The sequence below is a fragment of the Triticum aestivum genome, chromosome 1B, assembly GCF_018294505.1.
Source record: "Triticum aestivum cultivar Chinese Spring chromosome 1B, IWGSC CS RefSeq v2.1, whole genome shotgun sequence".
Taxonomy (NCBI): domain Eukaryota; kingdom Viridiplantae; phylum Streptophyta; class Magnoliopsida; order Poales; family Poaceae; genus Triticum; species Triticum aestivum.
The window spans coordinates 288,029,578-288,101,666 of NC_057795.1; positions in this window are offsets into that span (position 1 = coordinate 288,029,578).

Consider the following 72,089-nt stretch of genomic DNA (forward strand, 5'->3'; position numbering starts at 1 on the left):
GCACGACAGGGCTGGAGGAGGTGTATATGGGCACCCATGAGCTAGCACGGGACTCACGAGGCCCAACCTCAAGGCGGGTTGCGCCTGGTCTTGATTGGGGGTGCTTGTATTAGTCCTGTGAGATGGTTAGGCAACCTGTGTGAATGAGTCTCCTGAGGTTATTGCATGAGAAGGCCAGACACCAACAACCCCAGGATGTGACGTGAACGGGACCGGCCCGCCAGACAGAGCTCAGCCGTTGGGTTTATCGACGCTGCAGGGACGGACCCGAGCATAGACGTCGTGCCGAGTGTTCTCATGCAAAGGTCCTGAAGAAAAACAACCGGCGCGCAGTTCCCGTGGCCACAGGGGCACCAGGTCGCGCGCCCTTACTAATCCACCCGCGATTAGCTCATGCGAGAACAAGGCACCAAGGGCCGTGGGAGGTGACGTACACGGGGACTGGCCCGTGAGCCAGAGCTCAGCCTCTTGGATTTAGCGACGCTGCAGGGACGGACCCGAGCACATACGCCATGCCAGTCCTTAATCATGAGGCGGTCGCAGGAGGGCTCGCAAGGGTGCGAGACATTCTCAGCGACGAAGCGTCGGTCAGGCAATTGATAACTTAAAGGTAGCTTGTGAAGGAGGGTAAACTAGCTCTGATAGATGCGAAAAGGGATACATGCCGCAGGGACGGGCCCATGCGGCCTGGGGATGATGCTGCCTGAGGGGCGCCCCCAAACTGAACGAACTAGAGAGATGTCACCTGGTACCGTCGCTGAAGTGGTGTTGAAGTAGCCAAAAACGCACGCTGCTGGAGTCGTTCCTCACGAGCCGCTCTGGTGCCGAGCCTCGGGAGGCTCCTCGAGGTGCTCCTCCATCTCTGCCTAGATCGCCCGATGCCTGGCCTCGCGAGCCGCCATGGCGTCCCTCATGCAGCGTTGGAACACTACAGCCACGCCGGGCAGGCCGAAGGGCATGCGGACATAGCTGTGGGGTGGACCCTCGCATCGGCCGACACGAGATGGCTAGATGAGCTACCGAGACGCGGCCTTGTTGAGCCCGAGGATGTCGATGCAGACGCGGAACTCCTTACCCTTGCCGGGGTAGTGAGCTGCGCCTCGTGGCAGGCGACGGTCGCCTTGCAGTACCCTTGCTTCTTGAATCTCCTCCATTACCTTGCTGATGAACTCCTGAATGCCTGGTGCCTCCCGTGTGATGCCTTCTCCTGGGAAGCGTGCTCTGAAGAGCCCCTCCACATGGTGCCCGAGTGCCTCCCTCGTGACCCTGGCTAGGTCTGAGGCCCTCCCAAAGAGACCCCCCGAGCCCAACCTGAGAGGGGCGTCGGGCGTGCCTTCCTATGCGATGGGTGAAGGTGCCGCGTCCGAGGACGCGAGGCTCGGCGCGGCGTCCTCGGGCGATGCTCCTTCACGAGACCCCTGTCCTAGCTACAGCTTCTTCGTCTTAGGGGTGACCTCGGGAGGGATAGGCGCCGTCCTCGTCTTCAGGGTTCTCGACATCTACAGCCTGGAAGGCACGCTCGAGGGAGCACACCGCATCCTTCTCTTAGCACGCGACCGTGATGACACCATCGCTTCCTGGCATCTTGAGGACGTTGTAGCCATGGTGCATAGCTGCCATGAACTTGGCCAGTGCTTGGTACCCTAGGATGGCATTGTAGGGCAGGCAGATGTCGGCGACATCGAAGTCGATGAGCTCGGTGCGGTAGTTGTTGCACTCGCCGAAGGTGACAGGGAGGCGGACCTGCCCTATCAGATGTGTAGAACCATCGGTCACTCCTGAAAATGGCTTGGTTGGGTGAAAGCTGGTAGTACGGCACTTGGAGTCTGTGGAACATGTGAACAGACAGAACATTGAGCCCTGCTCCGCCATCAATGAGAGTCTTGGTGACAACCACGTTGCTGATGACGGGGGAGCAGAGCATGGGGAGCGTCCAAACAGTGGCTGCGCACTTGAGCTGGTCTGAGGTGCTGAAGGTGATGGCGCACTTGGACCACCTGCGAGGGCGAGTTGCTTCGGGCTTGGGGAGTGCTGCATTCACCTCGCACGCGAACTGCTTGAAGATGCGGTGGGAAGCCGGGGCCTGTGAGCCGCCCAAGATGCAGGCGATGGCTCGAGGCTCCTGGAAGCCCCCAGCCCCCTCGTCCTGGTGGTGATCTCCATTCCTTGTTGGCAGTGGAGGCAGTGGAGGCAGAGCCGCATTGCCCTGAGGGTGCTCCTCACGAGGCTGCTCCCTCCAGGCGCCCTCACGTGATTGGCCCTGCCAGCGGTCCTCCCGAGGCTGGTCGTGCCACTCCTGACGGTGGTCGCGTCCGTCCCAGCGTCCTCCGCCTCGGCCACCTCCACGGTCGTAGCCTCGATCATTGCACTCGGGGTGTCGACCGAGGCACCCTTCGTGGCCCTGAGCTCTTGACAGTCTATGCTATTGTGGTTGTGAACATTGTGGAAGACGCAGAACGGCCGGTTGCTCTTGGATGACTCGGGGTGGTTGCAGCCGTGCTTTTTCTCTGGTTCGGACGCAAGCATGGCCAGCCCCTTGCGCTTCACGTCCTTGGCCTTCTTGTCTTCTGGATCAGCATCGAGGAGCTCGAGGAGGGAGAGGCGCCCCTCCTCAGCCCTTGTGCACTTGTTCGCCATGTTGAACATCTCCAGAGCTGTGCAGAGATCCTCATGGATAACGAGCTCCTCCATCTTGACATCGCGGACACCATCAGTGAATGCTGAAATGATGGCCTCGTCCGACACCTTGGGGATCTTGAGGCGAACGTTGTTGAAGTGCTGGATATACTTCTGCAGGGTCTCTACAGGTTGTTGCTTGATGCAACGCAGGTCACCCACGGCCAGCAGACGGTCGCGAGTGCCCTGGAAGTTCGCGATGAAGCGGCTGCACATCTCCTCCCAGGAAGAAACCGACCGCTCGGGTAGGTTCAGGAGCCAAGAACGCACGCCATCCTTGAGGGCCATTGGGAACCAGTTTGCCATGATATTCTCATCACCGCTGGCCGCCTCAATGCTCAGCTCATAGAGCTGCAGGAACTCAGAGGGGTCGGCGGTGCCGTCGTAGCGTGGAGGCAGGTCAGGCTTGAACTTGCTTGGCCAAACGATGTTGCGGAGCTCCGGGGTGAAAGCGCAGCATCCTGCCGCGGCCACTGGAGCCCGTTGAGGGGATGGAACCTGGTCCTGGCGCACGCACACCGCCACCTCCTGTGGTGGTATGCGGGCCTGGTGCCGGGGTGCTGGAAGTACGCGTGCTTCTCCTTGAGGTCGCTGCACCACCTGGTAGCTCACATCCTCCCGAGCTGGCGTAGGGCACGGTGGGTCATGCCGTGGCGCCACACGCCTTGGCCTGACAATGATGCCCTGGTCCGGAGGTGGTGGAGGAGCCCCGTGAGCCACGTCGCCCGCTGCAGGTGGCTGCTGAGGCAGTGAGCGAGCCGAAGTGGCGGAGCCCCTGGCCATGCTGATGAGCTCAGCGATCCGCTTGAGCCACTCCTCGTAGAGGTCACCAACCGGGCAGTAGCGAAGGAGCTCCCACGCCATGAGCAGAGCGGCCTGCGCGTTCGCCTGGCCGCGACGCGTGTGGGAGGACGAAGCTGCTGGGGTCAGTGATGGAGTAGTCGTGCGCCCGTTGCGGCGCCTCGACGGGTGCAGCGATGAAGCTTGCTACTCGTGGTCGGCAGGGCCCATTGTGGGATTTGGCCACTGGAGACGGAGCACGACAGGCACAACCATCGCTCGCCGAAGCCGTCTAAGCAACGTCAGCGGCGACTGCGGCCCGACGCTCGGCACGAGCTCGGCGTGCGTTGGCCATGGAGGTGTCAGAGTGGCGGTGGATCGATCGACGGAAGAGAAGATCCACGCACCCCTACCTGGCGCGCCAAATGTCGAATTACGGGTTCCGGAAACCATTGAGAGGTTCGAACTCTAGGGTGCGTGCAGAGATCTCAACCTACCTAGCCTGCCTACTCGCGATCCTCCTAAGCCTAGCACGACGAACTCGAAGAGACAGAAAGACATGACAGTTTATCCTGGTTCGGGCCACCTTGCGGTGTAATACCCTACTCCAGCGTTTTGGTGGATTGCCTCAGAGGGCTGAGGATGGACTAGTATGGTGGATGAACTGGGCTCAGGTGGTGAGGTGTTCTTGAGCTCGATAGAGCTATGGGGATGTGAACCAGATCAGATCAGTTGCCCTCTATGGTGGTGGCTAAGTCCTATTTATAGTGGCCTTGGTCCTCTTCCCAAATGTTGGCGGGAAGGGATCCCACAATGGCTGGATTTGAAAGGGGACAAGTAGTATAGCTTATCCTACCAAAAGTAGTCTTCGCCTGCAAAAAGCCTCTGGTCGTGACACTGCGGTGGGCTCTGCGATGACCTCCGTCCTGCCATCGTAGCGGTCTTGGTCTCGTTGCACCAGAATGGAAACCTTTGGCTGATTCCTCTGGAATCCGCGCCTGGGCTTGCCTCCTTTGAACCCAAGAGGAAACCTACGCTCTGTGCCCACCTGGCGCCCCCCTGACCTTGGTCGTCATGGCTCACGTCAGCTGATCCTCGTGAGGTAAATCTTGCATGGAACTCTCCACCCCTCGGGAGCCAGCCTGAAGAGGCCGATCCCCTTGGGGTCTTAGCGTTGTCCGCCTCGCGAGGCTTGGCCCCTCGCGAGGGTCTTGAGTTGTTGATGCTAAAGTTGGTCTGTACCAGGCCATCGATGGAGCCACGCGGTGGGCCGCAAGCAGAAAGGGCTGGATACCCCCATATCTAGAACACCGAGACGATGGGAAGAGAAGGAGGTAGGAGCAGCGCCCAAACAGGAGTCCATCCTGGTCCTGTCATGGCCAGCTAGACATATAGCCTGACAAGATCAGGAGTGGCGAGGCTGCGAAGGAGGAGGGTAGACGGAGCAGCTCGGCGGCGCCCTGATCACCACCTCCGGGACTAGCAAGAAGCCCCAGCTCGAGCAAAAGTGGAGTCATCCACCAAAGCTCAGCTAGAAGACTGCTGGAGGAGGCGAACGCACCAAGAGAGCAGCCCCCTCCCCGACGACTAGGAGACCGGTGATGACGGTGCCGGGGAGGAGGGGAAGAACGGAAAGACGAGGCAGCAGGTCGCGAGTACGAGACGAACGCGTCAGTGTGATCATACTCTGACCTGGCGGCCTGCCTCCCGCCTTCTCCGTCTTCCCTGGCTTCATCTTCATCAACACCTCTCTAGGGAAGCACCGGCCTCGCGGTCCGGCACTCCTCCCAAAGAGACGGCAAGTGACCAAGACGGCCAGGGGGCTCGAGGCGCGCCACACCCCAACTTGGTGGGCAGGAAGGCGCCCTCCTCATCAACATCAACCCTAGTTCCAAGGAAATGGGTCGTACTAGGATTTCTAATGATCCCAAGCCCTTCGCCTTGGACTTGGACCAGATCCACTCCCCGAGTGCCAGCACCATTACTTGGCATCATCAGCTCCATGCTCGGGCTCGGGACCCGACCTCGAGCTCTCCCTTCCAGCATACTCAAGACGAAGCAAGGTGGAGGAGAAGAGGAATGTGGATGAATGCCTCCACTCCTCCCCCGCTCCTCCTTTTATAGGCGAGCGAGAGGCTGGAGCTGATCCCCCGACAGGTAACCACCGCCCTCCTCAACCAATTCCTAAAGACTGGGCCTTTGCCATAATGCTCTCCCATACCATGCGCCTCTGTTACCTACCCCACGCGATGCATGCAACATACGTGGCTAAGGATAAGGGCGTGGTGGGAAGAGTGAATTGGCAGTTTCTACCCCGTGCATTAAAGTCATTCACTGGCCATTACAAGAGCGGCCCCACCACCATTGGCATTACAAGACGCGCGGAAAACCAAAAACTAGCCCAGGCTTAAGATTAAGGAAGAAACAAAGAAGACCTCAAGAGACCAGCCTCTTCCACACCCCTGCCTGTGCACTTGTTAGGGCCTACCCTGATGATGCTCGGCAGCGCGATCAGGGTAGGGTCGAGGGATTCTTTCAGTATAACAGACCCTGGGCATGTTGCCTAGACTGTGCACAGGCACAAAAACAAGATTATGGTACCAGGCCATGCCAAGTGCAGGAGACCAAGATCTTCGAGGGACCAACTTGCAGATCAAGAGGACCAAGGCCAAGCTAGGGAAGTAAGATACCACTAGTAGAAAAGGCTCCTTTGCCGGGCACACGAGCTTGGCGAGGGTAGAGCCACTCCCAAAAGAGAACACCCAAGATGCCCCGACAGGGCCTGCGGGGACTCACGGAGGCAAGAACCACCTCACCAACCACTCCTCCACAACCCACGTCGTCAATCAGTGCGGTGTCAAGCCGCAAAGTGATTAAGTGGCAGCCATTCGCCACATGGCAGCCTCTTTCTACAGGAATACCTACAGACAACGCCCGTCCTGCAATGTGTCAAGCAAGAAGGTGCGAAGCTGGCAAATTAGCTTGGCAAAGCTTGTCGGGCAAGCAACGATGTGACATTGAGCGGCGCATTTAATGCACTCTGTCAGCCTGCAAAGTTAGGTATGATAGCACTGTTTGCTATCTTATCAGTGCATCATGACTGATTTGTCATTGTGGTGACCCCTTGATCTATAAAAGGAGGCCCATGGCAACCATAGAAAGGGTTGGAAAGGAGAACACCCACATGCTCGTACACGCGTAGCCACGATCGCCCATAGGCAACCCCTATCGGGCAAGTGTACTGCGCACCACCACCATCAATCCACCAATGCAGGAGTAGGGTTTTACACCTCACGGCAGCCCGAACCTGGGTAAAATTGTTCGTGTGATCCCTGTCGTGCTGCCCCACGCTCCTCTGCTCTTTGTGCAACGTGACAACCCCCCCCCCCCCCGCCGAACCAGCAAGGGACCCCTGGTCCCATAGGTGGTCGTAGTTTCCCACGACAACGCCCCTGAGTTCGAACCTGCCTTGGGTCTGTGGCGCTCTGAATCCGACATCTTATTCCATAGTCCATCAAATCCTTACCCAAAACTTGAATACTTCACAACACAAAACTCAACAGAAAATCTCATAAGCTCCGTTAGTATAAGAAAATAAATCACCACTTTTGGTACTGTTGTGAACTCATTCTTTATTTATATTGGTGTAATATCTACTATATTATAACTTTTCCATGGTTCATACCCCCCGATATTACCCATAGATTCATCAAAATAAGCAAACAACACATAGAAAACAGAATCTGTCAAAAACAGAACAATTCGTAGTAATCTGTAACTCTCGAATACTTCTTTAACTCCAACAATTTTGAAATATTAGGAAATTCTGGGCAATTTGTGTACCTATCTTTTTCAAAAAGAATTAGATCAAAATCACGCTTCTGTAAAAAATGAAAATTATTTTCCTGGGTGCAAAATTTGTGGTTTCCAGCAACATCAAAACAACTATCATCATAAGACATCCGAAAGGTCTTACTTGGCACAAACACTAATTAAAACACAAAAACACATCTAACAAGAGGCTAGATGAATTATTTGTTGCAAAATAGAACCAAAAAGCAAAGAACAAAAATAAAATTGGGTTGCCTCCCAACAAGCGCTATTGTTTAACTCCCTTAGCTAGGCATAAAAACACAAATATAGATCTAGGTATTGTCATCTTTGGTATGCAATCCATAAGTAGCTCTCATAATATATTCATAAGGCAATTTGATTTTCTTTGTAGGAAAGTGTTCCGTTCCCTTCCTTCACGGAAATTCAAATCTAATGTTTCCTTCTTTCATATCAATAATTGCACCAATCATTCTAAGGAAAGGTCTACCAAGAATAATAGGACATGTAGGATTGCAATCTTTATCAAGAATAATGAAATCTACGGGCACATAATTCCTATTTTTGCAACAATAAGAACATCATTAATTCTTCCCATAGGTTTCTTAATAGTGGAATCCGCAAGATGCAAATTTAAAGAACAATCATCAAATTCATGGAAACCTAACACATCACGTAAAGTTTTTGGAATCATGGAAACGCTAGCACCCAAATCACACAAAGCATGGCACTCATAATCTATAATCTTAATCTTAATAGTAGGTTCCCGCTCATCATAAAGGTTTCTAGGGATAGAAACTTCCAATTCAAGTTTTTCTTCAAAAGATTGCATCATAGCATCTAGGGATAGTAAAAGCTTTATTTTAATTATAAGCATGAGGAGAATTCAACATGGATTAAAACAAGTAAATACAATCTATTAAAGAACAATTATCATAATTAAATTCCTTGAAATCTAAAAGAGTGGGTTCATCGCTACTTAAAGTTTTGACCTCTCCAATCCCACTTTTATCAATTTTTGCATCAAGATATAAAAACTCCGAATCATTGGGACGCCTTTTAGCTAAACTTGACTCATCTCCAGTCCCATCTTTATCAAGATTTATCTTGGAAAAAATATTCAATAGGAGTCACATCAATCACTTTAATATCTTCATCATTATTTTCACAAAACCTAGAAGAACACGTTTTTACAAACCAATCTTGTTTAGCACGAATCTAAGCGGTCTTTCTTTGCACTCATCAATGGAGATTCTCATAGCCTTTATAGGTTCATTGATATCATGCTTGGGTGGAATAGATCTAATTTTCAAAGAATTAACATCAAGAGAAATTCTATCCACGTTCCTAGCCAATCATCGATCTTAAGCAATTTTTCTTCAACCAAAGCATTAAAATTCGTTTGCCAACTCACAAATTCTTTAACACTATTCTCAAAATCAGAGGGCATCTTATTATAATTTCCATAAGAATTGTTGTAGGAATTACTAGGAAACGACCTAGGATTTAAATTGCCTCTATATGCGTTATTACCAAAAAGGTTCCTACAAACAAAATTCACATACATAGATTCATTATTATTCTCAATCAAAGTAGAAAAAGGCATATCATTAGGATGAATAGAAGCACTCCTGCTAGAAAATAATTTCATAAGTTCATCCATCTTTCCACTCAAAACATTAATCTCTTCTATCGCATGCACTTTTTTTACTAGTGGAAGTTCTTTTTTTACTAGTGGAAGTTCTTTTTTTACTAGAGAATAATTAACCATAGTATTATAGGAGTTTAGTGGCATATCCTAGATTAATTTCCATAAAAGTACCTCCCGGGGCCGAATCTAAAGATTTCTAGAAGCAAAACTCAATCCGACATAAAATAATTTGTATGATCATCCACAAATTCAAACCATGAGTAAGGAAATTTCGTATCATTAATTTCATCCCCTGCAAAGATTGGGCAACATGTTCATGATCTTAGTGGGAGGAAAATACTTGGAAATAAAAGCATATTTACACTTATTCCATGAATCAATACTGTTTTTAGGCAAAGATGAAAACCAAGTTTTAGCACGATCTCGAAGTGAGAACGGAAATTGCTTCAATTTAACAATATCATTATCCACATCTTTCTTCTTTTGCATATCACACAACTCAATGAAATTATTCAGATGGGATGCGGCATCTTCACTAGGAAGACCAGAAAATTGATCTTTCATAACAAGATTCAGCAAAGCGGCATTAATTTCATAAGATTCCGCACTAGTGGTAGGAGCAATCGGAGTAGTAATAAAATCGTTGGAAAAATCACACAATTTGGTGACAAAGCAAGCAATCTAACACATGAGCAAACAAAAAGCAACGAAGAAGACGAACGGAAGAAGGGCGAATAAAAAAGGCAAATCTTCTTGAGTGTAATGCCCAGGATTCGTTGCGCCAGGTGTCTGCCACTTATTCGCCGTTGTTGCCATGTCATTTGCTTGTGTGTTGCATTTTATCATGTCATCATGTGCATCTCATTTCGCATTCATGTTCGTCGCATGCATCCGAGCATTTTCCCCATTGTCCGTTTTGCAATCCAGCACTCCTATGTTCCCCCGGCGTCCCCCTTTTGTCTCTTGTTGTGAGCGGGTGTTAAACATTCTCAAAATGGACCGAGGTTTGCCAAGCGGCCTTGGTACACCACCGGTAGACCGCCTATCAAGTTTCGTGCCATTTGGAGGTCGTTTGATACTCCAACGGTTAACCGGGTAACCGCAAAAGCCCCTTTCTCTTTGAAGCCCAACACCCCTTCAAAGTGGCCCATAACCCATCCAAACCCCCTCCATGCTCTTGGTCGTTCGATCACGATCGCGTGGCTGAAAACCGCACCCCATTTGGAGTCTCCTAGCTCCCTCTACCTATATAAACACCTTCCCCTCCAAAAATCCCGGTCTAACCCTAGATCAAACCTCCCTCTCGCCCGCCGGACATGTCCACCCCGCCGCCGAACGCGTCCACCGCCGCCAGCCACCTCACCCCGGCCAATAGGGCGTCGCCACGTCAGCCGCCGCCGCGCCCCGCCCACTCAGCTGCCGCCACGTGGCACCGTAGCACCGTCCTTCGCCGCCACCCGCGCGGGCCCGTCGGGGCCCGAGCGAGGCCCGCCCGGCCCGATCCTCCTCCCGCCGCTGCCCGCTCCCCGCCGCGGCTCGGCCCCGCCGCCGGCGCCGTCCTCCCGCCGGTGTGCTCCACCGCGGCGCGGCCGCGGGCTCCGCCCCGCGCCCCCGCCGCCCTCGGCCTCCCCGGCCTACGCCCGAGCGCCGCCGTTCCCGGCCCCGCGGTCCGGCCGCTCGCCGCCGCCGCTACCTCGCCCCCGGCCGGTGCGCCGCCCCCGTGCCTCCTTTCCGGTGCCGTGCCGCCCGTCTCCGGTGCTCGCATCCGGCGCCGCCCCTCGGAGACCGCGCCCGGAACCGGTGAGATCCGGCCGGATCTGCCTCTCCGACGCCGCTCCCGGCCTCCTCCGCCCTCTCCGACCCCTCCGGCCCCCGTCCCCTCCTTCTCCAGCAAGATGCCGGTGAACCTCAGAATCCGTGCAGATCCAGATCCGGACAAACCCTAAGGTTGACCCCGTTTTTGCCAGTCCCGTAATATTTTGCATAATCATGCCATGTTCATCGCATCATAACTCCATGCATACTGTTCCGTTTTGTGCGTGTAATATGTCAAATTGTTCGTCTCGACGAGTACTTCATTTCATTCCATTGAATCATTTTCATTTGAGCTCATCTTGATGCCCGAAATGCTGTTGGAAGAGGACTATGTGATGTTAGTTTCAGATTCTTATCAGAACATGCACTTTTGTCATTTTTGCCATGATTGATGTGTGCATCTTATGAACTTGAGCCCTACATATGTTTTAAACTATGTCATTCCATATTTCCAGAGGTGCAATTGATGTATTTTTGTGATTCTTGTACTGAGTGCATCAAGCTTGTTAAGTGGGGTACTTGCTGTTACTGTTTTGCTAGGCTGAATCTGTTATTTTGGGATGCTATGTAAACCTGCTGCTACAAGTCATTTCGTGCATAATCTGGAGATGTTCACTAAGGATGTTTTGTTATACATGTCTTGTTCTATCAATTCATGCCCCTGGTTGCATTTATAGCCTGCTGTAACATGTTGTTATCTTGCCCTCAAAACTGCTAAATAATGTTGCTGTCAGCCTGTTAACATTATGTTCAATGTTGCCATGATTGTTGCTAGTGATCCATGCATCCTATGAACTTGCTCTTGCCATTATTATCTTCATAAACATGTATTCTTACTGTTGAGTGCCTTTCCATGCCATGTATTTCTCTGTGGTGAGTGGTACAAGCTCACCAAGATGCCTACTTATTGTTGTTCCTGCCATGTATGAATCTGTCATATCTTTTGCCATGTTTACATGGGTGCCATCATATCTTCTGATCCTTTTTGGCTCATGGTCAGTAAGGGTCTTTTGTTCTAGGAAATTATTAGATTCATGCCAATCCTTTGTTTGCCATGATAAGTTCCTGTAACTGGTTGTTTGATAGCTCTAAACATTGCAACCTAATGTTATTTCTGCTAAGCCTGAAACTGTTATTATTTGCAATCTTGTCATGTCCTTTTGAGCATGTTCTAGTTGTTCCTGGAGATAGCTCAGTGTTCATGTTTTGTCATGCTTTACCTGTACTTCATGCCCATGCCTTTTTTTATTACGTTGAGATGTGTAGCTTGTTGTTTTGATGCTTGCTAGATGCCTAGTTGCTGTTTTGGACATATTGTTGTTATGCCTTGTATAGAGTGTATGTGTTGCACCATTGCTCCGTTTTGAGTGTGCTCTATATGAAACTTGCTTGTTTTTGCATGTAGTTTCATATTATCTTGTTGCATCCTTGTTTTGAGGTGTTTGCTTGATGTTTGTATGCATTTTCAATCAATGGCATGTTTAACTTGTTTTGCTCATATCTTCTAGGCCGTAGCTCCGAATTAAATGAACTTTATATGTAACATGACTAGAATTTCGTGTAGTTCATCGTGGTGCATCTTAACTTGCTGTTTAACAACTTGAACATAAGGTTTATTCATTTCTGGACCAATTTCGAAATTTGCATATGAGGACTTACCGGAATTGTTATATGTTGTTTCCGACCTCATTTAAACTTGCCTTGATGTGTTGCTCTTGTATGCATCATCTCTTGCCATGAGTAGCTCCATGTAGCTTTGTCATGCATCTTGTTTGGTTGTGCATCATGCCTTGTTCATGTGTGGTGTGTTTACTATGTTGTGTGCTTCTTCTCGATAGTTCCTGTTTCGTTGCGATCGTGAGGATTCGTTCGTCTATGCTTGGTTCGTCTTCGTGGCTTCATCTTCTTCATGGACTCGTTCTTCTTCCTAGAAGGATTTCAGGAAAGATGACCGCTACCATGGATCTCACTACTATCATTACTATGCTAGTTGCTTCGTTCTATCGCTATGTTGCGCTTCCTATCACTTGTTCTTCAAGCCTCGCCAAATTGCCATGAACCTCTAACCTTTGACACCTTCCTAGCAAACCGTTGTTTGGCTATGTCACCGCTTTGCTCAGCCCCTCTTATAGCGTTGTTAGTTGCAGGTGAAGTTGAAGATTTCTCCATGGTGGGCAGGGTTATGTTGGGATATCACAATATCTCTTATTTAATTAATGCATCTATACACTTGGTAAAGGGTGGAAGGCTCGGCCTTATGCCTGGTGTTTTGTTCCATTCTTGCCGCCTTAGTTTCCGTCATACCGGTGTTATGTTCCCGGATTTTGCGTTCCTAACACGGTCAGGTGGTTTATGGGACCCCCTTGACAGTTCGCTTTGAATAAAACTCCTCCAGCAAGGCCCAACCTTGGTTTTACCATTTGCCTCACCTAGCCCTTTTTTCCCTTGGGAGTCGCGCTCTCGAGGGTCATCTTATTTTACCCCCCCCCCCGGCCACTACTCGTCGTGAGTGTTGGTCCAACCTGTCAGCCGCCGGTGGCCACCAGGGGCAACTGTGGGCTCGCCTAGCGGAAGTTTGAACAATTCAGTGTGCCTTGAGAACGAGATATGTGCAACTCCTATCAGGATTTGTCGGCACATTCGGGCGGCTTTGCTGGTCTTGTTTTACCATTGTCGAAATGTCTTGTAAACCGGGATTCCGAGACTGATTGGGTCTTCCTGGGAGAAGGTATATCCTTTGTTGATCGCGAGAGCTTATCATGGGCTAAGTTGGGACACCCCTGCAGGTTATTATCTTTCGAAAGCCGTGTCCGCGGTTATGTGGCAGACGGGAATTTGTTAATTTCCGGTTGTAGATAACTTGACACCAGATCCGATTTAAAATGCATCAACCGTGTGTGTAGCCGTGATGGTCTCTTATCGGCGGAGTCCGGGAAGTGAACACAGTCTTTGGGTTATGTTTGACGTAAGTAGGAGTTCAGGATCACCTCTTGATCATTACTAGTTGACGACCGTTCCTTTGCTCCTCTTCTCGCTCTTATTTGCATATGTTAGCCACCATATATGCTTAGTCGCTGCTGCAACCTCACCACTTTACCCCTTCCTTTCCCTTTAAGCTTTGCTAGTCTTGATACCCATGGTAATGGGATTGCTGAGTCCTCGTGGCTCACAGATTACTACAACAACAGTTGCAGGTACAGGTTTTGTGATGATCATGACGCGAGAGCGATGTTTGCTTGTCTTGGAGTTCTTCTTCTGCTTCTTCTTCGATCAGGGGATAGGTTCCAGGTCGGCAGCCTGGGCTAGCAGGGTGGATGTCGTTTGAGTTTCTGTTTGTGTTTCATTCGTAGTCGGATGGTGCTCTTATGTAATATGATGTTATATTTGTGTGGCATTGTATGCCTTTTGTATGTATCCCCATCTATTATGTAATGTTGATGTAATGATATCCACCTTGCAAAAGCGTCTTCAAGATGCGCTTCTATCCTTGGTGGGACCTTCGAGTTCCTTTAGGATAGGGTCGCATCTTGGGCGTGACAAGTTGGTATCAGAGCCTCGACCGACCTTAGGAGCCCCCTTGTTTGATCGTGTAGTTTGGGCGTTGTCGAGTCTAGAAAAAAACTGTTTTCTGAGTCTAGTTATATCGGAGAGTAGGAATTCATTTTACTCCTCAGCCCCTTCGTCGCTCTGGTGAGAAATCTTGACGTAGGTGTTTTAAATTATTTCTCTTCCCTTTCGAATTTTTCTTTAGGTTCACGCAGTTGGTTTTACGTTCATTGGTTCTCAGCTCTTTTTATCCAGTGCATCTCTCGTCAAGTCGACTCGAACCTCTTTGTCTTTCACGAGATCAATCCTCAGTCCTTCCTCCGACATCATTGTTTTTCCCTGTCCGAAGTTGTCCTTGTTTTTCCCACCCGCCCTCCCTTCTTCTTCTCGAATCCGGAGTCCGTAATCGAGTATCCATCCTACTCGTGCGAAGTCTTTGCTTTCTTTCCTCAATGATTTCAACCGGTGTTTTCTGTTCAAGATATTCGTCGGTTCCCCCTTCCAAGTTGCCTTTGTTTTCCTGCCCTCCAACCCTTTCTCTTCCTGGAGTCTGACTCTCTCTCGACCATCAATTTCATTCGTATGAAGCCTTTTCAGTCTTCCCTCAATTATTTCAACCGGTGAATTCTCGCCTCGTTCGTCATTCTTCATCTCTTTTTCTTTTCTGGTGGATTCAATTCAAGTTTTTCGGTAGTGATTATATTCTTTTCCATGGATCAAGTATCTTCCCTGCTCGTTTGCCTCTTGCCATTCAATCATTCCGGAGTCCCGAAGACATCTCAGGAGATTCATCTGTGTTCCAATTAATTCGAGGTTGTCACCTCATTCAAATATTTCAATTGTTCCGGTGCAGCATATATCTTTTCAACAATCCTTTTTCAACGGTGTTTTCTTTTAGTGGGCCCTAACCCACAGGTCTTTTCCCAGGATCTTACCTGACTCTTCTAATTCCCCGGAGTTATTCTCAAATTCTTTTCAAAGTGTGATGTAAGAATGGATTTCATCAATCACATGCCTTATCCAAGATCAATTTCATACTCTTTTCATCTTTGGTTCAACCCTTCCTCTTTTTCATTCTTCCGGAGTATCTCAGTAATTTTGGTGGTGTTTCTCGTCGTCATTTGAAGACCGAAGAAGAGTTTTTCCTCTAAATCTTGCCCGTTCTCTCGAAGTTTCGTGGTTCTAGCTTCATGTTATCCTCTCAAATTATTTCAGTTTGTCAGATATTCTTTCTTACCCATCCGGAGTATTTCAGGAGTTGATTTCTTTTCGTTTCAACGGAGGCCATCGTTCCAGAAGAATTCTTTGTCCTCACATTGCAGCTACCGTTATCCAATTATTCCGGTGCTTCGTTCAAGTATTCTTCAATCAGTTCGCGATCCCTTCGTTATCTTGTATCTAAATCCCCTCTAGCATATTTGTTCTTCTAATTCTACCCGGTGTTTCATTTCTCTTTCATCAGTCATTTTCGAATTCTAACGGTGGTTCGTTCAAGATTCTTTTTCCTTGATTATCATTTTAATTCATTCGTTCTTTCCAATCCTACCGGTGGCTCATGAAGACTTTCTCAAGTTTTGTGCTACACCCCCCTTAATCCTTTTCAACAAGAATAAGTAGTATGCAAAATCCACTACTTGTCATCAATTTAATTTGATGAAGGATAAGCATGCAATAAATCTTTATTTTATTTCCTCGTAGTGATTAATCCCTTTTCTTCGGACTTTGTTCTTGATGATTAAATTCTAGTTCCAAGTGTTTTCATCTTTTCTTTTCCGGAGTTCAACTTCCTCGGCAATTTCGTCGGGACCTCCATCCAAGTCATCGCAAGGCTTCAATATTATCCCTTTCACCCTTCAATTCTATCTCATCATCCTTTTGTTACCGGAGTTCTTCACGGTGGCTCGTCATGATTTAATTCATTCATCAAGTGTTCATCAAGATTCTTCTCGAAGGAGCTCAAGTATCTTTCCTTCTTGCTTTTTGAAGTGCAATTAATTCTCCATATTCTTTTGAAGTGGAGTTTTGCATTTCTTTGTTCTTCTCAGCTATCCAATCATTTCCGCTTGTGGTTGGAGATCACCGCATAATTTTGAGATGTTATCCATAAGTCCACAACAAGCAATTCTTTTTGTTGTTGATTTTCTCAACAACCCCGTTCAATCCTTCCTTCTACGGATGCTTTCAATTTCATTCGTGGCACAAGTTATCATTTTCTTCTCCGTTCTTTTCATTCAACACTTTAAATTCTTTCCGGAGGTTTTGTGTCTTGTCTTCATCAACTATCATTCCATCCTCTCAAGCTCGTGTTCTAATCCTTCCATTTTCAGCCGGAGTGCTGACTAAATCCTTTCAGTCTTATTCGTTTCTTATCTCGTTCTAACCGGAGTGGTTTCATAGTCTATCTAATTCCGTGAGCTTTCGATTCTCGTCATTCTCGTCGTTCCTCTCTTCTTCTCGAGGGCTCTCGATTCGTTCCTTCTTCTCTCGAGTTCTTGTTTCACCTCATCCCTTTTCCCCTCCGTCTTGGTCCTAAGATCTCGGGACGAGATCTCTTGTTAGTGGAGGAGTGTTGTAACGCCCCGGATTCATTGCGCCAGGTGTCTGCCAGTTATTCGCCGTTGTTGCCATGTCATTTTCTTGCATATTGCATTTTATCATGTCATCATGTGCATCTCATTCCGCATTCATGTTCGTCTCATGCATCCGAGCATTTTCCCTGTTGTCCATTTTGCAATCCAGCACTCCTATGTTCCCCCGGCCTCCCCCTTTTGTCCCTCATTGTGAGAGGGTGTTAAACATTGTTAAACATTCTCAGAATGGACCGAGGTTTGCCAAGCGGCCTTGGTACACCACCGGTAGACCGCCTGTCAAGTTTCGTGCCATTTGGAGGTCGTTTGATACTCCAACGGTTAACCGGGTAACCGCAGAAGCCCCTTTCTCTTTCCAGACCAACACCCCTTCAAAGTGGCCCATAATCCATCCAAACCCCCTCCATGCTCTCGGTCGTTTGATCACGATCGCGTGGCCGAAAACCGCACCCCATTTGGAGTCTCCTAGCTCCCTCTACCTATATAAACACCTTCCCCTCCAAAAATCCCGGTCTAACCCTAGATCAAACCTCCCTCTCGCCGCCGGACATGTCCACCCTGCCCCCGGACGCGTCCACCGCCGCCAGCCACCTCAGCCCGGCCAATAGGGCGTCGCCACGTTAGCCGCCGCCGCGCCCCGCCCACTCAGCCGCCGCCACGTGGCACCGCAGCGTCGTCCTTCGCCGCCATCTGCGCGGGCCCGTTGGGGCCCGAGCGAGGCCCGCCCGGCCCGATCCGCCTCCTGCCGCCGCCCGCTCCCCGCCGCGGCTCGACCCCGCCGCCGGGGCCGTCCTCCCGCCGGTGTGCTCCGCCGCGGGCGCCGCCACGGGCTCCGCCCAGCGCCCCGCGCGAGCCCGCGCCCCCGCCGCCGTCGGCCTCCCCGGCCCACGCCCGAGCGCCGCCGTTCCTGGCCCCGCGGTCCGGCCGCTCGCCGCCGCCGCTACCTCGCCACCGGCCGGTGCGCCGCCCCCGTGCCTCCTCTCCGGTGTCGCGCCGCCCGTCTCCAACACTCGCGTCCGGCGCCGCCCCTCGGAGACCGCGCCCGGATCCGGCGAGATCCGGCGGATCTGCCTCTCCGGCGCCACTCCCGGCCTCCTCCGCCCTCTCCGACCCCTCTGGCCGCCGTCCCCTCCTTCTCCGGCGAACCTCAGAATCCGTGCAGATCCAGATCCGGACAAACCCTAAGGTTGACCCCGTTTTTGCCCAACTCCCGTAATATTTTGCATAATCATGCCATGTTCATCGCATCATAACTCCATGCATACTGCTCCGTTTCATGCGTGTAATATGTCAAATTGTTCGCCTTGGCGAGTACTTCATTGCATTCCATTGCATCATTTTCATTTGAGCTCATCTTGATGCCCTAAATTCTGTTGGAAGAGGGCTATGTGATGTTAGTTTCAGATTCTTATCAGAACATGCACTTTTGTCATTTTGGCCATGATTGATGTGTGCATCTTATGAACTTGAGCCCTACATATGTTTTAAACTATGTCAATTCATCTTTCCAGAGGTGCAATTGATGTATTTTTGTGATTCTTGTACTAAGTGCATCAAGCTTGTTAAGTGGGGTACTTGCTGTTACTGTTTTGCTAGGCTGAATCTGTTATTTTGTGATGCTATGTAAACCTGCTGCTACAAGTCATTTCATGCATAATCTGGAGATGTTCACTAAGGATGTTTTGTTATACATGTCTTGCTCTATCCATTCATGCCCCCGGTTGCATTTATAGCCTACTGTAACATGTTGTTCTCTTGCCCTCAAAACTGCTAAATAATGTTGCTGTCAGCCTGTTAACATTAAGTTCAATGTTGCCATGATTGTTGCTAGTGATCCATGCACCGTATGAACTTGCTCTTGCCATTATTATCTTCATAAACATGTCTTCTTACTGTTGATTGCCTTGCCATGCCATGTATTTCTCTGTGGTGAGTGGTACAAGCTCACCAACATGCCTACTTATTGTTGTTCCTGCCATGTATGAATCTGTCATATCTTTTGCCATGTTTACATGGGTGCCATCATATCTTCTGATCCTTTTTGGCTCATGGTCAGTAAGGGTCTTTTGTTCTAAGCAATTATTAGAATCATGCCAATCCTTTGTTTGCCATGATAAGTTCCTGTAACTGGTTGTTTGATAGCTCTAAACATTGCAACCTAATGTTATTTCTGCTAAGCCTGAAACTGTTATTATTTGCAATCTTGTCATGTCCTTTTGAGCATGTTCTAGTTGTTTCTGTAGATAGCTCAGTGTTCATGTTTTGTCATGCTTTACCTGTACTTCATGCCCATGCCTTTTTTATTACGTTGAGATGTTGTAGCTTGTTGTTTTGATGCTTGCTAGATGCCTAGTTGCTGTTTTGGACAGATTGTTGTTATGCCTTGTATAGAGTGTATGTGTTGCACCGTTGCTCCGTTTTGAGTGTGGTCTATATGAAACTTGCTTGTTTTTGCATGTAGTTTCCTATTATCTTGTTGCATCCTTGTTTTGAGGTGTTTGCTTGATGTTTGTGTTCATTTTGCATCAATGCCATGTTTAACTTGTTTTGCTCATATCTTCTAGGCCGTAGCTCCGAATTAAATGAACTTTATATGTAACTTGACTAGAATTTCGTGTAGTTCATCATGGTGCATCTTAACTTGTTTAACAACTTGAACATAAGGTTTATTCAGTTCTGGACCAATTTCGAAATTTGCATATGAGGACTTACCGGAATTGTTATATGTTGTTTCCGGCCTCATTTAAACTTGCCTTGATGTGTTGCTCTTGTATGCATCATCTCTTGCCATGAGTAGCTCCATGTAGCTTTGTCATGCATCTTGTTTGGTTGTGCATCATGCCTTGTTCATGTGTGGTGTGTTTACTATGTTGTGTGCTTCTTCTCGATTTTTCCCGTTTCATTGCGATCATGAGGATTCGTTCGTCTACGCTTGGTTCGTCTTCGTGGCTTCATCTTCTTCATGGACCGCTACCCTGGATCTCACTACTATCATTGCTATGCTAGTTGCTTCTTTCTATCGCTATGTTGCGCTTCCTATCACTTGTTCTTCAAGCCTCCCCAAATTGCCATGAACCTCTAAACTTTGACACCTTCCTAGAAAACCGTTGTTTGGCTATGTTACCGCTTTGCTCAGCCCCTCTTATAGAGTTGTTAGTTGCAGGTGAAGTTGAAGATTGCTCCATGGTGGACAGGGTTATGTTGGGATATCACAATATCTCTTATTTAATTAATGCATCTATACACTTGGTAAAGGGTGGATGGCTCGGCCTTATGCCTGGTGTTTTGTTCCACTCTTGCCGCCTTAGTTTCCGTCATACTGGTGTTATGTTCCTGGATTTTGCGTTCCTAACGCGGTCGGGTGATTTATGGGACCCCCTTGACAGTTCGCTTTGAATAACACTCCTCCAGCAAGGCCCAACCTTGGTTTTACCATTTGCCTCACCTAGCCCTTTTTCCCTTGGTAGTCGCGCTCTCGAGTGTCATCTTATTTTACCCCCCCCCCCCCGGGGCCAGTGCTCGTCGTGAGTTTTGGTCCAACCTGTCAGCCGCCGGTGGCCACCAGGGGTAACTCTGGGCTCGCCTACCGGAAGTTTGGACAATCCGGTGTGCCCTGGGAACGAGATATGTGCAGCTCCTATCAGGATTTGTCCACTACCGTCGTCTCGTCGTTATACCTTTGAAGCATGCATTTTTAGGGTGGTTCGAGTCGTAGTGGAAATAGTGATTCTCGCGATGGTAGTGAAAGTAGAGGTACATGTTTCGTAGTCGTACACGTCCGTGGTAGTCATACTCATATCATCATGGAAGTAGTGGCACACATTCTTTTCAGAGAGGTACTTGATGATTCCAAGCCCTTCACGGTCGACGGTAGTGGAACTTGGTGTTCTTGCTAACCAGGTCTTCGGCGACGGTAGTTGTACATGGTTGAAGAGGAACTTGATGAATCCGAAGGTCTCGGATTTTGGGTTCCGGTAGACCCTTGAGGTTCGAAAACTGGGGTGCGCGCGGAGATTTCGCCCTCTACCTACCTGCTCCTCGCCGAATCGCTTGGATCTAAACTACGAAAGAAACAGCACAAGAGACATGGGGTTTATACTGGTTCAGGCCACCATTATGGTGTAAAACCCTACTCCAGTGTGTGGTGTGGTGGATTGCCTCTTGGGCTGATGATGAACAATACAAGGAAGAACAGCCTCGCGAGGGACTGTTCTTGGCTGGTGTGATGAACTGCTAGGAATGGTGCAGTCGCTCTATCTACTAGTTTCTTGGTGAGGATCCAGATGCCTCTACCCTGGGGGTGGCTAGTCCTATTTATAGGCAAAGGCCCTGGGCCTCTTCCCAAATATTGAGCAGGAAGGGCGCCAACAATTGTCCATTTTGAAGGGGAACATCGGGTACACTTATCCTGACTAAAGTTGGTCCTCGCCTGTCAAAGGCTCTGGTGGTGACGCCTGCTTGGGCTCCACAATGACTTCCTCCCTGCCGTTGGGCTGGTCTTGGTCTTGTTGCACCGGAATGGATGCCTTTGCTTGATGCTCTCGCCTGCGCTTGATCCCTTTGCACCAAAGAGGAAAGGAGGACACTGCGCGGGCTGGCGCCCGACTGGCGCCCTTGGTCATCATGGCTTGCGTCATGGGCACCTCGCGAGGTACCCCGCCTTGAACTCTCCGCCTCCTCGTGAGCCAGCCTGATGAGGCCATGCCTGAAGAAGCTCCTTGTCGTCCGCCCCGCGAGGCTTGGCCCCTCGCGAGGGTCTTGAGCTTGTGTTGATGAAGATGGGCCATGTTGGGCCCCCTTTGAGCCACGCCGCAGGCCGTAGGCAGGCAAGTCTGGGGACCCCCGTTCCCAGAACGCCGACAGTAGCCCCCGGGCCCAGGGCGCGCCCGGACTTGGCCGAGCAGAGAGGCGAAAGGGCAAGTGCGAAGTATCGCGGGCCCTAACAGCCTGCGGCCTTGGGCGCCACGTGGCGGTTGATTGGACGTGGGCGCCTCAGCTTCCCCATGACGCCGCGGCAACTGCACGGATTCGAGAAGTCCCTGCATGCAAAGCGGGTCATGATTACCTGCGATCGTGGAGGTCGACGGTTGGCCTTCGCCGGCTATAAGTATGGAACGGTGCATGCCCTTCCAGCCTATCTCTCCTCGCTTCTCCTTCTTCCTGCTCCTTGCTGCGTCTTGCTTCAATGGCTCCGATCCGCCGGTTCTTCGCGGCCGAGAAGGGAAAGGCTCCCCAAGAGGATCTTGACCCGCTTCCACCGAAGAAACGGCTTGCCCACTGCCATTGGGGTGAGGGCGCCCGCCAGGAAGCGCCGAGGCCCTGGTATGAGCGGCCACCACCAGGGTTCCCACTTCCCTTGTATGCCCATATCGGGGGCTCCGAAGGAGTCGACGCCAAACGCCATGGGCGGCGCTGACGTCGGCGCCGGCGGGTCACGAAGGTGTGCATCTTTCCCCCTGGAGTCCACGCTGAAGGCTCCTCCCGAGAGTTCGTGCTTCACGCCGCCACGCCTCCTAAGTCTTGGATTCACCTTGCCCCTTCTTCGCCTCCGTCATCCTGCAGGGGGAACCCCTGGGGATTTGGCTGCAGCACACCGGCTGCACCACCCTCGTGACCGGGGCAGAGGTCGCGGTCGTTTTCCCGGGCGAGGTCTTCATGACTCGAGGCTGGGGCGAGGTCGCCCGGGTCTGCAGGACAAGGGGCGCCCTCGCGATCCATCTGGAGTATGACGGTGCTTCGATGATGCCCTTCAAGGTCTTCGATGCCGAGGGTCGCCGGCTGGAGTGCTGCCCCAGAAGAGGCGGTCGGGACCCTGCGGCGGCGAGACAGAGGCCGGCCAACCACTCCCTTGGCAGCTCCTCAGGCGATGGGGGCGCCGGAGGATCCAGCGACTCTGCTGAGCCCTTCGTGACTCCGGAGACGAGCGACGACACTACGAGCCCTCGAGCCTGCGCCGCTCCCGGAGCAGGGCGGGCTCGTTAGGCCGTCACCGCCCCTGATCTGGATGGGGTTGGCGCCGGTGCTGGACGGCTCACTGTTGATGATGGCGTCTGCCGCGATGGTCCCTGTAGTTAGGACTCCTTAGGATTCGCGTCTTTTGTTCCTACGAGGAGCCAAGAATATACCCCGCGGGGGCTTGTAAGATGTTTGTAGCTCCGTTTGTCAATATGATCCTCATTGTGAAGCAGTGCGAGATGCTTATTCCGTCTTAGCTTAGTTTCTTCCTTTCAGACCTCGTGAGGGCTTGATGCTCTGCGCCGACAGGTCCCAGTCCCAAGGCGGCTTCAGCCGTCGCTGGTATGCTAGGTCACGATGCCGTGGTCAAGGCCAGGAGGTGAGCGGCCCGAGGTCCGGTAAGAGCCCCTGAGTCGCGATGCTCGGGAGGTCCCCCTTAGCGCCCAAGCAGCCATCATTCGGTGAGAAAGGAGAGCAACGTTGCTAACACGGGATTGCATTAGGTGCGGGGATGGTGCTGCGATAGCTAAAGTTCTCGTAGGATGACTTATCTCGAGGGTCAGGAAACGCTTCCTGGTGCGGCGCTAGGTCCATTCCTTGGCAGCGAGGGGTTGCTTGGCGAGGTCCTCGTGTGCTCCTCCCCTCTTGCCTTCGCTCCCCTTTCGGCTCTACGTCCTCGGGTCCCGGCCCTCGAGCGAGTCTCAGTCGTCGCTGGTATGCCAGGTCGTGATGCCGTGGACAAGGCCAGAGGGTGAGGGCTGGAGAGCCAGTAGGAGCCCTGAGTCGCGATGCTCAGGTACCCCCCTTTAACGTGCAAGCGGCTTGCGCGGACAAGAGTGAAGAAGACACCGTGAGGGCCTCGCCTGACGATGCTCCTTGGAGGGACCCTGCAGGCTTATCACAAAAGGAACGAGAGTTCGCCGTGACAATCGACAGTTAGCCATTAGTTGCTTTGGAGAGGCGACGAGGCGCGAAAAGCCTGGCGAGGTGTGTTGGGGCACCCGTGAGCCAGCGCGGGACTCACGGGGCCCTACCCCAAGGCGGGTTGCGCCTGGCACTAGGCCCTATCTTGGAGTGTGTTCCTGCAAATTTGGCTAGATGCCGGTGCTCTACGTCCTCGGGTCCCAGCCCTCAAGCTGGTCTCAGCCGTCGCTGGTATGCCAGGTCGCGATGCCATGGACAAGAACAGAGGGTGAGGGCTGGAGAGCCGGTAGGAGCCCTGAGTCATGATGCTCAGGTACCCCCCCCCCTTAACGTGCAAGCTTGCGACATCCAGGAAGAAAGGGTGCCCCGGACAGGCACCAAATACCAAGCACGATGGGTTGAAAGCATGGCCCTAAGATAAACGCAAGAGGGGTACACGCCGCTGGGTCTGACCCGAGTGACTTGGGGATGATGCAGCCCGAGGGGCGCCCCCAATAAAGTAAGCTAAGAACATGAAATAAAAGGGATACATACCGCAGGGACAGAACCACGCGGACTGGGAATAATGCGGCCCTGAGGGCGCTCCCAGCTGGAAATAAAACTTGAAAGATGTCACCTGATGATGTTGGGGACGAAGGGGTGTTGGTGTAGCAGACTCAGTGGGCTGCGGGAGCCGATCCTCACGAGCCCCCTGGCCCAGGGGCCTCGGGAGGCTCCAGGGCTGCGGAACGCCTGACCTCTTGAGCCTCCAGGATGGACCTCATGAGGCGCTGGTACGTGGCAGCCGCGTTCGGCAAGCCATAAGGCATGCGAACGTAGCTGTGGGGCTGACCCTCGCAGCGTCCCACTTGCGAGGGCCAGAGGCGCTCCTGAGACGCGGCTTGGTTGAGCCCTGGTATGTCGATGCAGACGCGCAGCCCACCATCCTCGCCTGGATGGGGGGCCACAGCGGGTAAGCGGCGGCTGCCTCTCATGACTCTTGACTCCTGTAGCTCCTAAATGGCCTTGCTGACGAACTCCTGAGGGATTGGCCCTCCTTGCCTTGCTCCTTCTGGAGGGAAACGTGCTTCGAAACACGCCTCCACGTGGTGCCCAAGCGCCTCCCTCGTGACCTTGGCGAGGTCGGCGGCCCTCCAGGGGAGAGCCCCCGAGCCCTGCCTGAGGAGGGCGCCGGGCGCGCTTCCCTATGCGATGGAAGGAGGTTCCCCCTGAGCAGGCGCGGGCCTTGAGGGGCCTGCCTCCTAAGGGGCCGGGCCGGATGATGTCTTCTTCTTCTTGGGGCCGGCCTCGGGAAGCCTCCTGCTTCCGCGATCCGGGTCTACCAGTGATGCGGCCTGAAAGGCTCGCTCCAGGGAGCACACTGCGTCTCTCTCTTCGCATGGCACCGTGATGACCCCGCCACTTCCTGGCATCTTGAGGACGTTGTAGCCGTGGTGGGTTACGTCCATGAACTTGGCCAGCGCTGGGTACCCGAGGATGGCGTTGTACGGCAGGCGAATGTGGGCGACATCGAAGTCGATGAGCTCGGTGCGGTAGTTGTCGCGTGCCCCGAAGGTGACAGGGAGGTGGGCCTGCCCGATCGGGACCGTGGAGCCGTCGGTGACTCCGGAGAAAGGCTTGGTTGGCTGAAGCTGATTGTAGGGCACTTGGAGATTGTTGAACGTTTCCACGGACAGGACGTTGAGCCCTGCTCCGCCATTGATGAGGGTCCTGGTGGCTAGCACGTTGCTGATGATTGGGGAACAAAGCATTGGGAGGACTCCGGCTGTGGCCGGGCACTTGAGCCGATCCGCTGAGCTGAACGTGATGGCGAATGCCGACCACCTGAGAGGGCGCGTGGCCTCGAGCTTGGGGAGGACTGCATTCACTTCGCGGGCGAACTGCTTGAAGATGGGCTGAGAGGATGGGTCTTGAGCTCCGCCCAGGATGTAGGCGATCGCACGTGGTTCCTGGAAGCCCCCAGCCCCCTCGTCCTGATGACGGTCCTCATTTCTTCTTGGCTGCGGCGGCAGCGGAGGGAGGCTTGCGTTACCTTGCGGGCGATCCTCGCGAGGCTGATCCCTCCAGCCTCCCTCGCGAGGCGGGTCCTGCCAGCGATCCTCACGAGGTTGGTCGCGCCACCCTTGGCGTGGGCCGCGGTCTTCCCAACGTCCTGCGTTCCTTCCTCCTCGGCCGTAGCCCCAGTCGCTGCGGTCGGGACGTCGACCGACCCTTCCTTCACGTACGGCCCGGAGCTCTTGGCATTCATTGGTGTTGTGGGTGTGGAGGTCGTGGTACATGCAGTACCGACTGCCCTTGGAGGGTTCGGGCTGATCTCTGCCCCGCTTGGTGTCTGGCTCTACCGCGAGCACGGCAGCCCCCTTGCGCTTCACGTCCTTGGCCTTGGGCTTCTTCTCTTCTGGGTCTGCGGCAGGCAGCTCGAGGAGGGAGAGGCGCCCTTCCTCAGCCCTGGCGCACTTGGTCGCCAAGTTGAACAGCTCCAAGGAGGTGCACAGGTCTTCATGCATTGCTAGCTCCTCCTTCATCTTGACGTCGCGCACGCTGTCAGAGAAGGCTGAGATGATGGCCTCCTCGGTCACCTTGGGGATCTTGAGGCGCACGTTGTTGAAGCGTTGGATGTACTTCTGCAGGGTTTCCCCTGGTTGCTGCTTGATACGACGCATGTCGCTCACGGCGGGTGGCCGGTCGCGAGTACCCTGGAAGTTGGCGATGAAGCGGGTGCGCATCTCGTCCCAAGAGGAGATCGTGCCTGGAGCCAGATTCAGGAGCCAGGTGCGGGCCCCGTCCTTGAGCGCCATGGGAAACCAGTTCGCCATGACCTTCTCGTCTCCGTTGGCAGCCTCGATGCCCAGCTCGTAGAGCTGGAGGAACTCTGCAGGGTCAGCCGTGCCGTCGTATCGAGGCGGGTCTGGCTTGAACTTGCCGGGTCACGCGACGCTGCGTAGCTCGGTGGTGAAGGCGCGGCAGCCCTCCACGGCCACGGGAGGCCTTGGGCGACAAAGAGCTTGGTCATGCCGGTCCCCATGCGCTGCAGCTGGGAGCAGCGCGAGGTCTTGACGTGCTGGAGCAGGGAGCGCTCGGGGAGCTTCTCGAGGGCGAGGGACTTCTTGGCAGCTCTACTCTTGCCGCGCTGGCGCCTGACGGAGTGGATTCCGCCGAGGGGCCGCGCGCCTTCTTGAGGGGGAGGCGGCTGAGGCGCCCCAGGAGCTTCATTGCCCACGCAGGGCGGGGCGCGGTGCAGCGAGAAGGACGGCGCGGGGGAGCCCCTAGCGGCGCGGACGAGCTCGGCGACTCGGTCGAGCCACTCTTTGTAGACGTCATCGATTGGGCGGTAGCGCAGGAGCTCGTTTGCCGCGATGTGCGCAACTCGAGCCTCCATGGCCGCACGGGGGCGCGCGGGACGAAGAACCAGCAGGGGTGAGCGAGGGTGTAGCAGTGCGGCCGTCTCGCCTCATGGATGGATGCTGGGGCGATGCTTGTTGCTCGTTTCCTGCCGGGCCGGTGGCGGCGTTGATGGCAGGTGACGGGGAACGACGAGGGCGCCCGCCGACGGGAGGCATCTGGGTGACGCGGGAAGCGAGGGCGGCTCGGCGCTCGGCGCGGGCCCGACGAGCGTCAGACATGGATGCGACGGTCGGAGAAGAACAGGGCGACAGGAGACGAATTCCGGTGCACCCCTACCTGGCGCGCCAAATGTCGGATTTCGGGTTCCGGCAGACCCTTAAGGTTCGAACACTGGGGTGCGCGCGGAGATTTCGCCCTCTACCTACCTGCTCCTCGCCGAATCGCTTGGATCTAAACTACGAAATAAACAACACAAGAGACACAAGGTTTATACTGGTTCAGGCCACCATTGTGGTGTAAAATCCTACTCCAGTGTGTGGTGTGGTGGATTGCCTCTTGGGCTGATGATGAACAATACAAGGAAGAACAGCCTCGCGAGGGTCTATTCTTGGCTGGTGTGATGAACTGCTAGGAAGGGTGCAGTCGCTCTATCTACTGGTTTCTTGGTGAGGATCCAGATGCCTCTACCCTGGGGGTGGCTAGTCCTATTTATAGGCAAAGTCCTTGGGCCTCTTCCCAAATATTGAGCGGGAAGGGCGCCAACAATTGGCCATTTTGAAGGGGAACAGCGGATACACTTATCCTGACTAAAGTTAGTCCTCGCCTGGTGGTGACGCCTGCTTGGGCTCCACAATGACTTCCTCCCTGCCGTTGGGCTGGTCTTGGTCTTGTTGCACCGGAATGGATGCCTTTGCTTGATGCTCTCGCCTGCGCTTGCTCCCTTTGCACCAAAGAGTAAAGGAGGACAATGCGCGGGCTGGCGCCCGACTGGCGCCCTTGGTCGTCATGGCTTGCGTCATGGGCATCTCGCGAGGTACCCCGCCTTGAACTCTCCGCCTCCTCGTGAGCCAGCCTGATGAGGCCGTGCATGAGGAAGCTCCTTGTCGTCCGCCACGCGAGGCTTGACCCCTCGCGAGGGTCTCGAGCTTGTGTTGAGGAAGATGGACCGCGCTGGCCCCCTTTGAGCCACGCCGCAGGTCGTAGGTAGGTAAGTCTGAGGACCCCGTTCCCAGAACGCCGACAGAAGGGGTACTTGATGAAATCCACATCGGCTGTAGTCGTACATTTTTTAAGAGGAACTTGGCGCCTCAAAACGTAGCAGAACAAATGTCCCGGTTGCGGTAGTGTATTTGGACTTGATGGACATCCGAGTCTCTGATCTTGTCGGTGATGGTTACTTGGAGCTGCGATCTTGGCACGCAACAAACAACAACGCGTGCATAACAACAGAGAAGGAAACAGGGTTGGCCAGTGGTGGAGGACGACGCCAGGGTCGTGGTGGTCTAGCAAGGAGCCACCCAACGGCCTCGTGGTGTTGTAGATGGTTGACCATGGCATGCAGGAGGCGGGTCGTTCGGGTGGAAGATGCAGAAGCGCCGGTGATGACGAGCTCCTGGAGCAGAGGGCTCGGGCGATGAGGTGTTCAAGGTCGGCGGGAGACGAGGGCAACGACAAAGCCATGTCGGGCGCGGGATCGCGCGAGGGAGGCTGGAGTTGGGGCGGCAGCTGCGGGGCAAAGTAGAGATGATGGAGCTAGGCCGGTCGGAGCTTGAGGCACGCGAGGGAGGCTAGAGTTGGGGCGGCAGCTGCGGGGCAAAGTAGAGATGATGGAGCCAGGCCGGTCGGAGCTTGAGGCGCGCGAGGGAGGCTGGAGTTGGGGCGGCAGCTGCGGGGCAAAGTAGAGATGATGGAGCTAGGTCGGTCGGAGCTTGAGGCGCGGGCAAGGCAGCGGGCGCGGGACTTGGCGGCAGGACCGCCGCGAGGAGACGGGGCGGCATCGGGCACACAGGGCTCAGGGAAGAGGCACCGAAGACGAGGCGGGAAGGGAAGGCGAGGGCGCGCGTGGTCTTCTGCTTCTGCTGGTCACCGGCGAGGAGGCTAGCTCCTCCGGCGAGCTGTCGTGCTTGAAGTTCCGTGAGGATGATATGGGGAGGGAGGGGCAGATCAATGCGGAGGAGGTTGCGGGAAGCCAATCCAGAGCGGATTCGGGCAAACGAGGGTCGGCCTGGGTGCAGGAGGAGGAGGGAAGATGGCGCTACAGTGGAGGGGAACTCGCAGGGGTGGCGGCGAGGGGATCGGGACGAGGAACTTCTCTCCCGAGCGTGGTGACGGCGCGAGGGAGGAGACGAGGGAGAGTGATGAGCGGGGGCTTGGATCGAACGGGGCTAGGGTTAACAGTGGTTTAGGTGGGCTTAGGGGCAATTGGGCCGGTCTGGGCTGCGGGCTAGAGTTGGTAGAAGGAAAGAACAGAAGGAAGAAAGTAGAAGGAAAGAAAAGGAGAGAAAAGAAGATGTTAGAGAAGCAATTTGGGAATGGAGTAAATTTCCTGGGCTCACCAAAATGGGCTTGATCCAGAAAAATTGCAACGAGACGTGTCGAAGGGTTTGAATACAACCTCATTTGAATTACATTCAAAAGAGTTTAAATAGGAAGTGGGAGTTTGGAAGGTCCAAAAATGTTCAGATTTTTGGTGGAGCTTGGATGTGAGACAAAAGAATTATCGACAAAGTTTGGGGACCAAACTTGAAGTAGGGAAGGCATGAGAATTAAATTGTAAGTGTGTTATCGTGTTTCCAAAGTTAATGGCATATTTTTTAATATAGCTCCCTAATAATAGTAGGAGGCTTGATTATGTTTTAAAGAGAAATCATCATGTGCATTTCCCTCAATTTAAATGGATCAGAGATCCATGCAATTTATTTATGAGAAAACATTTAAGTTGGTAATGATGACATGATGCAATGCAAATGATGCAATGATGAATGCAACAAACAAAACAAATCACCCAACGAAACTCGGAATACTTGGAAGGCATATGAAGCGTCGGTCTTGGGGCATCACAACTCTCCCACACTAACAAAGGATCTCGACCCGAGATCCTAGGGATGGCATCGGAGAGAAATAGAAAAGGAAGAGGTAAAACGAAGTTGCTTCTTTGACAAACGAATGAAATCAACAAACCTTTGAAATGTTGAACAACTTGAAAGAAATAATACAACGGAGATGAATGAGATTGCAAACAATCTGTTAGAAAAGAGGAACAAGGAACATTACGAGAACCTGAAGGTTGCAAAGACATGAATCAAGAGTTTAATGGACAAGATAGAATTTGAAACCACTCCAGTTAAAACAAGATGAGAAAGGAAGAATTCGGGAAGCACTCCTGTTGAAAAGAGAGGCGAGACTTGATAAGATGAAAATAACATGAAAAGAGGACACACCACTCCGGTTAAATGGATAAGCAAGAAAAAGAAAAGAACATGATCTTGACACAATGAGATGATGGGTGAAGAGAGCAACATCACAATGCCTCTGGAAGAAATGAAAGAATGGAATGAAAAGAACAGAGAGAAAACAACATGTTCTACCTCAAATGAATTTGACAGAGCATCCTAGGAGAAGGGTTGAACGGAGTTGTTAAAAAAATCAACAACAAAAGAATAATCTTGTTGTGGGCTTGTGGAAAACATCCCAAAATTATGAGGTCACAACCGGCCACTAATGTAACATTTGATTGGATTGGGATCAACAAGGATACGAAAAACTTCTTTCACCGAGAGGATAAATGAAGAACTTGGGTCATTGATAAGCACCATAATAGCAACATTCCTTAGGGAAGGCTTTAGGTGAAATCTTCACCAAGATAACTCCAATGAAGAGATTGATGGATTTAAAATACCCCATTCTTGAAAATAAGTGAATCATGAAACACGAAGGGAAATTGTCAAGAATGACGTAAGACCACCTCAAAAGATAAGATTGAAAGAATTGCACTTCAGAATGCAAGATGAAGAATGCTTGAACTCCTCAAAATAAAACATGTGTTGAACACCATGTTTATTTTAGAGTATAGCTTGGCGGATCTTAACTCCGAGAGATATCTTGAAGAACAATTGAAGAATGAAAGGAATCCTTCACGAACCACCATGTTGAGCGTTCGTGAGGACGTCAGTAAAAAGAGAATGATAGAAAGAAAAGAGAAGTTGAAAGAACAAGGTGAATCCTTCCAATGATTTAGATGGAGCTTCGTGATGAGACATCCAAGAAAACTTGGAACTCCGAAAGACAAAGGTTAGCAACTTGAATCGAGAGTTGATACCACGAATGAACTCCGGAAAAGAATTGAATCACCTCGAGGAAACAAGAATAAGATTTACTATATGTTTATCCTTCATCAACTTAAATTGATGGCAAGCAACGGATTTGGCATACTACTTATTCTCGTTGAGAAGTATTACGGAGAGATATAGCGCAAACTTGGAGAAGGTCTTCAACAAACCACCGGTAGGATTTGGGGAAAACGAATGAATTGATATGAAAACAAAGGAAGAGGAATCTTGAACGAACCACCATAAGAATTGAAGATGATTAAAGAAAAGTGACCGAATCACTGGGAAGAATTTTAGAAAATGAACGAATATTTCTCACAATCAAATTTGAGAGGATGGCATCAAGCTTGAACTATGAATCTTCAAGAGAATGAACAAGGATTTAAGAGAAACTCTCCTTCGGTCTTCAAAATCCGAGAATGACGACGAGAAACACCCACATGAATTGTTGAGGCACTCCGGAATGAAGAATAGAAAGGTTGAACCAACGGTGAAAAGAATTTGAAAGATCTTGGAGAAAGACATATGACTGATGATAATTCATTCTTACGTCAAACTTTTAAAGAATTTGAGAATCATTCTGGATAAATTAGAAGAGTTAGGTAAGATCTTGGGAAAAGACCTGTGGGTTTGGGCCCACTCAAAGATACATCGTTGAAGTGATTTTTAAAAGAGAGATTGCACCGGTTGAATTAAATGGCTTTAATGAGATATTAACCTCGAAATAGCTTGAATGGATTAAGAATGGAAACGCGATCTTCTAAGATCCGGAGAAAATATATAGCGAGATGAGAATGATCAAGAGGTGCACCGGCATGAGAAAGCATTTGAAACGAGGAAAGGGATATGATCAACACCGAAATATTACATTTAGTTCACCGGAGAAGAAAAAGAGAATGAACAATGATAAACTTGAAGCTCCTAAGCATCTTAACGAGGAAGCACCGGATAAGAACATTGAAGGGAAAAAAATAACTGGATAGACTTCTCATGAATAAAATGGATACTTGATTAAGATATATGAGTCCTTGAAGTAAAGGGTGGGATGGTGGGAAAACAAAGACAACTTGGGGCGGATGAAACAAACGCCATTGCGGAGAACTGAGAATTGATCTAGCAAATATTGAAAGGATAGGATGAATTTGACGAGAAGCACGCCGGTTAGAAAAGAATGATACCAATGGAGGAACACACAATGATACTAGTCATGGAGGATCATCCGTCCTATCTCCTCCAGTACTGGGGATAAGTCACGTCATTATTTGCCACCATGAAAAGTATGGGAGTGTTTCGATGTCGGCATCCTTAGGTATTCCGAAACTGAAACGATAGCACTATGACGAAAACACCTTGGAGCTCAACTCCCCGGGTCCAATCCATACAATCGGGAGGCACCAAGACAGAATTCCCGTCACACCGATATCGCAACTGAAAAGGATCGATATAGTTGACTAGAGGGGGGGGTGAATAGGCAACTAACAATTTTTAGCTTTTCTTTACCAATTTCAACTTTGCAACAAAGTAGGTTGTCTAGATATGCAACTAGGTGGGCAACCTATATGATGCGATAACAACAAGCACACAAGAAAGCGAGAGATGCAACACAATATAAGCTTGCACAAGCAAAGGTGAGAGATAACCAAAAGGGGAACCGATGGAGACGAGGATGTGTTGGTTGCCGAAGTTCCTTCCTTTTTAAGGGAAGTACGTCTCCGTTAGAGCGGTGTGGAGGCACAATGCTCCCCAAGAAGCCACTAGGGCCACCATATTCTCCTCACGCCCTCACACAATGCGAGATGCCGTGATTCCACTATTGGTGCCCTTAGAGGCGGTGACCGAACCTTTACAAACAATGTTGGGGCAATCTCCACAACTTAATTGGAGGTTCCCAACGACACCACGAAGCTTCACCATGATGGACTATGGCTCCGCGGTGACCTCAACCGTCTAGGGTGCTCAAACACCCAAGAGTAACAAGATCCGCTAGGGATTAGAGGGGGGAATCAAATTTCTCTTGGTGGAAGTGTAGATCGGGGCCTTCTCAACCAATCCCGAGCAAATCAACAAGTTTGATTGGCTAGGGGGAGATGGAGCAACAATGGAGCTTTGGGGGAAGAGGTAGGTCAACTTTGGAGAAGAAGACCTCCTTTTATAGAGGGGGGGAATAATCCAACCGTTACCCCCCCCCCCAAAAAACAGCCCCGCAAAGGGCGGTACTACCACAGGGGGCAGCGGTACTACCGCTGGGCCTAGCGGTACTACCGCCCCCCCTCGCGGTACTGCTATGAAGTCTGGGCGGGCTAGCATATGAGCAGGAATCGGACCCTGTGCGGTATTGCCACGGTGGTAGGGCGGTACTACCTGTCACGAGCGGTACTACCGCTTCTACTGCCGCTGCTTAGTGCCGCATAATCCGACACGAGAGGCAACCCCCTCGAGTTGAGGCGGTAGGAGACCGGTACCATAGCGGTACTACGGCTGAGGACCCCCAGGCGGTACTACCACTGCAGAGCGGTACTGCCGCCTGTGGCTCTTGAGCGATACTATCGTTGGGCACCGCGGTACTACCGCTGGGACCAAAACATGCTCATAGGAAAGAAAAGGAAGCTCCATCAAAGCGGGAAGCCTCAGAGGGTGCCAAGAGGATGTGTATGTGTTGATTCCACCCTAGCCTTACCAAAGCGGGCCCCCTCTTGATAGTACGGTGACTCCTACGAAACAAGTCCACCAAAACAGAAACGAAAGAGCTACACCGTCATTGATTAAAACTCCGAGGGGAAGGAATCGTCTCGTGCCAAAGGATGAATCTCTGAAATGCTCAAGGCACATGATTAGTCCGCAAGCGTGTTGTCATCGATCACCAAAACTACATAGAGAGAGATATGCCTTAACAATCTCCCCTTTTTGGTGGATTGATGACAACCAGGGATTTGCACAAGGATAGTACAAGAATGTAAAGATACTTAGAACTACAAAATATAGACGGGCTCCCCCTGAATGTGTGCACCTAATTAGTGGTGCCTTTGGAATGCTAGGCACACACATTAGGATCAACACTCCCCTATATTTTATAGTCCAACAACATAAGCAACAAGCGTACGATGAGCAAGGTATATAACCGGATAAGCATGCAACTCATAAATTACCAAAGTACTAGAAGGACATAGATAATAATGGATAAGGTAGCATATGTCTCACACCATATGAACTGGAACTATGTCTCACAGGCACAAAACCAAACAAAGCAAACGACGAGAGGAAAGACACAACTCGACAACGACACAAAAAACCACAAAGACACACTCGCAACCACAAAGACACACTCGCAACTCGGCAACGACATAAATCCCTAGACTCTCTCCCCCTTTGGCATCGAGGCACCAAAAAGGCAAAGAGCATTGCTATGGCTCCAGGTGATAGCAAACTGTGGATCTCGAGCATCACATCCCAGCGGGATCATCTGCATCGCCGCCATTGGTAGGAAACTGCTCGGTGTCTGAATCGGTCCACGGGCAGTGCTGCTGAACCCACTCCTCCTCATCAGTGATCCTTCCCTCAGATCTGCTGTTAACAGTTGCACCCAACTGACGCATGAGCTCCTTGTGACGGCTTCGGGCCTTCTTCTCAGAGACATGAGACATGTACTGGCCATGAGACTCCATGCAGAAAAGTTTCTTCATCTTGGACTTAATCTTCTTTGCCCAAGAGGGATCCACTCCGGGGGGCTCATAGTCCTCATCATCATCGGCCTCAGTCTCTCCCTCTGTCTCCATGTCAGCAACTTTAGATGGACATCTAGACTTAGGAGCCGGGGTGCCCCAATTGTCCTTCTTCCTCAAACGCTTGATCCCATGAAAAACCAACTCTCCAGTTTCCAGCACAACCCTAGGATAGACATGTGCCCAGGCCTTCTCAATGAGCAACATGATAAACGGACCATAGATTGGGCAGTTGTGCTCAGAAACGGCAGAGAGAAGTTCAAACCACATGACATGGGAAATGTCCAAGGACTCGCCAGTGTTTGCTTCCTTCTCATGCTGGCAGAAGAGAAGCATGTCCACAAGATAGGAGTGGACCATATCCAAATTCCCGATACGAGGGAAGAGAGTCTCTTGGAAAACACGATGAAGGATGTCCAGAAAGGTAGGCAACTCATAGGTCTCCTTCTCATCCACGGGGTGAATCTTCACAGTACAATAGGGCCAGAGGGCTTGCTTGTGAGTGCAGGTTGCATTGCTGTGAGGGCGGAAGCCGACTAGAGTCTCAAGCCCGTGATCTTCCACCCCAAGTAACTCCATGAAGGCCTTCCACTTGACACAAAGCAGCTTGCTATTTGTCATCCAAGTCAGAGTCCTTTCTTCATCAGCTCCAAGATGGGCAATGACAAAGAATTGAGCCACCAAATCTACATTAAAGTCCTTCTTGAACTGCATGATTCTGAGAATGTTCAGCTGAGAGCACATCTGAAGGGCTTCGCCAAAGTACTCAGGGTCCTTTTCCATAGCATACGTGTCGATGGAGCGCACATCAACATAGAGATTCTTCTTAGCCTTGATCACATCAAAGTTGATGGCAAACTGAAAACGGTTCCAGAATAGGCTGTTGACCAAAGTGGGTTCTTGGTCTTCCGCATAGGGGTTGCGGGGACGCCTTTCCCAGAATTCCTTGGCAGTCATTGTTGTCACAGTATTGCCCCTTGGCTTCGGCTTTTTGGCAGTCGACTTCTTGTGTTGAGATGGAGGTTGAGCACTAGAGGAAGCACCCGTTGTCTCAGAGGTGCGGTAGCGCTTTGACGTTGAACTACCGGGGTTCACACAGCGGACTTGCTGCTTAGGATGTTCATCACCTGGAACCAAACACACGAGCAAAAGAAACAACATGAAAGAGATAGCATAAGCCTCCAAGCAAAACAACATGGATCAAAAAGTGGTAGGAAAAAGGTGGAATTGGGCATCCAGCGGTAGTACCGTGCACCAAAAGCGGCAGTACCGCTCGAGCAGTAGTACCGCGCCAGTTGAGAGGTAGTACCAGTCTGGACGGGGAACGTCGGTTCCCTACTGCCGTGGGCAGATTCGGCGGGATGCCAAATTCAAAAATGATCCTACCAAACATCAATCCAAAAGGTCTAGATGCCATCTCCATCCTACTCAAGCCTCGACTTAGCCAAAAATCGAGAAAAGCAATGCCTATTGCCCCTAACAACTAGATGTGAAATCTAGGCAAAGAGAGAACGGGAACGGGGGCAATACCGGCATCCATGGCAAGAGGACGCGGTGGGGATAGATTCCACCGAAGGAACTGGAGAGGGACGGCACGAAGACGGGGGCCTGCCCAAGCCCTCCTGTGGCAAGACGTCGCTGGAGCGACGAAGAAGACGAGCGGGTGGAGCGAATGGGTATGTGGGAGAAAGGCAACTCCCCCTGCCCCAACATAACCCCCCATCGTTCGCCCCGTAGCGGTAGTGCTCTTGGGGTGGGCGGTAGTACCGCTTGATGATCATCAACGGTAGTACCGCGCACCCAGCGGTTGTACCGCTCAGTCGCAAAAGGACTGGCCTAAATGGCTAAGCTCAAGAAAGGAAGACGATTAGAAAACGAGAGCAACACACACACAAAAACAAACACAAGGAAGACGAGAATCACACTCCTCTCCAAGAGAGGGTGGTGGCCGAGGCCACCTATGTTTGAGTCTGGAGGTATGGCGCCGCGAAGATTTTAACCTTGGGCCCATGACCAATACTCATCTTTGAAGCACAAGTACCATCCAAAATGGCTAATGTGAAAGAGTTTGATTAGTTTATGCATAATGGGGGGGAGTTCATTGAGATAACAACACTCCCCCTATGTCCATGCCTACACCTAGACAAGAAAGCATGATGAATATGGTGGGGTGTGCAAGGGTTCAAGGCACATTGCTCGAATCAATGATGTTTAGCTCATGCCTTAACTCGTAGAATCTTGCTTCATCCAAGGGCTTCGTGAAAATATCTGCAAGGTTATCATGAGTGTTGACATACTTGAGCTTGATCTCCCTTCGCCTAATGTGATCCCGGATGAAGTGATACCGAATCTCAATATGCTTCGTCTTGAAGTGTTGTACCGGGTTGAGAGAGATCTTGATGACACTTTCATTGTCACACCAAAGAGGCACTTCGTCACAAGTGACGCCGTAATCCTTCAAAGTTTGCCTCATCCATAGGAGTTGAGCACAACAACTACCGGCAGCCACATATTCTGCTTTGGTGGACGAGAGAGATACACAAGTTTGCTTCTTAGAAGACTAACTCACTAAAGAGAAACCAAGTAATTGGCATCCTCCAGAGGTGGACTTCCTATCCACTTTGTCTCCCGCCCAATCTGAGTCTGTATAGCCCAAAAGATCAAAGTTGGCTTCTCTTGGGTACCATAAGCCAAATTTTGGGGTATGAGCCAAATATCGAAAGATTCGTTTGACCGCCACAAAGTGGCTTTCCTTAGGTGCGGCTTAAAACCGTGCACAAATTCCCACTCACATGATATCCGGTCTAGATGCACAAAGGTAAAGCAGGGATCCAATCATGGAGCGATATACCTTTTGATCCACTGCTTTACCATTGGGATCAATGTCAAGTTGGCATTTGACGGGCATTGGAGTGGAGGCCGGCTTGACATCACTTAGCTTGAATCTCTTGAGCATGTCTTGAGTGTATTGGGCACACAAACAACTCCCCTTCTTTGCTTGATTTCGAACCAAAGAAAGAACTTAAACTCTCCCATCATAGAACTCTTGAACTTTGAGGTCATGAGAGCGGAAAGTTCTTCATTGAAAGCTTTGTTAGGGGAACCAAAAATAATATCATCAATATATAGTTGGCACACAAACAACTCCCCTTTGACCTTCTTAGTAAAAAGAGTGGGGTCGGTTTTCCCGATTTCGAACCCACGATCTTGTAACAACTCTGTAAGATGCTCATACCACGCACGTGGGGCTTGTTTAAGGCCATAGAGCGCCTTGTGGAGTTGGTACACATGATCGGGGAAATAGGGATCTACGAACCCCGAGGGTTGTTTGACATACACCAACTCATTAATGGGACCATTAAGAAAAGCACTCTTGACATCCATTTGTTGCAATGTGAAATTATGATGAGAAGCATAAGCAATCAACAAACAAATATATTCAAGGCGAGCGACGGGAGCAAAGGTTTCACCGTAGTCGATACCCTAGACTTGGGAGTAGCCTTGTGCCACCAAACGAGCCTTGTTGTGAACAATGATCCCATGAGCATCTTGCTTGTTCTTGAATATCCACTTGGTTCCAATGACATTATGATTCTCGGTTGGCCTTGGCACTAATTTCCACACTTGGTTACGCTCGAAGTTGTTGAGTTCTTCATGCATGGCATTGAGCCAATCCGAGTCCTCGAGCGCCTCATAAACCTTTTGGGGTTCGACACAAGAAACAAACGCATGATGTCCACAATAGTTTGCTAATTGTCTACGAGTGCTTACCCCCTTTCTTAGGCTTCCAACCACATTCTCCATGAGATGACCTTTGGTAGTGAGCTTGGAAGCGATCTTCGCGGCACGACGCTCTAATTCCTCATCGGATGTGAAAAAGAGGAGGTGTAACTTGATCATCTTGAGTGTCGTCTTGAGCTTGTTCTTGATCTTGAGCTTGCTCTTGATCTTGAACTTGCTCGAAGGGGAGAACTTGACCTTGGGAATCATTTGGTGGTTCACCACCATCTTGAGGTTGATCTTGCCCTTGATCTTGTTCATGAGGTTGAGGGCCTTCACTTTGTTCTTCGGAAGCGTGTGGGTCTTGGGTTGGTGATGCCTCCACTTGAGTAGAGCATTGTCCTTCTCCTTCGGCCACAAGGGGTTCCTCAATGGGTAGGATATGACCAACACCCATTCTTCTTATGGCTTGGGGAGGAATTTCATCACCTACATCACCAGTACCACTTTGCTCCACTTGGGAGCCGTTATTCTCGTCAAACTCCACGTTACACATCTCCTCAATGAGTCCAGTGGACTTGTTGAGGACACGGTAAGCATGAGAGTTTGTAGCATAACCAACAAATATGCCCTCAAGAGCTCTAGCCTCAAATATAGACAAACGAACATCTTTCTTGAGAATGAAACACTTACACCCGAACACCCGGAAGTACTTGAGGTTGGGCTTGTTACCGCTAAGTATTTCATAAGGAGTCTTGTTCAAGCCTTTGCGGAGATAGAGCCGATTTGATGCATGACATGCTGTGTTGATGGCTTTGGCCCAAAAGTTGTAAGGAGACTTGAAATCCGCCGTCATGGTCCTTGCCGCATCCATCAATGTCCGATTCTTGCTCTTCGCGACACCATTTTGTTGAGGGGTGTATGGTGCAGAATATTGATGCTTGATCCCCTCATCACTAAGAAACTCATCCAAGGTGTAGTTCTTGAACTCGGTGCCGTTGTCACTCCTTATTGTCAAGATCTTTGCATCATGTTGACGTTGAGCTTAATTTGTAAAGTCGATGACGGTTTGTTGATTCTCACTCTTCCTCTTGAAGAAATATACCAAGTGTATCTTGAATAATCATCCATAATCACCAATCAATATTTTCTACCCCCAAGACTATCAAAGGATGGAGGCCCAAAGAGATCCATGTGAAGGAGCTCCAAGGGTCTCTTCGAGTAGATGATAGTTGTGGGAGGGCGAGCCTTCTCATGTAGCTTTCCTTTGATACAAGCACTGCAAGCACGATCTTTGGCAAAACTAACATTTGTTAGTCCACGGACATGGTCCCCCTTGAGAAGACTTTGCAAAGATCTCATATTTACATGGGCTATACGGCGATGCCAAAGCCATCCCACATCAACTTTAGCCATTAGGCATGTCGCGGTCTTAGTGGGTCGCTCCAAAAAGTTAATCACATAAAGACCATTCTTGAAATGCCCAACAAAGGCTACTTTAAGAGTCTTGCTCCACAGAGGGCCACGGTATCAATATCAAAGAAAGTGGCAAAGCCCATGAGTGCAAGTTGACGAACGGAAAGTAGATTGTAAGCAAGGGACTCAGCAAGCATGACTTTCATCGTTAGATCATGAGAAATGACAACCTTGCCAAGACCCAATACCTTAGAAGACGAGGCATCACCCCACTCGATGTTGGTGGGCATAGAAGGGATCTTGTGCACGCCACCACCAAGTCCTTGCTTCCGGTCATATGATTTGTTGCTCCACTATTGAGCAACCATGATCCCCCACCGGAAGCAAACACGTACAAAAGATCAATTCTTGGTTTTAGGTACCCATTTTGTAATGGGTTCTTTGATGTTAGTAACAAGGGTCTTATGAACCCAAATAGACCATGCAATGTACTCATAAGGAGAACCAACAAATTTAGCATAAACATGCCCATCACTAGCAGGGCACAACACATAAGAAGGGTTAAAGTCGTTGGCTTTGTTGGAAGGAGTGGCATTGCCCTTTTTGACATCACCACCATTCACATTGTTCTTCTTCTCCTTAGGAGCACCCTCTCCCTCCTTCAAAAAAGTTTGCTTGAGAGGGGGAGGTCATTTGGTCTTGTCGTTCTTTTTGTTCTTGGACTTGGGTGCGAACCCAACTCCCTCCTTGGTCACAACTTCCTTTTGATTGCTCAAAAGGTCATTGAGGTTCTTCTCACCTTGTATGTGAAGGAAATATTCCCTGGAGGCAATAATAAAGTTATTTATTTATTTCCTTATATAATGATAAATGTTTATTATTCATGCTAGAATTGTATTAACCGGAAACATAATACATGTGTGAATACATAGAGAAACTTAATGTCACTAGTATGCATCTACTTGACTAGCTCATTAATCAAAGATGGTTATGTTTACTAACCATAGACATGAGTTGTCATTTGATTAATGGCATCACATCATTAGTAGAATGATGTGATTGACATGACCCATTTCGTTAGCTTAGCACTTGATCGTTTAGTATGTTGCTATTCCTTTCTTCATGACTTATACATGTTCCTACAACTATGAGATTATGCAACTCCCATTTACCGGAGGAACACTTTGTGTGCTACCAAACATCACAACGTAACTAGGTGATTATAAAGGAGCTCTACAGGTGTCTCCAAAGGTACATGTTGAGTTGACGTATTTCGAGATTAGGTTTTGTCACTCCGATTGTCGGAGAGGTATCTTTGGGCCCTCTCGGTAATGCACATCACTATAAGCCTTGCAAGCAATGTAACTAATGAGTTAGTTACGGAATGATGCATTACATAACGAGTAAAGAGACTTGCCGGTAACGAGATCGAACTAGGTATTGAGATACCAACAATCGAATCTCGGGCAAGTAACATAACGATGACAAAGGGAACAATGTATATTGTTATGTAGTTTGACCGATAAAGATCTTCGTAGAATATGTAGGAGCCAATATGAGCATCCAGGTTCCGGTATTGGTTATTGACCGAAAACGTGTCTCGGTCATGTCTACATAGTTCTCGAACCCGTAGGGTCCGTGTCGGTGTCAAAACCGGCGGATCTCGTGTAGGGGGTCCCGAACTGTGCCTCTAGGCGGATGGTAAGAGGAGACAAGGGACACGATGTTTTTACCCAGGTTCGGGCCCTCTCGATGGAGGTAAAACGCTACTCTTGCTTGATTGATATTGATGATATGGGTAGCACAAGAGTGGATCTACCACGAGATCAAGGAGGCTAAACCCTAGGAGCTAGCCTATGGTATGATTGTTATTGTGTCCTACGGACTAAAACCCTCCGGTTTATATAGACACCAGAGAGGGCTAGGGTTACACAGAGTCGGTTACAATGGTAGGAGATCTACATATCCGTATCGCCAAGCTTGCCTTCCACACCAATGAAAGTCCCATCCGGACACGGGACGAAGTCTTCAATCTTGTATCTTCATAGTCTTGGAGTCCGACCGATGATGATAGTTCGGCTATCCGGACACCCCCTAGTCCAGGACTCCCTCAGTCCGCACACTTAAGGTTTTGATGACAGTTATATTATGAGTTTATGAGTTTTGATGTACCGAAGGTTATTCGGAGTCCCAGATGTGATTACGGACATGATGAGGAGTCTCGAAATGGTCGAGACATGAAGATTGATATATTGGAAGCCTATATTTGGATATCGGAAGTGTTCCGGGTGAAATCTGGATTTTATCGGAGTACCGGGTGAAGGAAATATGCCCTAGAGGCAATAATAAAGTTATTATTTATTTCCCCATATCATGATAAATGTTTATTATTCATGCTAGAATTGTATTAACCGGAAACATGATACATGTATGAATACATAGACAAACATAACGTCACTAGTATGCCTCTACTTGACTAGCTCATTAATCAAAGATGGTTATGTTTCCTAACCATATACATGTGTTGTCATTTGATTAATGGGATCACATCATTAGGAGAATGATTTGATTGACATGACCCATTCCATTAGCCTAGCACTTGATCGTTTAGTATATTGCTATTGCTTTCTTCATGACTTATACATGTTCCTGTAACTATGAGATTATGCAACTCCCGTTTACCGGAGGAACACTTTGGGTGCTACCAAACGTCACAACACAACGTAACTGGGTGATTATAAAGGAGTACTATAGGTGTCTCCAAAGGTACATGTTGGGTTTGCGTATTTCGAGATTACGTTTTGTCACTCCGATTGTTACGGAGGTATCTCTAGGCCCTCTTGGTAATGCACATCACTATAAGCCTTGCAAGCAATGTAGCTAATGAGTTAGTTACAGAATGATGCATTACATAACGAGTAAAGAGACTTGCCGGTAACGAGATTGAACTAGGTATTGGATACCGACGATCGAATCTTGGGCAAGTAACATACCGATGACAAAGGGAACAACGTATGTTGTTGTGCGGTTTGACCGATAAAGATCTTCGTAGAATATGTAGGAGCCAATATGGGCATCCAGGTTCCGCTATTGGTTATTCACCGAGAATAGTTCTAGGTCATGTCTACATAGTTCTTGAACCCGTAGGGTCCGCACGCTTAATGTTACGATGATAGTTTTATTATGAGTTTATAAGTTTTGATGTACCGAAGTTTGTTCGGAGTCCCGGATGTGATCACGGACATGACGAGGAGTCTCGAAATGGTCGAGACATAAAGATTGATATATTGGAAGCCTATGTTTGGACATCGGAAGTGTTCCGGGTGAAATCGGCATTTTACCGGAGTACCGGGGGGTTACCGGAACCCTCCCGGCAAGAGGTGGGCTGCGCCCCCTCCCCTCCCTAGTCCGAATAGGACAAGGAGAGGGGGGCGGCGCCCCCCCTTTCCTTCCCCTCTTCCTCCTCCTTCCCCCTTCTCCTACTCCAACTAGGAAAGAAGGGAGTCCTACTCCCAGTGGAGTAGGACTCCCCCTTGGCGCGCCCTCCTTGGCCGGCCGCCTCCTCCCCCTTGGCTCCTTTATATACGGGGGCAGGGGGCACCCTAGGACACACAAGTTGATCTACGGATCGTTCCTTAGCCGTGTGCGGAGCCCCCCTCCACCATATTCCACCTCGGTCATATCGTCGCGGAGTTTAGGCGAAGCCCTGCGCAGGTAGAACATCATCATCGTCACCACGCCGTCGTGCTGACAGAACTCATCCCCGACACTTTGCTGGATCGGAGTCCGGGGATCGTCAGCGAGCTGAACGTGTGCTGAACTCGGGGGTGCTGTACGTTCGGTACTTGGATCGGTCATAACGCTTCCGCTTACGATCTACGAGGGTACATGGACAACACTGTCCCCTCTCGTTACTATGCCATCACCATGATCTTGCGTGTGCGTAGGAATTTTTTTGAAATTACTACGTTCCCCAACGGTGGTATCAGAGCCTGGTTTTATGCATAGATGTCATATGCACGAGTAGAACACAAGTGAGTTGTGGGCGATACAAGTCATACTGCTTACCAGCATGTCATAGTTTGGTTCGGCGGTATTGTGAGATGAAGCGGCCCGGACCGACATTACGCGTTCGCTTACGCGAGACTGGTTTCACCGTTACAAGCACTCGTGCTTAAAGGTGGCTGGTGGGTGTCTGTCTCTCTCACTTTAGCTGAATTGAGTGTGGCTACACCCGGTCCTTGCGAAGGTTAAAACAACACTAACTTGATGAACTATCATTGTGGTTTTGATGCGTAGGTAAGAACGGTTCTTGCTCAGCCCGTAGCAGCCACGTAAAATTTGCAACAACAAAGTAGAGGACGTCTAACTTGTTTTTGCAGCGCATGTTGTGATGTGATATGGTCAAGACGTGATGCTATATTTTATTGTATGAGATGATCATGTTTTGTAACCGAAGTTATCGGCAACTGGCAGGAGCCATATGGTTGTCGCTTTATTGTATGAAATGCAAACGCCCTGTAATTGCTTTACTTTATCACTAAGCGGTAGCGATAGTCGTAGAAGCAATAGATGGAATAACGACAACGATGCTACGATGGAGATCAAGGTGTCGCGCCGGTGACAATGGTGATCACGACGGTGCTTCGAAGATGGAGATCACAAGCACAAGATGATGATGGCCATATCATATCACTTATATTGATTGCATGTGATGTTTATCCTTTATGCATCTTATCTTGCTTTGATTGACGGTAGCATTTTAAGATGATCTCTCACTAAAATTATCAAGAAGTGTTCTCCCTAAGTATGCACTGTTGAGAAAGTTCTTTGTGCTGAGACACCACGTGATGATCGGGTGTGATAGGCTCTACGTTCAAATACAACGGGTGCAAAACAGTTGCACACGCGGAATACTCAGGTTAAACTTGACGAGCCTAGCATATAACAGATATGGCCTCGGAACACGGAGACCGAAAGGTTGAGCGTGAATCATATAGTAGATATGATCAACATATTGATGTTCACCATTGAAACTACTCCATCTCACGAGACGATCGGACATGTTGTAGTTGATATGGATCACGTAATCACGCAGAGGATTAGAGGGTGTCTATCTAAGTGGGAGTTCTTAAGTAATATGATTAATTGAACTTAAATTTATCATGAACTTAGTACCTGATAGTATTTTGCTTGTCTATGTTTGTTGTAGATAGATGGCTCGTGCTGTTGTTCCGTTGAATTTTAATGCGTTCCTTGAGAAAGCAAAGTTGAAAGATGATGGCAGCAATTACAGGACTGGGTCCGTAACCTGAGGATTATCCTCAGTACTGCACAGAAGAATTACGTCCTGGAAGCACCACTGGGTGCCAGGCCTGCTGCTGATGCAACTGACGATGTTAAGAACGTCTGGCAGAGCAAAGCTGATGACTACTCGATAGTTCATTGTGCCATGCTTTACGGCTTAGAACCGGGTCTTCAACGACGTTTTGAACATCATGGAGCATATGAGATGTTCCAGGAGTTGAAGTTAATATTTCAAGCAAATGCCCGGATTGAGAGATATGAAGTCTCCAATAAGTTCTATAGCTGCAACATGGAGGAGAATAGTTCGGTCAGTGAACACATACTCAAAATGTCTGGGTATAATAATCACTTGATTCCACTGGGAGTTAATCTTCCTGATGATAGTGTCATTGACAGAATTCTTCAATCACTGCCACCAAGCTACAGGAGCTTCGTGATGAACTATAACATGCAAGGGATGGACAAGACTATCCCCGAGCTCTTCGCAATGCTAAAAGCCGCGGAGGTAGAAATCAAGAAGGAGCATCAAGTGTTGATGGTTAACAAGACCACCAGTTTCAAGAAAAAGGGCAAAGGGAAGAAGAAGGGGAACTTCAAGAAGAACAGCAAACAAGTTGCTGCTCAAGAGAAGAAACACAAGTCTGGACCTAAGCCTGAAACTGAGTGCTTCTACTTCAAGCAGACTGGACACTGGAAGCGGAACTGCCCCAAGTATTTGGCAGATAAGAAGGATGGCAAAGTAAACGAAGGTATATGTGATATACATGTTATTGATGTGTACCTTACTAATGCTCATAGTAGCACCTGGGTATTTGATACTGGTTCTGTTGGTAATATTTGCAACTCGAAACAGGGACTACGGATTAAGCGAAGATTGGCTAAGGACGAGGTGACGATGCGCGTGGGAAATGGTTCCAAAGTCGATGTGATCGCGGTCGGCACGCTACCTCTACATCTACCATCGGGATTAGTTTTAGACCTAAATAATTGTTATTTGGTGCCAGCGTTGAGCATGAACATTATATCTGGATCTTGTTTGATGCGAGACGGTTATTCATTTAAGTCAGAGAATAATGGTTGTTCTATTTATATGAGTAATATCTTTTATGGTCATGCACCCTTGAAGAGTGGTCTATTTTTATTGAATCTCGATAGTAGTGATACACATATTCATAGTGTTGAAACCAAAAGATGCAGAGTTGATAATGATAGTGCAACTTATTTGTGGCACTGCCGTTTAGGTCATATCGGTGTAAAGCGCATGAAGAAACTCCATACTGATGGGCTTTTGGAATCACTTGATTATGAATCACTTGGTACTTGCGAACCGTGCCTCATGGGCAAGATGACTAAAACGCCGTTCTCCGGAACTATGGAGCGAGCAACTGATTTGTTGGAAATCATACATACTGATGTTTGTGGTCCAATAAATGTTGAGGCTTGCGGTGGGTATCGTTATTTTCTCACCTTCACAGATGATTTGAGCAGATATGGGTATATCTACTTAATGAAACACAAGTCTGAAACATTTGAAAAGTTCAAAGAATTTCAGAGTGAAGTGGAAAATCATCGTAACAAGAAAATAAAATTTCTACGATCTGATCGTGGAGGAGAATATTTGAGTTACGAGTTTGGTCTACACTTGAAATAATGCGGAATAGTTTCACAACTCACGCCACCCGGAACACCACAACGAAATGGTGTGTCCGAACGTCGTAAACGTACTTTACTAGATATGGTGCGATCTATGATGTCTCTTACTGATTTACCGCTATCGTTTTGGGGTTATGCTTTAGAGACGGCCGCATTCACGTTAAATAGGGCACCATCAAAATCCGTTGAGATGACGCCTCTTGAACTGTGGTTGGGCAAAAAACCAAAGTTGTCGTTTCTTAAAATTTGGGGCTGCGATGCTTATGTGAAGAAACTTCAACCAGATAAGCTCGAACCCAAATCGGAGAAATGTGTCTTCATAGGATACCCAAAAGAAACTGTTGGGTACACCTTCTATCACAGATCTGAGGGCAAGATTTTCGTTGCTAAATTCGGATCCTTTCTAGAGAAGGAGTTTCTCTCGAAAGAAGTGAGTGGGAGGAAAGTAGAACTTGATGAGGTAACTGTACCTGCTCCCTTATTGGAAAGTAGTTCATCACAAGAACCGGTTCCTGTGACAACTACACCAATTGGTGAGGAAGCTAATTATATTGATCATGAAACTTCAGATCAAGTTTCTACTGAACCTCGTAGGTCTACCAGAGTAAGATCCGCACCAGAGTGGTACGGTAATCCTATTCTGGAAGTCATGTTACTTGACCATGATGAACCTACGAACTATGAGGAAGCGATGATGAGCCCAGATTCCGCAAAATGGCTAGAGGCCATGAAATCTGAGATGGGATCCATGTATGAGAACAAAGTATGGACTTTGGTTGACTTGCCCGATGATCGGCAAGGCATTGAGAATAAATGGATCTTTAATAAGAAGACTGACGCTGATGGTAATGTAACTGTCTATAAATGTCAACTTGTTGCGAAAGGTTTTCGACAAGTTCAAGGGGTTGACTACGATGAGACTTTCTCACCCGTAGCGATGCTTAAGTCTGTCCGAATCATGTTAGCAATTGCCGCACTTTATGATTATGAAATTTGGCAAATGGATGTCAAAACTGCATTCTTGAATGGATTTCTAGAAGAAGAGTTGTATATGATGCAACCAGAAGGTTTTGTTGATCCAAAAGGTGCTAACAAAGTGTGCAAGCTCCAGCGATCCATTTATGGACTGGTGCAAGCATCTCGGAGTTGGTATAAACGCTTTGATAGTGTGATCAAAGCATATGGTTTTATACAGACTTTTGGAGAAGCCTGTATTTACAAGAAAGTGAGTGGGAGCTCTGTAGCATTTCTGATATTATATGTAGATGACATATTATTAATTGGAAATGATATAGAATTTCTGGATATCATAAAGGGATACTTGAATAAAAGTTTTTCTATGAAAGACCTCGGTGAAGCTGCTTATATATTGGGCATCAAGATTTATAGAGATAGATCAAGACGCTTAATTGGACTTTCACAAAGCACATACCTTGATAAAGTTTTGAAAACGTTCAAAATGGATCAGGCAAAGAAAGGGTTCTTGCCCGTGCAACAAGGTGTGAAATTGAGTCAGACTCGATGCCCGACCACACCAGAAGATAGAGAGAAAATGAAAGATGTTCCCAATGCTTCAGCCATAGGCTCTATCATGTATGCAATGCTGTGTACCAGACCTGATGTGTGCTTAGCAATAAGCTTGGCAGGAAGGTACCAAAGTAATCCAGGAGTGGATCACTGGACAGCGGTCAAGAACATCCTGAAATACCTGAAAAGGACTAAGGATATGTTTCTCCTATATGGAGGTGACAAACAGCTAGTCATAAATGGTTACGTCGATGCAAGCTTTGACACTGATCCGGACGATTCTAAATTGCAAACAGGATACGTGTTTTTATTAAACGGTGGAGCTGTAAGTTGGTGCAGTTCTAAACAAAGCGTCGTGGTGGGATCTACATGTGAAGCGGAGTACATAGCTGCTTCGGAAGCAACAAATGAAGGAGTCTAGATGAAGGAGTTCATTTCCGATCTAGGTGTCATACCTAGTGCATCGGGACTAATGAAGATCTTCTGTGACAATACTGGTGCAATTGCCTTGGCAAAGGAATCCAGATTTCACAAGAGGACCAACCATATCAAGAGATGCTTCAATTCCATCCGGGACCAAGTCCAGGTGGGAGACATAGAGATTTGCAAGATACATACGGATCTGAATGTTGCAGACCCATTGACTAAGCCTCTCTCACGAGCAAAACATGATCAGCACCAAGACTCCATGGGTGTTAGAATCATTACTGTGTAATCTAGATTATTGACTCAAGTGCAAGTGGGAGACGGAAGGAAATATGCCCTAGAGGCAATAATAAAGTTATTATTTATTTCCTCATATCATGATAAATGTTTATTATTCATGCTAGAATTGTATTAACCGGAAACATGATACATGTGTGAATACATAGACAAACATAACGTCACTAGTATGCCTCTACTTGACTAGCTCATTAATCAAAGATGGTTATGTTTCCTAACCATAGACATATGTTGTCATTTGATTAATGGGATCACATCATTAGGAGAATGATGCGATTGACATGACCCATTCCGTTAGCCTAGCACTTGATCGTTTAGTATATTGCTATTGCTTTCTTCATGACTTATACATCTTCCTGTAACTATGAGATTATGCAACTCCCGTTTACCGGAGGAACACTTTGGGTGCTACCAAACGTCACAACGTAACTCGGTGATTATAAAGGAGTACTACAGGTGTCTCCAAAGGTACATGTTGGGTTGGTGTATTTCGAGATTAGGTTTTGTCACTCCGATTGTCGGAGAGGTATCACTGGGCCCTCTCGGTAATGCACATCATTATAAGCCTTGCAAGCAATGTAGCTAATGAGTTAGTTACGGAATGATGCATTACGTAACGAGTAAAGAGACTTGCCGGTAACGAGATTGAACTAGGTATTGGATACCGACGATCGAATCTTGGGCAAGTAACATACCGATGACAAAGGGAACAACCTATGTTGTTATGCGGTTTGACCGATAAAGATCTTCGTAGAATATGTAGGAGCCAATATTGGCATCCTGGTTCCGCTATTGGTTATTGACCGAGAATAGTTCTAGGTCATGTCTACATAGTTTTCGAACCCGTAGGGACCGCATGCTTAACGTTACGATGATAGTTTTATTATGAGTTTATAAGTTTTGATGTACCGAAGTTTGTTCGGAGTCCCGGATGTGATCATGGACATGACGAGGAGTCTCGAAATGGTTGAGACATAAAGATTGATATATTGGAAGCCTATGTTTGGACATCGGAAGTGTTCCGGGTGAAATCGGCATTTTACCGGAGTACCGGGGGGTTAACGGAACCCTCCCGGGGGTTATTGGGCCTTCATGGGCCCTAAGGGAGAAGAGGAGAGGAGGCAAGAGGTGGGCTGCGCCCCCTCCCCTACCTAGTCCGAATAGGACAAGGAGAGGGGGGCGGCGCCCCCCTTTCCTTCCCCTCTTCCTCCCCCTTCCCCCTTCTCCTACTCTAACTAGGAAAGAAGGGAGTCCTACTCCCGGTGGGAGTAGGACTCCCCCTTGGCGCGCCCTCCTTGGCCGGCCGCCCCCTCCCCCTTGGCTCCTTTATATACGGGGGCAGGGGGCACCCTAGGACACACAAGTTGATCTACGGATCGTTCCTTAGCCGTGTGCGGAGCCCCCCTCCACCATATTCCACCTCGGTCATATCGTCGCGGAGTTTAGGCGAAGCCCTGCGCCGGTAGAACATCATAATCGTCACCACGCCGTCGTGCTGACGGAACTCATCCCCGACACTTTGCTGGATCGGAGTCCGAGGATCGTCATCGAGCTGAACGTGTGCTGAACTCGGAGGTGCCATACATTCGGTACTTGGATCGGTCGGATCGTGAAGACGTACGACTACATCAACCGCGTTGTCATAACGCTTCCGCTTACGGTCTACGAGGGTACGTGGACAACACTGTCCCCTCTCGTTGCTATGCCATCACCATGATCTTGCGTGTGTGTAGGAATTTTTTTGATATTACTACGTTCCCCAACACCGGGAGGTTACCGGAACTCCCCGGGGGCTTAATGGGCCATAGTGGGCCTTAGTGGAGAAGAGGAGAGGAGGCCAGGGTAGGGCCGCGCGCCCCTCCCCCTAGTCCGAATAGGACAAGGAGAAGGGGGCGGCATCCCCCCTTTCCTTCCTCTCTCTCCCTCCTCTTTCCCCCCTTCTCCAAGTCCAACAAGGAAGGAGGGAGTCCTACTCTCGGTGGGAGTAGGACTCCCCTTGGCGCGCCTCCTCCCTGGCCGGCCGCCCCTCCCCCCTTGCTCCTTTACATACGGGGGCAGGGGGCACCTCGAGACACAACAATTGATCTCTTGATCTCTTAGCTGTGTGCGGTGCCCCCCTCCACCATAGTCCTCCTCGATAATATTGTAGCGGTGCTTAGGCGAAGCCCTGTGACGGTACAACATCAAGATCGTCACCACACCATCGTGCTGACGGAACTCTCCCTCGACACTCGGCTGGATCGGAGTTCGAGGGACGTCATCGAGCTGAACGTGTGCTAGAACTTAGAGCTGCTGTAGTTTCGGTGCATGATCGGTCGGGCCGTGAAGACGTACGACTACATCAACTGCGCTGTTCTAACGCTTCCGCTTTCGGTCTACGAGGGTACGTGGACAACACTCTCCCCTCTCGTTGCTATACATCACCATGATCTTGCGTGTGCGTAGGAATTTTTTTGAAATTACTACGTTCCCAAATAGTGGCATCCGAGCCAGGTTTTATGCGTAGATTTTATATGCACGAGTAGAACACAAGTGAGTTGTGGGTGATACAAGTCATACTGCTTACCAGCATCTCATACTTTGGTTCGGCGGTATTGTTGGATGAATCGTCCCGAACTGAGATTACACGTACGCTTACGCGAGACTAGTTCTACCGACGTGCTTTGCACACAGGTGGCTGGCGGGTGTCAGTTTCTCCAACTTTAGTTGAACCGAGTGTGGCTACGCCCGGTCCTTGCGAAGGTTAAAACAACACTAACTTGACGAACTATTGTTGTGGTTTTGATGCATAGGTAAGAACGGTTCTTGCTCAGCCCGTAGCAGCCACGTAAAATTTGCAACAACAAAGTAGAGGACGTCTAACTTGTTTTTGCAGGGCATGTTGTGATGTGATATGGTCAAGACGTGATGCTATATTTTATTGTATGAGATGATCATGTTTTGTAACCGAGTTATCGGCAACTGGCAGGAGCCATATGGTTGTCGCTTTATTGTATGAAATGCAAGCGCCCTGTAATTGCTTTAATTTATCACTAAGCGGTAGCAATGGTCATAGAAGCAATAGATGGCAAAACGACAAAAATGCTACGATGGAGATCAAGGTGTCGCGCTAGTGACAATGGTGATCACGACGGTGCTTCAGAGATGGAGATCACAAGCACAAGATGATGATGGCCATATCATATCACTTATATTGATTGCATGTGATGTTTATCCTTTATGCATCTTATTTTGCTTTGATTGACGGTAGCATTATAAGATGATCTCTCACTAATTATCAAGAAGTGTTCTCTATGAGTATGCACCATTGCGAAAGTTCTTGCTGAGACACCACGTGATGATCGGGTGTGATAGGGTCTATGTTCAAATACAACGGGTGCAAAACAGTTGCACACGCGGAATACTCAAGTTAAACTTGACGAGCCTAGCATATACAGATATGGCCTCGGAACACGGAGACCGAAAGGTCGAACGTGAATCATATAGTAGATATGATGAACATACTGATGTTCACCATTGAAAACTACTCCATCTCACGTGATGATCAGACATGGTTTAGTTGATTTGGATCACGTGATCATAGATGACTAGAGAGATGTCTGTCTAAGTGGGAGTTCTTTAGTAATATGATTAATTGAATTTAAATTTATCATGAACTTAGTACCTGATAGTATTTTGCTTGTCTATGTTTGTTGTAGATAGATGGCTCGTGCTGTTGTTCTGTTCAATTTTAATGCGTTCCTTGAGAAAGCAAAGTTGAAAGATGATGGTAGAAATTACACGGACTGGGTCCGTAACTTGACGATTATCCTCATTGCTGCATAGAAGAATTACGTCCTGGAAGGACCGTTGGGTGCCAGGCCTGCTGCAGATGCAACTGACGACGTTAAGAATGTCTGGCAGAGCAAAGCTGATGACTACTCGATAGTTCAATGTGTCATGCTTTACGGCTTAGAACCGGGACTTCAACGACGTTTTGAATGTCATGGAGCATATGAGATGTTCCAGGAGTTGAAGTTAATATTTCAAGAAAATGCCCGGATTGAGAGATATGAAGTCTCCAATAAGTTCTATAGCTGCAAGATGGAAGAGAACAGTCCTGTCAGTGAACATATACTCAAAATGCATGGGTATAATAATCACTTGATTCCACTGGGAGTTAATCTTCCTGATGATAGTGTCATTGACAGAATTCTTCAATCACTGCCACCAAGCTACAAGAGCTTCGTGATGAACTATAACATGCAAGGGATGGACAAGACTATTCCCAAGCTCCTCGCAATGCTAAAGGCTGCGGAGGTAGAAATCAAGAAGGAGCATCAAGTGTTGATCGTCAATAAGACCACCAGTTTCAAGAAAAAGGGTAAAGGGAAGAAGAAGGGGAACTTCAAGAAGAACAACAAACAAGTTGCTGCTCAAGAGAAGAAACCCAAATCTGGACCTAAGCCTGAGACTGAGTGCTTCTACTGCAAGCAGACTGGTCACTGGAAGCGGAACTGCACCAAGTATTTGGCGGATAAGAAGGATGGCAAGGTGAACAAATGTATATGTGATATACATGTTATTGATATGTACCTTACTAATGCTCGCAGTAGCACCTGGGTATTTGATACTGGTTCTGTTGCTAATATTTGCAACTCGAAACAGGGCCTACAGATTAAGCGAAGATTGGCAAAGGACGAGGTGACGATGTGCGTGGGAAATGGTTCCAAAGTCGATGTGATCGCGGTCGGCACGCTACCTCTACATCTACCATCGGGATTAGTTTTAGACCTGAAAAATTGTTATTTGGTGCCAGCGTTGAGCATGAACATTATATCTGGATCTTGTTTGATGCGAGACGGTTATTCATTTAATTCAGAGAATAATGGTTGTTCTATTTATATGAGTAATATCTTTTATGGTCATGCACCCTTGAAGAGTGGTCTATTTTTATTAAATCTCGATAGTAGTGATACACATATTCATAATGTTGAAACCAAAAGATGCAGAGTTGATAATGATAGTGCAACTTATTTGTGGCACTGCCGTTTGGGTCATATTGGTGTAAAGCGCATGAAGAAACTCCATACTGATGGACTTCTTGAATCACTTGATTATGAATCACTTGGTACTTGCGAACCGTGCCTCATGGGCAAGATGACTAAAACGCCGTTCTCCGAAACTATGGTGCGAGCAACAGACTTGTTGGAAATCATACATACTGATGTATGTGGACCGATGAATGTTGAGGCTCGCGGCGGATATCGTTATTTTCTCACCTTCATAGATAATTTGAGTAGATATGGGTATATCTACTTAATGAAACACAAGACTGAAACATTTGAAAAGTTCAAAGAATTTCAGAGTGAAGTGGAAAATCATCGTAACAAGAAAATAAAGTTTCTACGATCTGATCGTGGAGGAGAATATTTGAGTTACGAGTTTGGTTTACATTTGAAACAATGCGGAATAGTTTTGCAACTCACGCCACCCGAAACACCACAACAAAATGGTGTGTCTGAATGTCGTAATCATACTTTACTAGATATGGTGTGATCTATGATGTCTCTTACTGATTTACCGCTATCATTTTGGGGTTATGCTTTAGAGACGGCCGCATTCATGTTAAATAGGGCACCATCAAAATCCATTAGGACGACGCCTTATGAACTGTGGTTTGGCAAGAAACCAAAGTTGTCGTTTCTTAAAGTTTGGGGCTGCGATGCTTATGTGAAGAAACTTCAACCAGATAAGCTCGAACCCAAATCGGAGAAATGTGTCTTCATAGGGTACCCAAAAGAGACTATTGGGTACACCTTCTATCACAGATCTGAATGCAACACTTTTGTTGCTAAATTCGGATCCTTTCTAGAAAAGGAGTTTCTCTCGAAAGAAGTGAGCGGGAGGAAAGTAGAACTTGACGAGGTAATGGTACCTGCTCCCTTATTGGAAAGTAGTTCATTACAGAAACCGGTTCCTATGACAACTACACCAATTAGTGAGGAAGCTAATGATGTTGATCATGAAAATTCAGATCAAGTTACTACAGAACCTTGTAGGTCATCCAGAGTAAGATCCGCTCCAGAGTGGTACGGTAATCCTATTCTGGAAGTCATGTTACTTGACCATAGCGAACCTACGAACTATGAGGAAGCGATGATGAGCCCAGATTCCGTAAAATGGCTTGAGGCCATGAAATCTGAGATGGGATCCATGTATGAGAACAAAGTATGGACTTTGGTTGACTTGCCCGATGATCGGCAAGCCATCGAGAATAAATGGATCTTCAAGAAGAAGACTGACGCTGATGGTAATGTAACTGTCTACAAAGCTCAACTTGTTGCAAAAGGTTTTCAACAAGTTCAAGGGGTTGACTACGATGAGACTTTCTCACCCGTAGCGATGCTTAAGTCTGTCCGAATCATGTTAGCAATTGCTGCATTTTATGATTATGAAATATGGCAAATGGATGTCAAAACTGCATTCCTGGCGCGCGTCACGGCCTAGTGAATGCGCAAGCTGCTCTGCATGGGAGCTCCTTTGCTACCGCCCAGTCGACGACTTCTATGAGGAGTGGCTTGAACGAATCGCCGAGCTCGTCAGCGCCACCGGAGACTCCGCTGCGCCGGCCCACTCACTGCATCAGCAGCCGCCTGCTGTGGGCAACGTGGCTCACGGGGTGCCTCCACCACCTCTACTCCAGCGTGCCATCATCGAGCCAAGGCGGGCAGCGCCATGGCGCGACCTGCAATGCCAGGCGCCTGCGCGTGAAGAAGCGAGCTATCGAGTGGTGCAGCGGCCCCAATAATATGCGGGTGCGCGTCCACCACCTCCACGTCAAGACGGCGCGCCACCTGTGATGGTGGCGGTGCGCGAGCACCAAGACGAGGCTCCACCACCCAGGCGGGCTCCCGTGACCACGGAAGGGTGCCAAGCGTTCACCCCGGAGCTGCGCAACGTATCTGGCTCGGCAAGTTCAAGCCTAACCTGCCCCCACGCTACGACCGCACTGCCGACCCCAGCGAGTTCCTGCAGCTCCACGAACTGAGCATCGAGGTGGCCAACGGTGACGAGAAGATCATGGTGAACTGGTTCCTCAAGACCCTCATTGATGGCGGAGCGGGGCTCAATGTTCTCTCTGTCCAGACGTTCAACAGGCTCCAAGTGCCATAGCACCAACTTTAGCCTACCAAGCCCTTCTCAGGAGTGACCGACGGCTCCACGCATCCGATAGGGCAAGTCTGCCTCCCTGTCACCTTCGGCAAGCGCGGCAACTACCGCACGGAGCTCATCGACTTCGACGTCGCCGATATTCGTCTCCCATACAACACCATCCTCTGGTACCCAGCATTGGACAAATTCATGGCAGCGACGCACCATGGCTACAATGTCCTCAAGATGCCATGGAGCGGCAGCATCATCACGGTCACCTGCGAGGAAAAGGACGCGGTGTGCTCTCTCCAGCGCGCCTACTAAGCTGCAGCAGTCGAGAACCCTGAAGACGAGGGTGATGTCCTCCCTCCTGAGGTCACCCCCAAGACAAAGAAGCTACAACTGGGCCAGGGATCTCATGACGAGGCATCGCCCGACAGTGTCGCGCTGAGCCTTGTGTCCCTAGATGGGGCGTCTTCACCTATCGCATAGGAAGGCGCGCCAGGCACCACCCTCAGGCTGGGCTCGGGGGCTCTCCTCTAGAGGGCCTCAGACCTGGCCAATGTCACGAGGGAGGCGCTCGGGCACCATGTGGAGCCATGCTTTAGTGCATGCTTCCCAGGAGAAGGCACAGGGCGTGGGGCGCCCGACGCTCAAGAATTCATCAGCAGGGCAGTTAAGGAGATTCAGGAGGCAAGGGCTCTGCAGGGAGATCGCCGCCCACCACCGGGCGCGGCTCCTTGCCCTGGAGAGGGTAAGGAGTTCCGCGTCTGCATCGACATCCCAGGGCTCAACAATGCCGTGTCTTGGCAGCTTTTCTAGGCATCCCGTGTCGGCCGAGGCGAGGGTCCCCCTCATAGCTACGTTTGCATGCCCTTCGGCCTGCTGAGCACGGTTGTTGCATTTCAACACCGCAAGCGGGACGTCCTAGCAGCTCGGGAGGCTAGGCACCAGGTGATCCTAGCGAAGGTGGAGATGGATACTCAGGAGCCCCCCAGGCCCCTGGAGCCTCCCGAGGCTCAAGGCCAAGGCGGCTCATAAGGAACGACTTCAGCAGCCCACATCTTCTGCTACCCCGACATCTCTTCAGCAACGGTGCCATGTGACATCTTTTAGTTCATTCAATTTGGGGGCGCCCCTCGGGCTGCACTATCCCCAGGTCGTGTGGGTCCGTCCCTGTGACATGTATCCTTCTTGCATTCGTCAGAATTGCCTAACCATATCTCATGAGCTGTTTTATTACCATCACCTACTTGCTTCGAGACCTATCCACCTCGCGGTCCCCTTACACAGCCAACTCGTCCTATGCTTGTCCTGCAACGGAAACTACTCACGCTGTCACCGCGCTTGTGCTTGGGTCCGTCCCAGCAACGCTGATAAACCCGAGAACCGAGCTCTGGCTCGCGGCCCGCCTCGCGCACGCCACCTCACCAGGACCTCGGTGCCTTCATCTTCCCGTGAAAGGTTCAAGGATTGGCAGTCAGCACCATAGGGAGTTGCAATCTCTTCTGCTAGCTAACACGCAGGTTCACCAGGGGCCTCGCTACGGGCGGGCCCCGGCAGTCACCACCTTGGCCTGCAAGTCACTTGCACGTTAAAGGGGGGCTTCTGAGCATCGCACCTCAGGAGCCCCTACTAGCTCTCCAGCCCTCACCCCCTGGCCTTGACCATGGCATCGCGACTTGGCATACCAACGGCGGTTGATCCTGCTCGAGGGCCGGGACCCGAGGACATAGAGCACCTAGGCAAGCAAGGAAAGGGGATGGGCATCGCGGGCCCCACCTAGTGATGCTACTACAGAGGCATGAATGGGCGCCATCCAGGGGAATCGCAACGGGTCTGCTAAAAGATAAGTCGCTCACACGACGACATGCGTCTCGCAACCCGCTCACTCAAGTCTCGCAGTCCCACTCCGGCAGTTTCACTCCCCTTTCCATTTCTTGGGCAGCTGCTTGCACGCCAAGGGGGACCTCGTGAGCATCGCGCCTCATGAGCTCTCACTGGACCTTGGGCCGCTCACCTCCTAGCCTTGACCACGGCATCGCGACCTGGCATACTAGTGACAGTCGTAGCCTGCCTGGGGACTGGGTCCCGACAGCGTAGAGCGATACGCTACCTAAGGGGAGGAAAGGGGGAACCGTGCCAGATTGGGATACGCGATTTCATCATGAAAACAAAAAGAATAACACTGGAATTAAAGCATTTCAATCCTAACATGCCCTCGTGGGGCTATTCCTAATTCCGTGCAGGGAAACAAAAGAAGAAAAGCTTCAACCAGGCCAGCGCGCATCACCGACAATGCCGAATGGCAGCTGCTGCCGCGCTCCGGCCACGGTGGGAGCTTGGCAGCATGTAGCTACCGTCGCTAGACTCCGGAGATTCGTTGGGCTCAAGAGAGTCGCTGGTGAGGGAGTCCTGGACTATGGAGTCCTCGGGGAGCCGACCTATGTGACATGGGACGGACTGATGGGCCATGAAGATTCGAGATAGAAGGCCTTCTCCCGCGTCCGGATGGGAGTCTCCTTTGCGTGGATGGCAAGCTTGGCGTCTGGATGTATAGTTTCCTTCCTCTGTTAACCAACTTTTTACAACCCTAGTCCCCTCCGGTGCCTATATAAATCAGAGGGCGTAGTCCATAGAGACAATCACAATCATACAGGCTAGACTTCTAGGGTTTAGCCATTATGATATCGAGGTAAATCAACTCTTGTAACCCATATACTCATCAAAGTCAATCAAGCAGGAAGTAGGGTATTACCTCCATTAAGAGGGCCCAAACCTGGGTAAACATCGTGTCCCCTGCCTCCTGTTACCTTTGATCCTTAGATGCATAGTTCGGGACCCCCTACCCGAGATCTGCCGGTTTTGACACCGACATGGGTGCTTCCATTGAGAGTTCCACTGTGCCGTCGCTAGAAGGCTCGATGGCTCCATCGATCATATCCAACAATACCGCCCTTAGGGAGACTTTCTACCCGACCAAATTTTTGTATTGGGCAGCTTCACACTACGTGCCAACTCGATTGGCCATCTGGAGGAGATCGACAACTACGCCCCTGGTCATCAGATCAGTTTTGGAATTCTGAACTATGTTGCTGACATCCGAGGAGACTTGATCTTCCAAGGGTTCGCGGCCCCAATCACTGCTCTGGCCTTAGATCCGGAGCGCACCACCAGGTCCGAAGACGGGAGTTTAAAACCCACCGGACTCTCTGCAGTTATAGAGCCTGACACCAGAGAACCGGAGGGGATCACATCACTGGCAGGCCTGGAGTCACACCAAGCTCCCTCTATCCTCATGGAGCCGGACTCGACTCTGGACACTAACTCAACTCTCGAGATCCACGTCATATGAGCTTGGCTAGGGAACTTTTGTCCCGCCCTGCTCCAGGGACTCTCGGTTCCCTGTCCAAAACTCACTCTTAAATGAGGCCCTGACTTAATGCGATCTCTCGCCATTATAGAAGAATCACTGCGAAACTACACCCAACCCACACTAGGGGCTGGGAGCGGGGAATTTTACGTCCCACCCACCACCCACTTAATATTCACTATCGAGGACTTAATCGACATGCTCGATTATGCTTCCGAAGACATCGACGGCATGGACGATGATGCCGGAGAAGAGCAAAGCCAGAACCCGCTGTTTACCGGACGCTGGACGGCCACTTCCACATATGACGTGTACATGGTGGACACACCCAAAGAGGATGATGATGATGGTAGGAAGGATCCAGTCGAGGACAAGCCTCCCGTGGCACCACCAAAGCGTCGACGTCAGCGGCGCCGCTCGAAATCGCGTTGCAAAAAAGATAGCAATACCGGCACCGGAGACAACAATACTCCGGATAACGACCAAGAACAAGAATCCCCTATCGAACCAACATCTGAGCATAACGATTGGGAGGATGGGCAAGTCAACCCCGACGATCCTATCGAGAATGAGGGCTCGGAGGATAGTAACTACTTACCAATCTCCGAAGAGGGCGAGAGCCTCGGCGGCAAAGATTTCATCGTGCCAGAGGAACCCCTCGAACAAGAGCGCTTTAAGCACCGGCCAATAGCCACGGCAAGAAGCCTGAAAAAGAAGTAGCAGCAGCTTCAAGCTGATCAGGATCTGCTCAATGACAGATGGACTAATGTCCTAGCAGCCGAGGCCCGAGGAATACGGCCTCGAACACCCAACCAAGAGTTACTCGAAGCGCAAGCTGCTACCCCAATTCGATGATGAGGCCCCAGAGCCTATACCGCTAATGCATAATGCGGCCGACGGACCTGATCGACCACCACGTGGCCGGGACAGAGCAGCAACTCAAGCCGAACACCAACCTGCACAACCCCACCATAAAGGCAGAGAGACAGTGGCTGCAGGATACACTTATGACCTACGACAGGACCTAGATAATAGAGCCGGTCAGACCAGATCAATCTATGGATCAAGGGGGCGTGCCCCAGCGTGAGAAGACGACCATCAGACCTGGCGCGATAAGCACACCTTCACCCAGGCCGAAAACCGCATACGAACTCCATTTGAACCGCATCATGACGTTGCCTGATACAGAGGCGCCGCACACCCCCTATCCTTCACCGATGAGGTAATGGAGCACCAGTTCCCAGAAGGGTTTAAACCCGTGAACATTGAATCATATGATGGCACAACGGATCCCGCAGTATGGATTGAAGACTTTCTTCTCCACATTCACATGGCTCGCGGTGACGATTTACAGGCCATCAAATACCTCCCCCCTAGAACTTAAGGGACCAACTCGACACTGGTATACAGCCTCCCAGAAAACTTTATTGGAAGCTGGGAAGACTTGGAGGATGCCTTTGGAGACAACTTCCAAGGCACTTATATCCGGGCTCCGGACGCCGATGACCTGAGTCACATAGTCCAGCAGCCTAGAGAGTCAGCCAGAAAATTCTGGACCCGGTTACTAATTAAAAAGAACCAAATTGTTGATTGTCCGGACGCCGAGGCTCTAGCAGCCTTTAAACACAGCATTCACGACAAATGGCTCGCCTGACACCTCGGCCAAGAAAAGCCGAAGTCCATGGTAGCCCTCACATCGCTCATGACCCTCTTTTGCGCAGGCGAAGATAGCTAGCTAGCCCCTAGCAGCAACAGTACCAGCGACCCTGGCACCTCTGAAGCCAAAAACAGCAACGACAGGCCCTGACACAACAAAAACAAGCGTCGAAGCAACACTAACAATGCCGAAGACACGACGGTCAACACCGGATTCAGTGCCTCCAAACCTAGTCAGCTGAAGAAGCCGTTCAAAAGAAACAAAGACGGTTCATCTAGCCTGGACTGAATACTCGATCGACCTTGCCAAATTCACGGCACCCCTGACAAGCCTGCCAACCATACCAACAGAAGTTGTTGGGTCTTTAAATAGGACGGTAAGTTAAACACCAAGCACACGGGGAAAGGGTCGCCCAGCAAGGATGACGGCGAGGAGCCTCACCCAGAAGAAATTTCCCCTCGAGGTCAAAACGGTGAACATGATATACGTTGCTCACATCCCCAAGAGGGAGAACAAGCATGCGTTAAGGGACGTCTATGCCATAGAGCCAGACACCCCAAAATTCAACCCATGCTCAGCATGCCCGATCACTTTCAATTGTAGAGACCATCCGACCAGTATCTGTCATGGAGGTTTAGCCATGTTGGTCCCCGACCCAATTATCAATGGATTCCACCTCATGAGAGTCCCCATGGACGGCGGCAGCCGACTTAACCTGCTCTATCCGGACACTGTCCACAAAATGGGTATTGACTCATCAAGAATCAAGCCCACCAAAACTACCTTCAAAGGAGTAATACCTGGTGTTGAGGCCCGCTGCACGGGCTCAATCACATTGGAGGTCGTCTTCGGTTCACCGGACAACTTCCAAAGTGAAGACGTGATCTTCGACATCGTCCCTTTCCGCAGTAGCTATCATGCACTGCTCGGACGAACTGCATCTGCCCACTTCAATGCGGTCCCGCACTATGCCTATCTAAAACTCAAGATGCCAGGACCACGCGGTGTTATAACAGTCCATGGAAACATGGATCGCTCCCTCCGTACTGAGGAACACACCGCGGCCCTCAGAACGGAAGTACAGGTCGGCCTTATCAAGCCAAACTCCACATCGGCAGTCAAGCCCCCGGACCCTGTCAAACGAGTCTGGACTACCCTGCAGAATGATAGTCTAGCTCGTCAGGAGCTCGATTAGAAATTCAGCCTCTGTCTTAGCCCCAACCTAACTGCGTCGTATGTACCGCATGCACATAACTACGCACTAAATGTACCATGGGCGACGATGGAGGCATATCAAGGATAAAATCCACAATATGGCTCAACCATACCTGGACCCTCATATCTACCTTTTTCTTATGTTTGTTTTTTCAGGTTCCCTACAACCCACATCACCTTTTTATGGTGCCAAGGGCCCTTTTCCCGGCCCCTTGTGAAAACCTGCTCAGTGATCCTCTCAAAGGATCACACACCAAGGCGAAAAGCAGTGCAGATGTATGGCAGGGTATCTAAAGGATCTTCAAAGATCACCTCTTCCCCTTTTTAGTACCTGTACACAGCTTTCCCTTGTGCTCGACATGTCGAATAACCTCGATGCTTATAGCATTATCTGTACAAATACGTTTTGACGTATCAGTCAGACTATAATGGAAACAGTTTTTCGCCCAACCTATTTGGTACTAGCTTATTTTGTAATCTGTATTCCCTCTTTTTCTTTAGTCTTATTGTCATGTACACCTCGGAACGACTTAAATTGCCAGGGGCTCCACTCAGCCGCATACACTTCTTCAAAATACAATACGTCTGAACAGTTTTTATAGTACAATTCGTGTCAGGACCCCGACTCAATGCCACATCGATCTAGCATGTAACACATCATATCACTTTGCGGCCTCACGCACGGTACTCCCACGGGTGTCGTCTTACCTTTTTCCCGGGACCGTTTGCGCCTTTTGGCACACGTATATGATAGTGTCGCTAGCATCCATATGATAAGGAGCCCGGGCTGACATGGATAGTCGTAAACCCAAAGTGGCACAAACTTACAGGGACAGGCATCCATGACCCAGCATCGAACGTGTCGGTCATCAGCGAGTGAATCCAGGCTGTAGCACTGGGCTAGCAGGACTCCGGTGAACCGGGCTGTAGCGGGCTAACAGGACTCCGGTATTCATCGCGTGACATTTCCCCGAAGGGACAGACACAGGAACGAAGAAGGACACATGCCGGCCAGCCTAAGTGTTTCGGAGCAGTAGCAAGCTACCATGGCTCAGTGGAAACACTAGGAGACATTTCCCGGTAAGAGAGGCTACCAAGGATAAACAACTAGGTTGTCAGATCCCACACATACCAAGCATTTCAATAACATACACACAATATGCTCGATATGTGCAAATACAACATGGCATCACAACATGACTCTACGACTCAAGTATTTATTCAATAGGCTCCGAGGAGCGAGATATTACAAACATGGGTCTCATGACCCAACAATCAGAGCATACAAGTCAAAGCACATGCGGAAGCTATCATGTCTGAGTACAGACATCTATAAATGAAAAAGGCTGAGAAGCCTGACTATCTACCAGATCCTGCCGAGGGCACAAGATTGTAGCTGAGGTAACAAGCTAAACGTCGAAGTCCACATGGAACTACTAGTGAGACCGAAGTCTCTCTGCAAAACATAAAATAGGCAAACGTGAGTACAAATGTACCCAGCAAGACTTACATCAGAACTAACTACATATGCATCATTATCAACAAAGGGGATGGTGGGGTTTAACTGCAGCAAGCCAGCTTTGACTCGGTGGCTATCCTGAACTACGACTGCAAGTAACTCTTTTGAGGTGGCGCACACGAGTCCACATATTCACCATATCAATACACCACTATGGATCCGCTCCCGTCTCCCTACGAGAACGCCATCCATAGCACTCACGCTTATCTTGCGTATTTTAGAGTATCCACTTTCACTTGTCTATGAACTGATATAAGCAACCCAGAAGTCCTTTTCCGCGGACACGGCTATTCGAATAGATGATGTTAACCCTGCAGGGGTGTACTTCTTCACACACGCTCTCACCACTTACCGCCGTTTACACGACATGTACTCGGCAACCTTCAAGCGGAAGCCCAACGTGGGTGTCGGCCACGGCCTGCCTAAACACTCAAGTCTCTAGTCCAGGTTTATCGCCTATTCGGGTTCCATCCATGAGGAGATCCGGCCGGAGTTTCGCTCACAGCCCCAAACGATGTGAACAGGGTTCCCGAGACACCAAACGGGCGCCCGGTACACCGTGCCACGTGCCTACCGCATCACAGCCCACCCCTACGGTCAGCGCTGCGCACGGCCTCCAGCATACTACAAACACCAGAAACTACTTGCAACTCCTGGACAGAGGACAAGGGTGATTAAGAAGCCGAGAGGGTCCATTGGTTTCGGGCCCAATGCGTGGTAGTAGCTGAATCATGGATCACAAACACAGAACTCAGTTCCTGAGGACGGCTGCAATGAGACAACCCACCATGTACTCCTACATGGCCTCTCACCGCTACCTTTACCAAATCGTGTTCACAACTTAGCTCACACACCGTAGGACATGTTCACACACCTCTGATTCATCCCGGATGAATCAGACCTGACTCAACTCTAAGCAGTAGCAGGCATGACAAACAAGCATGAATGAGTAGGCACATCAGGGCTCAAACAACTCCTACTCATGCTAGTGGGTTTCATCTATTACTGTGGCAATGACAGGTCATGCAAAGGATAAAGGGGTTCAGCTACCGCAGCAAGTAACAGATGAATCGATGTTGTCCTAATGCAGTAAAAGAGAGCAGGAGCGAGAGAGTGGGATTGTATCGGAATGAACAAGGGGGTTTTGCTTGCCTGGCACTTCTGAAGATAACATTGAGTCTTCATCAGTGTCAATGATCACAACGTCGGAACATCGTCTATCGGGAGGGAACAGATACCGGCAACAAAGAAGAAATACAATCAATGCAATGCACAATATGATGCATGCTCATGACATGGAAATATGAATGTGTTTTGAGCTAATGCAACTAGCAACAGATTAAATGAAGTTGGTTTGAATACAAGATTCAAATTCAAACTCCATATGTGATTATTCAAATGCCATTTAATTTATTTGTTCTAAACAGCAGCTATAAGTTGTTCTAACATGCATGAAAATGGTACAGATGGATTCCTTGAATTTTTCTGATAATTTTTCATATATAAATTATTTAATTTGGAGTTACGGTTGAATTTCTATGATTTTTAGAAGTTTATACAATTTTCTGGAATTTCCTGAATTAAAATAAATCCAGAAAACCTATTACTACGTCAGCATGACTTCACGGTGACGTCAGCAAGTCAACGGGCATTGTCCAGGTCAAATCTGACCTGTGGGTCCCATATGTCAGCTGCACAGTGATTTAACAGAGTTTAATTAACTTAACTAAATTGTTAGCCGGGTTAATTAAACGGTAGGGCCCACCTGTCAGTGGCCCTAGGCCTGGGTTAGCGGGGTGGTTAGGTCCTAATGACCGGCCACGCCGGCGGTTGGACGACGGTGATGACCCAGAGCGGCGGTGGCTCGCCGGAGTTGCGCCAGAGATGACGGATCGACGCGCCAAGGGCACCAGGAGGTAGCCCGTGCCCGTGCGCATCTAGGGGAACCAACGGGAGGTGCGGGGGTGGCTTACACTCGCCGGAAGCGAGCTTGTGGTGGCGGCCGGAGTTCGGGCGCCGATCGATTCGATGCTATGGTGCGCTACGGGAGAAACTGGTGGGTGCTGCGGGCTCCTGAGGTTGCGGTGAGCACGACGGTGGGCTCGGGAGCGAGCTGCGGTGGCTGTGGCCACGGCCACGCCATGGCCGGCGGCGAGAAGCTCTCGGCCGCGGTGGAGAAAGAAGCTAGGGGATGAGCGCGAGCTTGAGAGTAGGGGGAAGAGGAAGAGAGGCTCACGGTGGATCGAACGGAGGGGTCGGCGAGCTCGGGGGAGCTTCTGCGACGGCGAATTTACGGCGGCGGTCCTCGGTGGCCGAGGAGGGGAACGGCGGAGCTAGCGGCATCCAGGGGCTTCCGGTGCCTTTCGTCTGGGTGAGGATGAAGAGGGAGGCGAGGCGGAGCTTCCTGGGGCGTCGGTGAGGCGTGGCTATGGCAAGCGGCGGCGACGAGCTCCGTTCGGTCGCGGGAGAGAGAGGGGCCAGAGGGGGATAGGGACGGAGGGAGAGACACGGGAGAGTGGCGAGAGGTGCAAGGGATCGAGGGGAGTGCGTGGCACCCTCGGGTGCCTCCAGCGGCGAGCAGGTAAGCAGGAGGTGGCCGGGGCTCTCGGGCGCGCGCCACGCCTCGGTCCTTCTGGCGAGGAGGAAGACAATAGGGGGGGGAGAGGAGATGGGCTGGGCCGGTTTCTGCAGTAGGCCGCACAGGTAGGAGCGAGGTAAGTGGCCTGGTGGCCTTCTCTCTTTTTTTATTTCTGTTCTGTTTTTCTATTTAATTGCCACTGAATTCAAATTCAAACAAATTTGAAAACAGTGCCAAAACTCCCCTGGATGATTTTATGTCACTTAAGGTCTACTCCTCATAAACATAAAATATCTCAGGGAATTTGAAAATATATTCATTATATATTATGAATATAACTCCAAATTCAAATAAAATATTGATTTAAAATCAGAGCCCAAATAATTCCTTAGAAATGTCCCACAATTTTGGTTTGATTTATAACTCTTGCCAAAATTGTCAGAGCTATTTCTAGGGCATTTTGGATTTACTGATTGCAATTTTAGGGTTTCTTGCCCCTTTATTAAAATGATTTCCGAGGCTTTCAATTTCCTCATTTCAACTTTTGGAATATAGACATGATGCACACATGAAGCTAGCCTAGAGCATTACCAGAAGCTAGGGATGTGACAACTCACCCCCACTAAACAAGAATCTCGACCCGAGATTCAAGTGTAGGGTAAGACGAAGGGGAAACGCAAACTAGTATAATCTTCACGATCCAGTTGCCCTTCAAATGAACGTTGATGCAAACACCATCTTTGTCTCGAAGTCTTGCCTTGAGAACTCCAACTATCATGACAACGAGAGGAAATGAAAGACCCTAAAAGAATTGTTCTTCCTGAAGGTCGAACAACTCAGGATTAATCCACGGAATGAGACATAGCAACATCTCTTGAGCTGAGAGGCAAAGCACACATCCATAGGAATGGAGTGAAGCAGATGACGAAGGTTCACTAGGTAGACCACAATTCCACACCTAAGAGGGTGGTGAACGGTTGTCAACGTAGCGAGGAGTTGAGTTTCCATGATACCATAACGATGCACCTTAGGGAAGGTGACTCGTAGAAATATCCCCTTAAGTGGCAAAAAGAATTACCTTGGATTCAAAGATCATTGAAACTCTTTAAACCAGCCTAAGGCAATTCTCGAGCGATCGTTTGGAGGGGGGTCGGTAGAATGGCATACTCGGACTTGGATGATGTGGATTACCTTGTTGAAGACAACGTAATGGATGAATTTACTTACCACCGGAAATGGATGAGACCCATGGTAGGACCACTTTTGAAAATGATCCTGACCAGTAATTACTGAGAAGGGTAATCCAGAGTAGGGTGGCACGATGGCGGTGCAAGCTGGGAACAAAATGCAAATGCTGGGAATGATTCTGGTAACTGGGGAAGAACCCAACAATAGAGAGTGAATTCACTGTTTGAAAGGTCATAGCATTGCCGAGGAAACTGAGAGCACTCCAGTTAGAGCCAATGATAACACGTAGCGCTTGTGCGTGCTCTCAAGAACTTGAGCATTTCCATAATCATCAAGGTTTTACCAACATCCGTGTCAAGGATCCTGGCAACACAACTTTCTACCATGATGAATGATGATGGATGATGCAGATGCAAAGGAAGATAACACTTTCTCAGATTTCACCCTAGCAATGCCAAGGAAAGAAAATCTGGATGATCGACCGAGAGACATTTAGCACTCCGCTTCTAATGTTCTCCTTGATGTGCTAGTGTATCCCATTCATAGATATGGTTTGATAACTAGAACATCAAGTAAAAGGTCGGACTTCGGGAGCAATAGAATCCATAAGGAACAGTTACGGAGGTAAATCCTACGAAATCCTTATGGGGAGGTGGCCAACTTCTTCAATCAAGATACTACAATAATAGGTCTTTCGGCTGGGTGGTGCTGGCCACGACATCCACTTTACCAGTTATCGAGGAACCAATATTATAGTTCTTGGGGAAATGTTCCAACCATCATATCTGCCTGAGATTCAGATCTGGTTGGTGTCAGGATATTCCAGACTCATTGAGTCTAGGAAGAAAAATGAAAGTTTGCAACACAAACCAACGAGATGACGTTGCGGGATTCTCGGGAGATGAACTACGATAGCAAGCTCCAAAACATGAGCTGGTTCTGCTACAAACATGTGAACATGTTGTCCCAGACAAGCATGCCCACATGGTAGTCTTACAATAAAACACTACCGAGTTCTGGTTGGGAACCATCAGCGAGGATATCGAAGTTCTTTCATAAGTCCGGATTAGCTCTTATGAAGATACTCCTTCTCCTTGAACAAATCAGTCAGTGGCTTGGTGTGCTAGGATACACATATGGAATGAAGGTTGCAAGTCTCCAGACCACAGAATACTTCGCACGTGTGCATGACTGACTTGCGATGATTCCAGAGGAAGTAACATTGACTTTCTCGAGTCCACGGCGGCAACTTGCATCAAATGCACATGAACTAGAGGAAGTCACTTCTTACATCCGAACATATGCTTCATGAGCTAGCATGAACAAATGCTTTCAAAAGTTTCCAATACTAGCTTAATGTTCAGCAAAATTATGAAGAAGACAAGGATGTTGTCAATGGGCACAACAACAATTCATCTGGGTTTCCTTTTAAAAGGAATTCCATAGTTAAGTGAACAAGTGATAGCATTGGTCAGACCCAAAAGATATAATGGTGTATGCTCGAGGGATCAACCACGAGTAAGACAACATTACGAATATCATTGGTTCTGGTCTGATTGGATGATAGCCCATACTCCAATCAAAGGTTGGATAAAAATGATAGGTCCATTAACTGATCACGAGGTTCAGTCGATGAAAATATCAACTTTCTTCAACACATACAAGACATCCCTTATAATGAACTATATCGGACAAGCTTCTATCTTCCAACTCTCCAAGTTGATGCATAGCTTAACCAACTAGCTCAGGGGTATCCAACACGGATTCTTTGAGAGAAGGTGATTCACAAGAAACCAACTTGATCACGAGCTCAACATAACAGTCAGGGGACAACCTGGTAATACTTCCGAGAAGATATTCGGAAAATCACGAACCACCGGTATGTTACTAAGCTCGAGAACAATCTCGCTTTTGAGGGCAAGACGATATGATCAAATGAGTGAGGACTTGACAAGATCCTAACTCATCAATCGAAGGGTGCACCGAAATAAGGACTAGGTAGCACGATCAGTCTTAGAAGGATGATTCAAAAACCAACACGCTAGGAATGAAATTATTATCCTTTAACTACCAAACAACGGAGTTGCTAGCAGTATTGATTTCACACAGGAACCGAGGAATGAACAATGATGGCAAGAAGTATCACTGTACCAAGAGTTCATAGGATGGTGTGCAATTCCTATAACAATCCCGATATAAAGATGGTAATACTCCAAGGTAGAATAGAACCAAAAGCTGGATTGGCATTTTGATCTGCGGAGTACAATTGTTTTGACCCAATCCTAGATATGGACGAGGTACTGGAGTTTGTTTCTCCTAGTCATTCCGGAATAGAATGGCTTGACGGACCACAAGAGTAATAGGTATCGATGAACGATTGCATGCATACTCTTGACTATCAATTGATAAACGAGGGTCAGAAGACAACTAAAGAGGGACAACTCAAAGGAACATACGATTTTCTGAGGTGTGGATGCATGGTTTAGCATGTCGAACGAAGTTCAACATATTTCTTCCGGATAACCCATGCAGAAAGGTAGAACTGGCAGAGCCACAATATATAATGGAGAACTCATCAAGAATAATCCTGTTGTGATATTTCAGTTCAACGAGGAACTTCTGCCATAAGTAGTTCATGGTATTTGGAAGAACGATACACCACGAACCTCGAGAACTATTGCAAAGGTTACTAATATCCTAAAGGAACTAGCAACACCATCAACATGATGTAAGTAGGGTGAATCTCGGGTTCAAGAACCCAGGAATAGAATACCTACTACTAAGTAGCATCACGTGATGCTTTCGAGAATAAAGGCCAGAATCATCACACTAGGACACAAATCATGGCTAGACCACTGGATGATCCCCTGAGACACCTAGGGTCATAATAGTAATTCCAACATAAATGTCAAGGCAATAGAATACCTCAACTCAACAATTAGTGTGATTGAGCTGGCATAAAGGAACATCGAAACCAGAGGGAAAGGATTTGCAAATGCATCAGACTATTTAGAAACCTGGGATGACTCGGACAACATAACGGCTATAAATGCTCAGAAAAGATTGAGACATTCACAAAAATGGTGGCATAACCACTCAGAAGCACAATATCAAGGTCTCGAGATCAATAATTAACATACAGAGGTAGAAACTGAACTGAGGCTTAATTCCAACAATTCTATAAGTCTACGGATTAGTAACACGTGACCCTGATAGAAAGAAGAGAAAGTCTAGTTCCTTAACCCCGCAGAAAAGATAAGATGACTCAGATCAGAAGGCCATGAGGTATAAGGAGTAAAAAGAGCCTTACGTTCCATCCCACAATCAATTCCCTTATATAACTAAAGAATTTCTAGACTCAACTTCGACCAGTTTGGCTTGGTAATCCTACAGGCAGTCAGGCTCTGGTACCAACGCTGTCAGGACCCCGACTCAATGCCACATCGATCTAGCATGTAACACATCATATCACTTTGCGGCCTCACGCACGATACTCCCACGGTTGTCGTCTTACCTTTTTCCCGGGACCGTTTGCGCCTTTTGGCACACGTATATGATAGTGTCGCTAGCATCCATATGATGAGGAGCCCGGGCTGACATGGCTAGTCGTAAACCCAAAGTGGCACAAACTTACAGGGACAGGCATCCATGACCCAGCATCGAACGTGTCGGTCATCAGCGAGTGAATCCAGGCTGTAGCACTGGGCTAGCAGGACTCCGGTGAACCGGGCTGTAGCGGGCTAACAGGACTCCGGTATTCATCGCGTGACATTTCCCCGAAGGGACAGACACAGGAACGAAGAAGGACACATGCCGGCCAGCCTAAGTGTTCCGGAGTAGTAGCAAGCTACCATGGCTCAGTGGAAACACCAGGAGACATTTCCCGGTAAGAGAGGCTACCAAGGATAAACAACTAGGTTG